Here is a 72,089-nt window from a genome sequence, read left to right as displayed (position 1 = left end):
TTTGTGCCTAGATAATCCTTAGGATCTTTTCCCTCAAATACCTTAGTTTCATGTCATCAATATAGGAAGAAAAGGCTCATCTACTTTGGAAATTATATTTATATCTACCCACAAACCCTTTATATGTACAAGTAAAAAGAAAGAAGGTATTTGAGGTTTAAGAAAAAAATGTAGTTGAGGTTCCTCTCCATATCTCAGCATATAGAGTGTCTATTTTCTCTATGCTCTCAATGCCTAAAATTTAGAAAATCAAAAGAAGTTATTCTTGACAAAAAATTAAGTTTGAAGCTTGTATGATTTAGGTTTTGTTTGAGATGACTTTTTTGTCGCTTCTTAAAGCAGTTTTCTAGTATAAAATTTTTTATTTTTATACTAAAAAACTACTTCAATAAACAATAAGAAAGCCATCCCAAACGAAACCTTAATTAGTGTCCATATTTTTTTAGCCATATCTAATGAAATAGTTAAAACTTTTAATGAAATGCATGGAATTTGTTTAATTTATCAAATGCCATAAAAGACTCATATTTACAAGATCATGCAAAAAAAATATTTAATTTATATCACCTTTCTAAAACCAAATTTTTTTATTCATCAATACACATAGAAATTATCACAGAGAAAATCAGCTGGTGAAATTAAACTTCTTATATTCAAAATATTTAGATTAAAGCATATAACAATATACAAAAAGTTACTTGATAAAAATATTATAAATTTCGATAAAAATATATTTCTTCTATAACTTATTATAAAATTCTAGAATTAAAATCAGAGATAGATATTTGGAAGCCTATGTCATGCTCTTTGAAATTCTCAACTAACGATATCCGAGCTTTGGCCTACGAATTAAGATATTTATATTAAAAAATAACATTTTAGGTTCAGTGCCATGGCACTTACCCCCATTATGTCACTACTCTCAATTAGACTATTCCAAATCCTCATAGATCGCTCAAACCCTACAGCAAAGTGCCATGGTGGCTCCACCTAGCACTATGGTGCTATCCCAAATTCTCTTCCCAAATAGAGAGGACAATGTTGCGGCATTGACTCTCCTATTGTTACAATACCCATTGGACATTTTTACTCATGATTTTCTTTATTCAATTTCAATTTAGACGGTACAAGACTCATATTTGATGACTAAGGCTTTATTTGGGACGGCTTTCTTACTACTTCATAAAACAGTTTTTTAGTACAAAAGTTTTAATTTTTGTACTAGAAAGTTGATTTAAGAAACAGTAAAAAAGCCGTCCCAAACGAACCTTAAATCAAGATTAAACAATAATTTATACAAGACAAAGTTAATCATTTGGGTTCAGAAACAACATATGTTATAAGTGATACCCTTAATTCCCTGTGATTTAGGAAATTACCGATACAATATAGAATGCATGAATTATAGAATATAAATTCAAGGGTGAAAATTGAAGGAGATTTAAGGCATTAAATCTATCTTTAAAATAGTATTTGTTGTCTATTTGGTCATTAACATTTAAGGAAAAAATACAAAAAGATAAGAAGCCCGATCTAAATATTGGTCTTCATGAATTGGGAGTCATAGTTAGTTTTGATAATGTGCATTAGTCCTATAGGTAATAATATCATGCGATGATGGGGTTAAGCAATGACGGTTTGATGAAGCAGTCGAATGATAGCAACTAAAACAATAATGGTATGGCCATGATGGTTGGTGAGCAGTGATCTAATGACAATACTCGATGGTAGAAATTCGATGGTGGTGGGGCACTGGGATTCTACAAACATTTAAGTCCTCTCTAATCTCCAATCTCGATCAAACATCCTTTCATATAAAAACTAAAGGACTAATATTTTTTAAGAGTGAAACTCTTCATAAATATGATAAAAAAATTTAAAATACTCTATGGAATGACCTATATGGACTCCCTTGATCATATAATATTTTTTGAATGTTTGAGTGTTCTCAGTGATTTAAAAATTAAGCAATCTTGTGCCCAAATTCGTCTCACTGAGATGCTTGAACTAACTATAATTAAACATGTAATATTTAAAAATCATTTAGTCCTCCAAATAATATTTTAAAGTTTCTCGCTACACTTTAAGTGCTTGATCTTGGCTCATTCGGAGTCCGATCAAATCACTTTTATTATTGTTGAGTTTGTCTAATCGAGACATTCAGTTCGATCATAAATTTATTAAAATAAGAGTTAAAGATATAATACAACTTTAGATGAGCATGCATATGGAAAAAAATACACATTGCATACGCATAAATTTTTTATAAACCAAATTAGTTGATACCTACTGACTTTATCAATTTTTTAATTTGAAAAAATCAACTAAATTAATGCTATACAAAAATGAAATAATCAGGCGGCGATAACGACTTCGTCACTTTGCCCCATTCAAAGAAAAAGTCCAGTCTGACCAGCAAAGTAGCAAGAGTTATAAATCATAATGCAATACTCCACTTGCTTCTTTTACTTTTTTTAAACAAGCCAACGTGTAGGGATCAACAAATTTTAAATATTTATTTCTAAAAAAAAAAAGTTCAAATTTTTAATTTTTTTTTTAAATGTTTTAAAAAGAAGAAAAAAACCATCCCAAACAAAGTCTTAGTGAAAAAAAATCAAACTAAATTATATTCAGTTAACCATCTAATTTATAATCACTAATGTATCGTTTCTATTTTCAACTTCTATAAACTTTTAAGAAAAAAAAATTATTTTTGTTTGATGAATTGGTCTAATGCATTTGAAAGAGTTGATCAAAACTTATGATGAATAGTGTAATTTTTCTAATTTCAAATAATGTTAACTGTTTTAGAAGGAAAAAAAAAACTTAAACAAATAAAAAACCATTCTAAAATCAAATTTTTTAGTTTTCACCTCTGAATTAAACCTCAAAATCTACTGATTTGATGTGATCAAAAGAAACAAAAGATATCTTTGTGAGTTTAAGCTATTAACCAAATCAAAGAAAACTAATAAAAGCACCAATCAAATGGACACAGTAAGAGTCTTGTTCTGAACTTTTCCATCTTCTTTCAATTACAGTTGCAGGAAATAACATATCCTATATGAAATTTAAGTATCTAAGCTACCACATTTAGCCCAAAAGAAAGAAAGAAAGAAACACAGCTGAACAGAAATTTTCTATATACAGGAAAAAGAAAGACTCAGAAAAAATATAAATCAAACCAAATATCAAAAATGTTTCCATGGCTGGCAGTCAAGCTTGGCGCAGGTTGAATCCCAAGAGCTCCGGCACTCGCCTTCAGGGCCATCACAGCACCTGCAAGCCAAACCTAGAGACGCCAACACTTTCACGTACCCTAATCCAATAAAAAACATATAGTTAATACATCATTAGCATCTAAATATACGCCTAATTACAGAAGGGGGGCGTCACACTTACCTTCTTGCTTAATAGAAGGAACGCCTCTTCCTTCTGCCTCTTTACAGATTTGGGCATGGAAGATAACCAGTAGAAGAAGAAGAAGAGGAGGAAAGGCGGTTCTTTTGGAACTCATGGAGCTTAGTTTACTTTGCTTGTTGCGTTTGAGGAGGGGAGGAAGAAAACTTGTGGTGGTTTATATAAAATGGGAGGGTTTTCTGGATTTAAATCAACGGCTGGGATTCGGTTTCAGTTGAGTTAATATTTTTGTCTTATTTACTGAACGGTTCGATGTTATTGAATGTGAAATACGTGGGTTACTGTCTGGTTTTACGTCCCGTAGCGGTGTCAGCCTGTTGTCCAAATACAAAAATAAAAACAAATTAATTAAGATAAATATTGAGAGTTAATTTTTATGGTAACATATTCTAATTTTCTTAATAAGAAGAATTTTTTCTTTTGAAAATAATTATTTTTTTAAGGAAAAAGAAAGGCTATTTATATTGTATAATAATTAATAAAAGAAAAGATTTGAAAAATAATTAATGATTAACGCCCACATAACGATATTTAATTGGAGAATTTTGAGTGAAGAAAATCTTATTCATAATATTCTAAATTAAATTTAATCATTCTATTATTATTTTTTTCGAATTTTTATGTTAAAATTTTTTTGCCTTATATTAATTGTCTTAATTTATCAATGCGTATGCTGAATTTTCATTTAATTAGCCTTATATATATTATAGTGTGCAATTAAAATTGTACAATTAAAATGACTATAAAAATTCTAAGTAGAGAGCACTATATATATAAAGAAAAAATAATTAAATATTTAAGCCAACAAATTTTATAAAGTCAACGTACGCAACACAAATGTTTAGAATTGTTGGAACATCGAGGTCTTTTAATCTGCTAGTAAATGGCAGAAAGAGGTAGCCTACTTGCATATAAATAATCTAACAAATCATTCATGGGGAAGGAGAGAGATCAATTCATTATTTCTGTTTAGGAATTATTAAGGCAACAATATAGTTTAAATAATTAAATCTGATAATGATTTTTTAAATTCAAATATTTTTTATGCTAAGTTAAGTAATAATTAAAAACTATAATGTTCTTACATAGAATTTCTATTAATTTTAAAGAATATGATTGAAAATACACACACACATATATAATGGGAGTCACAAGAGACACGATATTTGTTTCAAGATGTTAATATTTTAATTTTTTACGAAGATCCAACACATATAGATAAATGGAGTTTCGAGAGACACAATAGTTGTGTCATGAGATTAACGTCTTATTTTTGTATACAGATCTTTAACTTGAAAAAATCAGGAAAGAAAAAAATTTTAGGGTTGGACTAGTTAAAATGATTCAATTATTATTTATTATCAATTAAAAGTGATATATTTTCCATTAATTGGGAAAGGTTTTGATAGAGTATATAAAACATAAACTATACAAAATATGTTTTATGGTAGATATTGGAAGGTTCCTATGGCATGAGAGTTGTCTTTAAGAGATCATTTGTTGTTAATTTGTTTATTCATTTTCTTTGAAAAAAGGAGACCAAAGACAAAAGTACATCATCTATCTTGTTATTGAGATCATAAGCTAGAGTTTATGTTGACAACATTCATCAACCTTATAAACAATAACATGCATGGATACTATTAGTGATAGCATGCAACAAAGTCAATGGGTGTTGGTCTAGTACTTAATACAATCATAGTTGGCTGATAGTGGTCAGAGGATCATACTTCCGTGATGATGGTTGAATGATTACATTCTGGTGATGATAATTAGAGAATATTGTTAAGTAACGATGATTGGGGGATCGTAGTTGGGCATTATTGTCAAAGGATTGAAAATTGATGATAGTTTTTGGGAGACTATAGTCAGATGATCACTACATGAAATTCATCTTTTTCGGTGAAACAAATCTGCCATAAAATGAAGGAAATCCGTACCAAATCCTTCTTTGTGATAGACTTGTGACGACATTGATTTCGCCATTAAAACCTCATTGCAAAAGTATTTGCAACAGAACATATCCATCGTAAATATTTTGCCGCGAATTTGCAGCGACCAAACGACATAAATTCCCCCGTAAATCACAATGGAATATCAGTCATGCATTGTGACGAAAAAATCATCGCAAAGCCGCTACTTTTTGTGACGGATAATTATGTTGCAAACAACGATACTCGTTCATTGTATCAACATTTGCGATGGAAATTCCACCACAAATTCGCCTGAATTTTATAGTATTGAATAAAAAATAGTTCCTACCAATGCTTTAAAAATCGAACCGGACCGGCCGGTCCGACCGGTTCAACTGTGAACCGATCCAAAGGCCGGTTCGGTTTAACCTGAAAACCGGCTTATCTTAAAACCGGCCGGTTTTGTCCAAAACCGCCGGTTCAACCGGTGAACGTACCATAAATATTAATTAATTAATTTATTATTTATAATAAATGATTTAATTTAACCTCAATAATTTATAAATGTAAAATAATAATATGAATTTAATATATAAATTATAAATATATAACACAAATTAAGGATTATTTATATTAAACTTATTAATTCATTTGTAAGTTAATTTTTTTGTTAAATTTAAATTAAATTTAAAAATTGAATATGTTTAAATTTTAAATTATATAAGATATTAGTAATGTGTGAATTAAATTTATTTTTTTAATTAAAAAGTTATGTTATTATATGATTTTTATATCATCTAAATTGTATTTATTACGTCATCCGGTTCGATCGGTTGAACCGGTCGAACTGTGAACCGCTCTCTCTACCGGTTCGTTGCCCAGTCCGATTTTCACAACCTTGGTTCCTACTAAATGTTATTATGCTTTCCAATAGTACAAATCCAAACAGTTTAAAATTATATAAATCTAGTAATAACCAAAGGCAATAATAATATAACAGTAATATTCTAATAGCTTAAATAAACATTGTATATTCTATAAAATTCTATAATATACTGTTAAAGTTTCAATAGTTCTTATACATCAAAAGAAGTAAACTTAATCAAAAATATTTTTACAAACACTCTAGGTGGAATTTGTGTCCTTGCTATCATGCATGGTCGATGTATGCACAGGTTAATTTCCGCCAACCTGCTCCCTCAATATCCTGAGCTCATCTAGTATCTGAATATCAGGCCTGCTTGTACTTTTTGGACATTTTCTAACTCCGCTGTCAGGTTAGCCACCTATTGGCTATATAAACTCTTATGGCTACATGTGACGTAGAAGGTAGCAGAAGAGAGCTATACCTTATACACATAGGCTTACAAGTCTAATCCATAAACTCATCCCATATATATTCCACCTATCGCTTACGACCATATGAGGTAGTAAGAAACATCTATAAATCCCTAGAGGAATCCTCACCTGCTGCAGTCTAACTCTCTCAAAGCCTTCTATACTCATCTTACAAAATATAACATAAGATTATTCATCGTATAATGGTCACTTATAATATTTCTGAAAGTATAATATTGCAGTTCTCACTACCATCTTATAGAAGTTTTCCCTAAGTTTGAGAGGGACTTTTCTATAACACAGTAAGCCTGATGCAATCCTCCACTTCAATCATCCAACTTGAATTCTACTAATAATATCTCAATCTATTACACCATCATCATGAACAATAAACTATAAGAGTAAAGAAACTCATCCAACTAAGCATCCTCATTTATGTAACACTTAACTTAATATTATGCTTTTTCTTTTAATGACCAATATTCTACACCATAAAGCATTGTAGGTCTGACCACCATTTTTTAGAATTTTTCCTTAAGTTTGAGGGGAAATCATCTATCACACAATAAGCCCAATGCATTATCCTCCATTTCAACCATCCAACATAAATTCTACTAAACATCCGATATGTTATAATTATTGTATACATCATCCTCATCGATGCAATACTTAACTTAATATTATGCTTCTCTTTTGATGGACAACATTGTACGCCATAAAGAATAGCAGGTTTCACGACCATCTTATGTATTTTTTCCTAATGTTTGAGGGAAACTTTTCTATCACAAAAAAAGTCCTAAACTATGAACAATCTTCATGCATATTCTAATTAACCCTAAAATATGAATAATATACTTGAAATGAAATGGAAGGAAGATTTACTTTGAAGCCGATCAGATGCGACATAAAGGGGTTATTTTGATGCAGTATTTAGGGTGAATTTATGGGATTTGACTGAAGAAACGCACGAAAGAGAGAAAGCTACCTTCACAATGAGTGAGCTCCCGTCGTTACTTCTGATTAAACTTCCATCGAGTATCACCACATGTTTATAAATTAGTCTATTGATTTAAACCTTGACAGCTTATTAGATTGCTAGCTTTAATATGTAAGAATATATTATTATGTTGAATTGATTTAAAAGCATATGATCTCTTATAGGAAGTCTCAATAGTATTTATAATTATAGCTGAAAACTTAAATAAATGATTCACTTGTAAATAATTCTTCACTACAGCTTGAGGATTATCACTAATGATAAGTGCCTTCAAACCATTAAATTTACCTCGCATATTGGATGCCCCATCGTAACCTTGGCCATGTAGCCTATTAAAACTCAATGATGGTTTGGTAAGCATTAATTCAACAACTGCTTTAAGTGTAATTGCATTAGTTGAAGAAAGATATTTGATAATAATCAATTTTTTAATAACTTAACATTTCTTATCCACACATCTCACAGCCACTACTAATTATTCCTTGGTTAACACATCACGTGTCTCATCTACAAGAATGGCAAAGTAAGGATTGCCTCTGTCATTCATGATGGAAATTACCAATATTTCACCAGCTGCTGCACAACAAAATTCTTTTCTAATTTTTTAGTGAAATTAACTTTAATTTTGCACTAATACTTTCAAAATCAGCCTTCTTGATTTCTTCATTATAATTAGCAAGAAAATAAAATAACTATAGATAATTGTCTTTATTATCTAAATCAAATGCCTCATCATGACCATGAAAGGATAAACTTTATTGTAGAAAAAATCTAACACAATCAACAAATGCAGACAACATGATATTATATTCTTTTTTTATTCATATCATTCTCACTGAGCCATAAAGTAGGAACATTCTATAATTTAAGATTGGTTAAATATTCATATTTTTGTCTTGCTTTATTGTGAGTACTATTATGTTCAACATGAGTTATACTGTCTCTTTTCTCTTTCACTTTTTGAATCCTTCACCAACAAATGAATCATCATCACCTCGACTTATAATTGTCTGTTCTTAATGTTTGAATAGATAATAGTATAAATAAAATGCATCCTCTTTGTGTACACTATAATTCAACCATTTCAGATATCCTTTAAACCATTTAGAATTAACCTCTGAGCAACATTTCTTATTATTGTTTAGGGGAACTTATGATTTTTTAGGTGATAAGGTCCCTTCACAAAATGTGCTCGTTGAACTCTGTCCCTCTCATTTACATTATAACTCCAGATTGAAGGTAGAAGCCTATGATCTACAGAAGGATTATCAACATTAACCTCACATGTTTCTTTCTCTTCAAATATCGATCCATCTATTGTAAGCTAAATAGAATTAAAAAAATTTAATCTTATGAAATCTAAACACAGTAAATAGCAAACAAAGAGGTTTTATATGGTTAATGGATTAGGAAACTGAGAACTTTATATATAATAAAATTTTGTTTACTAAATCAAGCATGAATTTGCATGACTAACAAATTCAACACACACATACTTAAGGAAGTTGATTATGAAAAATGAAAGCAATATTAGGTAGTTAAAGGCTGTGAAGCTCATGGAAAGCTGTTGTTATGATTAGTTTTAATATACAAAATAGAGAGATTTTCCCATCCCTTATATAATAGAAAAAAATCATAACAGATAAACTTTCCTTTTAACTTAGTTCAAGCTATAAAGAAAAAATTCATTCAGATCTCATATTGAAGTTGTGGAAACCTCAACCATGAAAAATTCACTGATCGTCAAAAAATAATAATTAAGACAAACAAAATCATAAGAAAAGTAGAACTTATAAGAAGTGAAAGAGCAAGAAATGAAACAGAGATAAATAGGGTCTCAAAACCTTAGTATTGTTTAAGGAAATTCAACCTCTTTTTATGGCTTGGTTGCTAGAGATGATTGCAGGTGCTAAGAAGCCACGAGAAATGGGACAACGAGAGCGAGCTCGAGGCTCAAGGAGTGCCATAGTGTGGATAGAAGGAAGCCCGTCTTCGTAGGAAGGCTGTGGAGAGCTAGAGACTGGAATGAGGCTCAACGAGCTCAGCGAGAGGGGGAGAGTGGTTCAACGAGAATGGGAGTGAGGCTTTGGGTGGCTTTCAATCTTTGTTCGCATAAAAGGCCTAACATAAGTGTTTTTTCTTATTAGGAAAAAAATGTTAAACCCCTTAATTAAAAGAGGCTAAAATCTCTTAAACATCGATGCGCTAGTTAGTGTAATGATTGTAATTTCATTTTAAAAGCTCTGCATTTTAATGTGCTCATCCTAAAGAAATCATGAGATAGGTGACCTTCTGGGAAGTTACACCAATTAAACAAAACTGTGAGGCCCTTAGGCCAAAGTGGATAATATCTCGATAGTTAAGAGTTTGAGATATTATAAATTGTATTAGAGCAATACACCAACTGAAAGATGAGAACTAAGTGTCATACAAGATAAAGCTAGTGTAACGTCATGGGAACCACCTCTTGAATCCTATATGGGACAAAGTGCTATGTGACAGGAGTCACCACTTGAACTAGTAGGGGCCACCTTTAGAATCCTATATACATGGTAAGTGATTATGGGATAGGAATACTAATGAGGATGTCAGTTACCTAAGTGGGGAGACTGTAAAATCCCTTAAATAAAAATAGTTAAACTCTTAAACATTGATGTGCCTTTTGGTGTAATAGTTGAAATTTCATTTAAGGAACTCCAAAGTTAAGCGTGTTCATTACAAAGAAATCCTGGGATGAGTGACCTCCTCGGAAGTTACACCAATGCACAAGATAAAATTATAAGGCTCTTAAGTCAAAGAGGACAATACCTCGATAGTTAAGAGTTTGAGTTGTTACAGAAATAGGGATGGTGGAGAGATTAAAATCCAAAATACCCTTAATATAATACATTTATTTAAATTTTGAGGGTGGGGCTACCCTCGGATGTGCACAAGTCCACCCTTGGTTTGACTAATTGAACATTAAATATATACATATTGTGTATTTCAAATACAAAGGTGGTATACCAACATCTAATCATTTTATACTCTACATTATATTACCCATTTTAGTTAGAATGACATAAACAAGACTATCATATGAAATTTCAATATTAACTAGTCAAACTACTTAATATAACGATATATATTTCAAACCAGAAATTACGTTATGGAAAATAATTAGAACAAGAGATATTATATTTTTTATCAATTTTAAAAGAGAGATAAATACATCAAAACATAAAATCATTGAAAATAGAGGTAGAGTTAGCTAGGGTCACCTATCACGATAGGAACATTTTTCTCAATCGGAGCGATGGAAAATATTAGTCCTAGCCTCACTTTCTCTACCTACCTTTCTCCTTTCTCCCTTCTCTCACCCAACTAAGGATGGAAATTGGGAGGGAAGGCTTAGGTGATGGATTTAAGAGAAAATGCATTGTGATATTAAAAAAAAAACTAATTTTCGAACCTAGTGCTGCAGTGATCTAGACCCAGGCCGCATCATTAGTTCGTTTTCCACAAATCTACTGAAGAGCTGAACACCATGATGTTGTCCACCACCCAACACTACAGCACTCAACCAACCAAATTCCTGGAAATTAGAGAAAATTAATTCAAGGTTATTACAAGTTGGTTGATGGAAATGGACTATGACAGTTGGGCAACAGTAGTCAAATGACACTAGTTAGGCGATAGTGAAAGATGGTTGGCAATGATGATCAGTGCTAAACGTTAGATAAAGCCTTAGAGTTTTTTAGATATTTAATGTATCTCTAATCAACAATCTATATACCCTTCATTTAGAGAATGCTCATCTATTTATGATATTTTGGATTAATTTAAAATTTTTTAATGTATATATATATATCAAGATTCAGTAAAAGTTTGGCCGATATAATTAATGCATGCAGACGATGACAAACTAAAGAGACCACCGTCTTAGAAATTCCTCCTTCTAAACAATAAACAAGATAAATAGGTTCGCATAAAGATAAGCAGAACAAAGTATGCCAAAGTCCAGAAAAAAACTATTTGAATAAAAAGAATCACTATCGCATTGTCGTTTACGATAATAAACCATACAACTTGCAGCTGAAAAATAGTCCGATCATTCATTTCTTGCCAAATTACAAAATATCAATAATGCCCTATGGAAACAAATTGCGAACGAAGTCTGTTGATGTTATATTAATCATTTATCTTGCTTGCTATTTTTGCTGATGCGTACAGCTTTTGGAAGCTGGGTTTTGCATTGAGTTATTCAATGTGTTGTCGGGGTTGTGATCAAATCGTGCGGGTAAGTTATTATTAAAATTAGGGGTCATTTTCAGAATTTTTTTTGGCTATTTTAATATTTTATGATTATTATTATTTGGTTGTTTTTCAAAATAAATTTTGTGATTGAAAGCTGTTTTTAAGGACCAGAATTAGAGTAGCTAGTGTATGATAGTTTTAAGAAAGCATAAATGAATACATTTATAATATTTTGAGTAGTTCTCTAAAATGTTACTTGTCATAGTCAAACTAAGGCTTCGTTTGGGACGGCTTTCTCACTGCTTCTTAAGGAAGCTTTTTAGCATAAAAAATTTAATTTTTTAACTAAAAAGCTACTTTAAGAAGGACAAAAAAGTCGTCCCAAACGAAGCCTAAATTATTATTGATACATGAAAAGCAAAACATAGAGAAAGCTATCCCAAATAGACCTTTATGCTTTATTTGGGAAAGCTTTTATTGCCTTGTACAATAATTTTCATCACAAAAAATTCTTGAAATCAGCCAAAAAGCAATGACTAAATGTTATCCCAAACAAAGTCTAAATAACATTTTTTCTTTCTAGGAAAAAAAAATTTTAATTCAAATATTTTTTATATTAAAATGTTGTTTTAGGCTTTATTTGGGGCGACTTTTTTACTGCTTCATAAAGCAGCTTTCTAGCACAAAAATTTATACTAGAAAGTTACTTTAAGAAACAAAAAAGAAAGTCGTCCCAAACCAAGCCTTAGAAAGCAATAAGAAAGTTGTCTGGATTAATTTTTTGTTGTTTTCTAAAACAATTTTTTAGTACAAAAAATTTTTAATAGTAATGAAAAAGTAGTGGTCAAAAGTAGTTCCAAATGAAGCCTTGAGCTTAATAATGCAAGTAATATTCTCCATTGTGATAACAAAAATTTTTAAGTATTATAATAAAATATTTTATAACTAATTGGTAATAAAGAATATATTATGAACACTAAAAAACATTAGCATATCCAAATAATTATCAAATGAATATTATTAATTAGGCTAATTTTTTTTTAAATTAAATACTTTCATTATTTTCTTTCTAATTTATTCTTTTGTTGAATGAAAGAATGAAATGATAATGTAAAGAAAAATACTTTTGATGTAGCAGTTTTTTAGCATTATATATATATTTTAATTTGTGCTACCATTTAACAACAGTTTTAACACTTGCTAAAAGCACTGTTATAGCCTTCCTACAACAACACTGATGAAACCGCTACTAAAGCCTTTGCAGCGAACGCAAATATAGCGGATTTGCAGCGATTTCTAAACCGCTGCAAATAAATTAGTAGGTGTTTAAACCGCTACATTAGGTTATAAAAAGTGTTGTGAAAGCTTATTTTTTTAGTAGTATATATTGATCATTTTGGAACCGTTAAAAAAATGCTTTTAACTAAAAGATTTTACTGTTATTTAATGAAAAATAAATTGGCAAAAAAAATAATGATGAACATAAGAAGCCGTTTGATAAACTGCTAGTTAGATTGAATAAAAAACACTACAAATACAGGTATAACAACTTAATCTACAATTCTACATGCCTCAATAGGCAATAGCATGAGCTAATAGCCCCGAATCTTGTCACTTGACTCATACCAATAAGAGCTTCCAAGAGCAAATAGCAAGATCAGATCTCAGTTAAGCAACTAAGAATACGCAATCATCCTCATCATATTTTACTTTAGATTCTAGAAGACCATACATTTTGCCCTAATGCCATCGCTAAGTACTAAGGAGATGCCAGGCAACCACTTTATATATGAATCAACGACCACTCCATGATGATTACTTGAAACAATACTCGGTCATTAATTTTTGTTATTCTCAAAAATTGTAACACCACTCATATCAAGACGCCTATATCACAATATGCTTAACCAGGATGGGCAAAGAATCAAGCACAATGATAGAAAAATCAGCTATAAGTTTCAAATTGGAAAAAAATATCCTTATGGAGTCTAAACTAGGTCGCCTGGAAGGAAAAAAACTGACAAGCAAAAACTGGAAGGGAGCAAGAGCTCTAATTTCATCCTCATATATCCACCGGGAAGGCAAACCACGGAAAGACGAATACTTAAGCTCTGGGAAACACACACAAGACGACAAACCAGCTAAAGCATCGACGAAAAAATGCAAAAAAATTGGAACTAGACAAAAAACCAGGGTCCAACATGCGCTTCGGCGCCATACGGCCGGGAAACACAAAAAAAGCTCAAAAAGAACAAAGAACGATAGAGGCAGCGAAAAGAACAAACTTCCCTGAGCAAAATGGCAGTGAAGGCCACTGAGGGAAAGCCCCCCAACAAGCCCTAGGATGGCGGGAGAGACGCCTAGACACGAGAGATGTGAGAGATGTGAGAGATCGAGATCCTAGTTCTTCTAATTACAATGAAATTAACCTATATCACAATATATCACATTAGATAGAGTGTATGTTTAGGGTTTGTTCAAGATCTATTCTGAAGAAATTTTTTATATTATCCAAAATATACAATTGAGGTGGTAGTTGAATATGATATGCATTCAGATTAATTTTCTCACTGATTTGTAGGTGATCAATTTTTTTGAGTCGTTGTTTTGTTAATTCATGTGACATAAATTGATTTTTGGAGAGGTCATCTCATATTAAATTTTCAATGGCGAATTCTTGAATTAGCTATGTCTCGCTTACGATCTTTGCTTGATCGCATCACATCATCCTTGCGTTTGTCGCTAGATCACACTCTCAACACAATCACTATCTTATCTCGATCGTGCATCTCACCACAGTCTTATTCATTGCTCAATCACACATCTCATCATGATTATGATATTCTCTTGATCGCGTGTCTTGTCTAGCTCGCAATCTTCACTTGATCTCATCTTTTACCACGACCACAATCTTCACTCAATTGCACATCTCGCCATGATTACTATTTCATTCAATTGGAACTACCACAGCAATAAATTCTTTATGCAATCAATTTGAATGATTTCGACTGGCTCATTCAAGTTTCATTCGCACATCTTCCCAGACCTCACGCCTCGTTCTTTTTCCTCAAAAGTCCAGCAATTTATCTCTCAAACAACTCCATCCCTAGACCCTCTACATCAGGATTAATTATTATGTATGGACATTGAATGTCGTCCGGAGACCAACTAAAATGCGCCACATCACACCTTGCTCAGTACTACGACTCGGTACTGCTCGGTAACATTCAGTACCGCGGCTCGATATTATTGACGTGACACATTTTGAATCGTCTCTGGATGACGTTCTACATTCGGTCTCTGCACAAAATAATTTCTCCTGTAGAAGCCCATCTTCTTCTTCGTCTTCTATATAGTAAAAAGGCCCAATTCATATGTGGCTCTGCCAAAAAGCTGAACAATCCTTTTACAAAATTCACACTAGCACACTATACAGAAGCCGCAACCTACATAATTAGCAGGAGCTCATTTGAGGCTTTCAACATCTCAAACCACGCGCAGGTATGTAATTTATTTCCTAATATTCTGAACTAATAAAAAACTATAATTTGTGCAAACTATATATTTTTTTTCAAAATGTTGAAACATCACATTAAAGCTTAATTTGCGCAAACTACAGATTTATCCAAAAGAGAATTACATAACTAGCTTTAATTATTCAGAACTTAATAAAAAAGTTATCTTAACCGTATAATACTAACTTCTCATCATCCTCTTTCTCTCACTAGAGCTTTAGAGTGAGAGGCTTTGGGTGGTTCAAGGGGGTGGCCATAAGTCACCTCTGTAACATCAAAATCTGCTACAGGATCGTCCGGGCCGATCTGGATCATCCCGGGACGATTAGTGTAAATTCTGCTCCAGATTCTGTACAGAAGTTACAGGAATGATTTCCTGTAGGGATCGTCCGGGCCGATCTGGGATCGTCCCGGGACGATCAGTGGATGGCACAAGCCAGAGAGCATCGTCCTGAGGATCGTCCAGGGAATCGGCCGGGACGATGGGTTTTTGGTCTGATCGTCCAGGACGATCGTGCGATCGGCCGGGCCGATCAGAGTAATTTAAAGCTGAAATCAAGTCATTTTGAAGAGAGAGAAAATCAGAAAATATCTAAAATTCAGCCGAGGAGAGAGAAGCTTGAGGGCAAATTTGGAAAAGTTGATTTTCGGGCGACGCCGGACCGTTTTCGTCCGACAAGACTGTTCAAGAAAGTGTTGTACGCAAGGTAAGACACAATCCAGCCTTTGCTCAATTTCAGAACGTCGTGTTTGGGATTATTGTCCGGAATTGAATTTTTTTAGTGATTTTCGTCCGTATTTCCCGTCTGGTTCATTTTACCGCGTGATTTTCCGTATGTTATTGACGTGGCGAGTGTGCACATTTTGTATTTTTGGAGATTTTGTCCGGTATTTTGAATTCGGCGGTGTTTTATTTGCGACTGTATTTTTCTATGATGATATTAAAATGCTGTGGCAAAGAATAAATTCTTGAAATGTTGTTATCTATATTCTCTGTGAAATTTGGTATTCTGTGATTTTTCAGGAAAATTTGTAAATTTGTTTACAGCCGTTTGTGCTGCGATTTTCTGATTTCTGAATTCGTCCGGAATTCTTTGAAATTGATATGCTATCTGTATATGCTATACAAAGGGAGTTTATAAGGGGCTGGATCCTAAGAGCATTATAGTGTCTGGGAATCTAAATGAGCTCAATCTGAAATCGATCTCTTGTTTCTGCTTCCGGATCCGATGAATTCTGTTCTGGTGCTATAAGCACATCTGTTCTGGTGCCGTGAGCACAAAGGGAGGCATAAGGGGCCAGAATCCATAGAGATTCTGTCAGTCTCAGGAAATTTAGCTATTAATTACAATACTATCTGATATCTGATTTGATATGACTTCTGTTTCCGTACAGTTCTATCTGATCTATTCCGTTTAGATCTATTCTGATTTGATATATGTCCGTATCTGTTCTGATTTGATTTGTTTTGTTCTGATCTGCACGATTTTGATATCTGTCTGATTCTGTTCTGGTTTCTGTACGGATTTGGTTTGAAGTGTTTGGTTTTGGATTCTAAAAGTTTTGATTGGAGGTTTGTCGCTTTGCTGAGCTGTTGAGCTCAGCCTTGTTTTCTGCGTGGTTTTCAGGTTCTGGCAAAGGGAAGGAGGTCTTGGATTAGAGTTCAGAGTCTGATCAGTTATAGGTATTTTGTACTTTTTGATTTTTGTACAGTCATGGCTTTTCTTCTTTGTTCTTTCTGTCAGCCATGTACTGTATTTGTAGATGATTGTTTTGAGGAAAAGAAAAATAGAAATGATTTGTTCCGCTGCATTTGATGTTTCATAGTAGCTCTGTGTGTCTGTTTTGAGTTGAAATATTTGGAAGAATCAGTTCCGAAGAAAATTCCAAAGCCAGATCCTGGTCTGTCTATTTGTTTGGCTGGTCGCGGCCCGGTGCGGGCAGGATCCATCTCGAGTCGGGTCGTGACAACCTCCTCCGATTGTTGGTGGTGGTGGTAAGAAGGCAACTCAACAAGGGAACTACTGGAAGGTTCTCGCGACGAATGATGAGGAGGCTGATGTTCAGCCATCTAGGGTTACTAGGGCTTCGACCTTCGCCAAACCAGTGGTTTCTCCTCAGGGAGGATCAGAGCCAAGGGGGATGGCCATTTCTCCTCGCCATGAGCTGGCCGGTGGAGCTCTGCTTCCATCGGTTGCCAGGACTGCGAACTCTTTCAGCTTGTATAGGATTGGGCAGGTTTCAACTGCTTGCGACCCTGGGGATTATGTCGCTTCTCATGCCCAAGCTCTCCTCTGGTGAGGGTGGGAGGAAAACAGCAGAGTAGACATTAAGCTCGGCCAGCTTTCTTCATCCAGCTCTATGGGATGGAATGAGGGTGTGCAGACCAATAACTTCATTGCCTCCAAAGGAGGGTTACGTGCGGGCTCTCGCCCGCGATCAGAAAGGTAGTAGTTCCCTCAGGCATTTGTGATGGTCTTTAGCAGCTCGTCGGAAATGCCCAGCTCAAAGGATTGTAATCTTCGACATCTGGTAGTGAGTACAATTCAGATAATGAGTTAGAGAATTCAGAGGATGAGATGGATGAATCGAATGGCCACTCTGACTCCCACACAGACATGGAGGATGGCCAGGCATTATCCGAGCCTCCCAGGTTAACCCATCATTAGGAATCGAATGAACATGTCAACCTTCCCGACGCAATGTAGGATTTGACGGAGGCTTATGGTTTTCATAGTAGCTCGAGTGAAGCCATGGTCGAGAATGGTTCTCTTAGCTGTAGGTGTGAGCCTCCGCTTAAATCCCTTCCCACCTTGATTCCAACTTCAACATTATGCCTGCCACTTGCTTATGGAAATGAATCAACGTCCCATGAAGCTTTTGGGCTTCATCAACAGCCCTCTTGTGATCCTCCCTGGGCTGCTAGGGGTATGCCCTCTACTCTCTTTGCATGGAACAAGGTCCAATTGGTTTCGTTGGGAAAATTGAGTGGAGAGATATTCCTTGCTAAAGATGGGGTCTCTATGGAACCGGTTATGGTAGGTGTCCAAGAGAACATTTCTAGGCTTGAAAATGCTCAGGTGGCAAAGATTATCGGTAGAAGAGTCTCTTTTCCCTATCTCCTTAGTGAGCTTAAGCGTAGATAGTATCAATTCGGAGAGTTCCAAATTTTCACAACAGCTCCAAATTCCTTCATTTGCATTTTTCAAAATATTGAGGCAAGAGATGTTGTGCTTATGAAAGGACCTTGGATTATCGCTGGCAATATCATTGGTATGGATAAATGGACTTCCAGTTCATCTCCTAACCCCTTCAGGGTCTGCATTCACCAATTTAGATTAGATTATCCCAACTCCCTCTCTTGTAATGGGATGTTCAGAATATTACTCGCCTTGCCAATATGTTAGGGGATTCTCTTTGGATGGATTCACATACTAGTTCTTGGGGAAGATCTTCTTATGCCAAAATATGTGTGAGGATTGAGCTCTCAAAAGAATTACTGCAGGGGTATGAATTAAGGGTTTGCATGGTCGGTTCTTCCAATGAGTAGAATATGAGGGGCTATCAAACTTTTGATTTTTTTGTTGATTCATTGACCACACTTGTAGCAATTGCTCCACCAAGTCTACCACCCAGAAGGTCTCGTCACACACCAACTCATCGGCTTATCCCATGCCTCCCAAGTCGGTCGAAGGCCCTTTCACCTCTCACCATCCCTCGGATAGTGACCCCCCCCCCCCCCCTACCGGATGGAAAAAAAAAAAATAAACCCACCAAATAGAGCAGCACTGCTGACACTCTTGAGGAGGAACATGCTGCTTGGCTGCTTGGAATGTGGTGACCAGAAGAGCTAAGGGCAAGGCCAAGGCTAAGAAGGAACAAGCTGCCATGCCTAAACAAACCCAACTGCCTATTAAGTTCAAAGCCTTTAAGGTTCAACAACTTGAAGAAACTTCTGATCATATACTTATTCTTAGGAAGTAGCATCCCTAGACATCAAATACACCTTTCTCTAGGGAACTTCTTCATCTTGGACATGTTTCCGTGACTTCGAGGAAGAAGAAGAAGACTTTTATAGATTTACAGGTGGGGACTTGGTCCCCTCAACTTGTCAATGAGCTGCCTCCTCCATTGGTTTGCCTTGGGTTCTATCTTTCTAGTACTCACTGCAAACCCATGTTGGGGCTCTCCTTCTCACTTGAGGGGGTCCTTTTGCTTTTTTTTTCGGTTGTTCCCCTCTCTGTAGTTGTGTATGGATTACTTTCATCGTTGTTATCTTCTCCCCTTTTGTTTTTTATTTTGGGAGTAGGCTTGTTTTCATACACCAGTTTGTACTCTTTCTTCCTTTTAATTTTATAAAATTATCATAAAAAAATCTTAACCGTATAATACTAGTTGATTTTTTTACCGTTAGAAGTAAAATTTGCATTGGGCAAATTTTTTAATTAGGTATGATTATAAACTAATTATATAATTAAGTATAATAAGAAAATTAAAAATAGGTAAAATCATCAATTAAATAAGAGATTGGATGCTAACTCAGCTGGAACAAGAGATTGGAGGCTAACTCAGCCAGCTGTGACTGCAACAAGTTGTCTGTTAAACAGACGACTTACTATAGTAACACAATCTTTTTTTTAATTGTATCTATTTTTATATTTGCCCTAAAAGTAAAAGAAGAGGTGCTTTGTTTTCTTTGTTGAAATTAATTTCAATGAGTTTAAGTCAAAGTTATGTAATAATTTTCCATTAATCTCATTTGATGATGTTAATCTTGTGTTAATGATGGATTAGAAAAACAAGAAAAGTATTAATTTTGAAGCAAGTTTGGAAACATTTCATCACTCAATTTAATTTTCCTATGCATCACATCTGCATAGATTTTTTTTCCAAGTCCTAATCTTGGTATAAATTTTAATCGAAAAAAAAGTTGCATAAAAATCTTTTGATCAAATTTTTCATCAAAATAAATTTAATAATTTATTTTAAGATGAATGTATTAAAAATATAAAGACTTTTAGATATATGTTATTAAATTGTATTTAGAATATATCATCTAATTATTTAGAATTATTTCTAGTATATCATAGGTTTGAAGCTAATTAATAGTGAGCATGATCCGCTCATTGGAAAGGCCCAATGAGGGCATGTGACAAATAGGGTCTCCACTCATAAACTTAGGAAGGTATACTCATGAGGTAGCTGCAAAGGGAAACAAGTATTTGATAATATCCTCGCTAGAAAGACTCCATGAGAGTAAGTTGTAAATAGAGACTCTACTCATAACCCCAAGAAAAAAAGCCCGTGAGATAGCTTTGATGGAAAGCTAGTAGTAGATAAGGACCTCATTTGAAAGACTCTATAAGAGCAAGTGGTTGACAGAGTCACCACTCAATAAGAAAACTTAGAAAGTAAAAGCCTCAAAAGGTTCAATATTATTTTAAAATCATTAAACATAAAGGCCTCATAAGAAATGCGAATATGTAATACCTAGAAAGGAAAAAAATCTCGAAAGGTATATGTTTGCTTAAACTTTAGAAGGCTTAAGCTTCATAAGATATATGATTATCCAAAAATCTCAAAAGATATATTCCTTAGAAGGTACATGTATATAAAAATTTTTAGAAGGCTAAAAGTCTAAAAAATGTATATGTAAAAAAAAACTCAGAAGGTTAACAACTTCAAAAGGTATATGATTTCACTTATAAAAAAACCTCATATACTAAATTCCTTAAAAGATTTAGGATTATTCAAAAATCTCTAAAGTGCTTTTAATTTATGTTTTATGCAAAGTTTATTTAATTTCTATTATTTGTCAGCACTATTTATTTCAACAGAATAATTAATTAATAACTCCTTTTTGCTTAGATTAAATAAATGTTGAGTTATGTAATATTCGTTGTCCAATGATTTAGGTAATTATGATTAATATTTATCTAATAATGATTGAAATGATAATTATAAGTTCTATAGTGTTCAATGAGCTTTTGAATTGAGGTAGGAAGTGGTATGGGAAGTGAATTTCAATTCAGTGAATTTGAACTAGGAGCGCCACTAAGTTACGATTGATAGCACCATGACATTCAAATCTTTTTTTGGGAAGGAAAAAGAGTATGCGCTGTGGCACCTGGAGGCTCTGGCAAGGTACGGAGTCTAAAATGGAGAGATTCTGGTAGAATTTGAAATATTCTCTAGGAGCGCAGTCGCACTGGAGAGTTTAATGCCTCACTGCTAGGCCAACATATTGGTTTTTAAATATTAAAATATTAAAATATATTTAGCTAATACCATTCAATTTTCAGGAGCTTGCTCGAGAAGAAGAAGGGGAGGAGCTAAGGAGACAGAAAAGAGAGGAGTTGTGGAGGTTGAAACTTAGAAATCGTACGTTCAGCTAATTGAGGAAATTGTTGAGCAAGAGGTTGGCAACCCATATTATGTTTCTTATTTCAATTCAATATGCTTATAAAAAATAAGCTTCTAGTTTGTTTCTGTTGAGTTTGGAAAAAGTTTCATCGCATATATTTTGGTATATTATTGCACACTCTGTTTTGGATAATTTGACAATTGGAATACAAAATTTCACTGATTGGTTTCTTCTGTATGAATTTATGAAATTTTTGAATAATTATGCCACTTCTCGACCTTAATTAGTATAGTTGGTAAAGTGTATTAAATTTGTATTCTATTTTATTATGTGCAGATGTGCAATTGCAATAATCTTTGATGATAATTCTTAGATTTTTCGTGTTGTAGCCTTCATTGGATAACATCTTGATGCAGTTTATCTTTTTGAAATCATAGATTAGACCAGGACACAAAGCAACAAATGGATTTATATCGTCAGCTCCATAAGAAATTCTACCTTTTCATTCTTAGTGAAGCTCATTACATAAATTGCCGTGATTTAAAGTTTATTTCTTTAAGATAGAATGAAGGAAAACTTTAAGTTGAATTTGCATTTGTGAGGTAAGTATGGATGATTGCAAAAATATATAGTTAATAATATCAACGCAAATGGGAACATACTTTATGGAAGTTAAAGATCAGCATGTTAGATTAAGGTTTCATTTGCGATAGCTTTCTTGTTGCTTTCTAAAGAAATATCATGATCCGAAATTGCTTTAGAAAGAAATAAAAAGGTTGTCCCAAATGAAACCTAAATGATTTAACATCGACGGTATCCCCTATTGTATGAGGACAATTCGTAGATGTGCTTGATATACTGTTATATGGTACTCTAATATACTAAGTGGAGACCATGTTGCTAAAAGGTCCACCTATTTCAATATACATATAAGAGAACTTCTTATTAAATCCTTCAATGCTATCTAGCTTACTCATCAAATTGCTCTATCCAAGCCTATTTGTCAACACTCCCCACCATCTTGAAAGTCTCATAGTCATCAAATTAATTGTAAAATATTTTTTTAGTATTAGATAGACTAATTATAAATCACACTATATCATTATTTGTAATAAAATAGAGCTAAAATAAAGGATTAAATAATTCTTAAAAAAATAATCCAACATATTTTAAAATTTTAAGGGTAAAAGTAATTAAGATAATGTGATTCTCCTCATTTTTTTAATATCTCATCTAACTCTTGAAAAAATATTGAGAATTGTAAAGTTTAATTATGTTTATAACCCATAAAACTAATTTTCATCATATTTAATTAATTCTAACCAATGCATAATTAAATTTTTACCTTAAGTTTTATTATTTAATACATAAGTAATTTTCATAATTAAACTTTTTTTTAGAAGAAGACTAAACCAACCAATAATTAGTTGTTCCTTTGATGTATTAAATATTCACTTCATAGTCTTGAAATGTGCTATTTTTGGGATTTTTAATGTCTAGACTAACAATTCCAACAACATAACATAATACCTAGCATTTTATAAATTAAGCAGCATAAGCTTCCAACAAAAATTTTGTGATGAGTTGGATCCAGTGTTTCACCTTCATCAATTTTGGACAACATAAATATTCCAATAGGAATTAGTGTCATCTATCTTGAATTTCTTGAGGACTTCTATAGCATATCCTTGAATTCCTTGAGGACTTCTTAAGCAATGAGAATGCTTTTATTTTCTTGCTTTCACTATAAAGCCAAGCTACTAGACATGAGCTCTAGCATATTCATAACAAATTTTATCATATATTTTTTGTATAAATGGAAATAAAACATGTAAAACTATGATTGAAATTATGGAATAGAAAGAAAAAAAACTAAGAGAATGATTAAGAAAACAAATTTTCCAATATAGAATGCATTACATCATTGGTAGGAACATTGACATAATTACTAAGAAAAGCAAATACATTGTGTTTAAAAAGCATATAATCATTAATGAAAGTTACTCATAGTGGATGAGAACAACTTTTTTAGATGGTATAAACAACAATTGGACTTCTGACATTATAAGTACCATCGCTCCATATCAAAACAGCTGAGATAGTGATCTTTGGAGCATCCCCTTCAATTTTGATTGAAAATGATTTCTTCTCCAAAAGGGCTTCAAAAGCCAAGACGTTCGGTTCAACATTAATCTTGAGACTAGAAGGAGAATTCACGATCGCCTTGTAAGTGGAATTTGACACTCCCACATTAGTGACTGTTCTTTGGAAGGAAGCTGAAAAGGTCTTTCCTTGTTGGGCTCTCAAAGCGAAGGTGGGATAGTTGAGATCAAAAACCGTTCCATTGTTGGTAGAAGTGCAACTGCTCTGATCTCCAGTGACAAGTTTTAGATTTTTAGTGCTGTAGCCTTCACCACATAGCATTTTAATGTAGTCTACCTCTTGGGCATCATAGATAAGACCAGGACTCAAAGCTGCGAGTGGGTTTATGTGACCAGCTCCATAAGCAAATTCTGCCTCTGCATTCTTAGTTGAGCTCATCACATAGACTACAAGAATTAAAATTAAAATTTAAGTTTAATTCATTAACATTAAATAAAGAAAAACTACAAGTTGAATTTGCATTTCTTAATTAGCCATGTTCTAATTAATGATTGCTTACCAGTGGTAATAAGAGCAGACTTTATGGCAGCTGAAGACCAAGTTGGATTAAATGATTTGACATAAGCGGCGGCACCTGTTGTATGAGGGCAAGACATGGATGTGCCTGACATAATGTTATATGGTACCTTAGGATTACTAAGTGGAGACCATGCTGCTAAAATACCAACCCCTGGTGCTGTTAGGTCTGGCTACATTATATATGCAACACATTATTGTAATATTTACACAAAATAAAATTTGAACAAAATCTCAATTTATTTATTTATTTAATTACCTTCAATATATTGGGGGTAATAGGATTTGGCCCACGTGATGAGAATGAAACAACATATGGGGCAGTTGCATCGAACACGCCCTGACTCTTAGAAATACTTGCAGTAGGATTGCTATCAGATAGATAGATAGAAAAAGATAATAATTAGTGTATATGACAATTAATTAAGATAATAAACATCATAATAAAATGCTTTATATATTAATTAATTGAGCGTAGTAACCTAGTTTTATTTGTGTAATGTTGAACTTGTTCGGTACTGTTTGATTGCAGCACAGAGACAGGAAGCGAGAACCAGAAAGAGTCGTCATTGGCACCATTTGTTTGCATAATTGCTCCAACGGCTCCTGCGAGTAGTAGACCCGAGCCATCGCTTAAGCCTCTACATAAAACAACTTTTCCCTTCACCAATTTCTTGTCTAGTGTCCCTTCACCGCAAAAACTGCACGCATGACATAAATGGAATATGTACTTAATGAAGTTGATATTGGTATTTTTGACTTTAAAATTCAAAAATAGCGACACAAAAAATGTAAAAGCTAGTTCACCTAGAGATGGATGAGTTAGCACCTCCAGAAATGTTGGGCGCATTTCCGCCAAATATCAAAGGATACATCTCACCATCCAAGCCATTAGTATTAATTGCCATACCCTTATAACCAATAATATTAAATGCATAAGAATTACTTAATTACGATCCTCCACTTTTGAAATAATTATTGTACATATATAATGATAATTAATTAATCACCTGAAATTCTTCTCCGTTACCAAGTTTAGCTCTTGCAACGATCTTGCGATCAATGGTGCTTGCTGCCACTGTGAGTAGCCACGGCGCATAGTTCTCAATGCTAGAAATATCAGGACCGGAGTTTCCCGCCGAGCTCAATGTGAGAATGTTTTTCTTTATTGCGTGGAAAGATCCTATAGCTATGGAGTCATCAAAATAGTTGATGGTGCCACCAGCACCAATGGAAAGAGAGATGATGTCAACACCATCTGCAATGGCATCTTCGAAAGCAGCAAGTAGATCGACATCAGAGCAACCATCACTCCAGCAAACTTTGTATACTGCAATTCTCGCAAAAGGAACGCTTCCGCGGGCAGTTCCATCTGCAATACCTGCAAGGCTTGCATTTTTGACAAATCGTCCGACGGCAGTAGAGGATGTGTGGGTTCCGTGTCCTAAATTATCACGAGGTGAGGGTATGTCCTGTTCACTTATGTTGCCTTGAAGATGATAATATCGAGCTCCAATAATTTTACTGTTCGTTAGTAATTAATTATGAAAGTATTAGTATTTTCATATAACTATACTATAACTTGTTTTTATAAGTATAAGATGATGAGGAGCTTCAATTACTTATTGCATGTGAAGTTGTGATTTGACTGACATATGCCCTTCCACTTGCTTGGTGGTGGGCCAAAGCCGATATCATTGAAGCTCTTTGACTCAGGCCAGATCCCTGTGTCGATCATGCCGACAATAACATCTGACTCAAAGGGCCCATGTGGAACGGTCGATGGAAAACCCATGAAGTTCCATGATCTTGTTGTGTGAAGTTGCCTTTGCTTGCTTGGGAAAACAGAAACCAGTTCTTCCAAGCCTGAGTTTATACATCACAACAAATATGAAAAATTGATATTTTCCAAGCCAAATATTATGCATTAATAGCATTGAATTTATGATTGCAATTCTAGCTAGTATTCTTTTGATTTATGTACATATTTATATTACCGGATAACTTCCTTGCTTCTTCATCGGAAAGCATAGCGGCGAAGCCATTAAAGCTCTTGGTGTAACTATATATCAGACGCTTCGTCGCTTCCTCCTTGCTGCATTCAACATTAGTTTTGATTGGAAAATATGCTTTTATATATAAGCAAAAACATAATTAACTTGATAAAAAAATTAAATAGGAACCAGAAAATCAAGAAAAAGATAATTTGGGGACTTGTTTCGGCAGATCACCTTAATCCAGTTGCTTTCTTGAGCAGTTCTGAGTGAGCTATTGGTGGCAGGCCAACCAATTCTTTTGGTTTTTCTCCCATATACACGATGTAAGGCTGTTAATTGTTCACATTAAAAAATTGCATACAATTGTGGTAAATAAAAGAAATATATATTGTGAAATGAATATTGCAATCATACTCTTTGATTGGGCTCTGTGGTCTCCGCATGGACTCTGAGAGCCTTCATTGCAAGCAATAGGAGAAGAAATGAAGACAGCAAAGGGAACAAGTGCCGATCCATAATCCTGATTAATTTTGAGTTTAAGGAGGCAAAACACAATTTGTTACTTCCATTCTATGGAAGGGTGATAGGTTTTTATGGGTTTTTTTTTTTTTTTTTGTGCAAGGAATTATATTTATTAAATAAGAGTTTCCGGTGAGGTGAAACCGCTTATGCTTTGAATTCTTCCAACGTATTTTTTTTATTTTTATTTATTATTATTATTTTAATTATGAATGAAATACGCATTGAAATTTATGATCAGATAATTAACTTTAAGCACTTATGCCTCTACTTTGTCAGATAATACTTTTTATAGAATTTAAATTTTAGTATGCACAAATAATGCTTTTATTTTTATTTTCCTACGATTTTTTTTTTATATCTTCAATTACATAAATTCAATGAAAAAACTTTGCAATAATGTGAATTTTAAAATATTTGAATTTATTCCAAAAGACATCTCCATTAGAAAAATATTATTTTTCACTTAAAAATATCATAATTTACACTCATCGGACCTGCAAATATGTCGGATCTTTATTTTCTGGATACAATCATATCATATGGGATACAACATTAAAACAATATGTTCGAAACCATTAAAAAAAGCTTCTAACTTTTCTATTGAATTCATTCTATTAGGACAATTCACGAATCCTACTTGATCAATTCCAAAAAAAAATGCAGCTGAAAAATAGTCCGATCATTCATTTCTCGCCAAATTACAAAATATCAATAATGCCCTATGGAAACAAATTGCGAACGAAGTCTGTTGATGTTATATTAATTATTTATCTTTCTTGCTATTTTTGCTGATGCGTACAGCTTTTGGAAGCTGGGTTTTGCTTTGAGTTATTCAATGTGTTGTCGGGGTTGTGATCAAATCGTGCGGGTAAGTTATTATTTAAATTAGGGGTCATTTTGAGATAATTTTTTTTGGCTATTTTATTTTTTAGAGTGCAAGTATAATTTTATTTGATTAATATTTTATGATTATTATTATTATTTGGTTGTTTTTCAAAATAAAAATTGTGATTGAAAGCTGTTTTTAAGGACCAGAATTAGAGTAGCTAGTGTATGGTAGTTTTAAGAAAGCATACATGAATACATTTATAATATTTTGAGTAGTTTTCTAAAAAGTTACTTGTCATAGTCAAACTAAATTATTATTGCTACATGAAAAGCAAAATATAGAGAAAGCTATCCCAAATAGACCTCTTGATGTAGCAGTTTTTTAGCATTATATATATATTAAAGCATTCAGCCAGCTGTGACTGCAACAAGGTTCAACAACTTGAAGAAACTTCTGATCGGATACTTAATCTTAGGAAGTAGCAGCCCAACACATCAAATACACCTTTCTCCAGGGAACTTCTTCGTCTTGGACCTATTGCCTTGGCTCTGAGGAAGAGGAAGAAGACTTCTATAGATTTTACAGGCGAGGACTTGGTCCCCTCAAGTGGTCAATGAGCTGCCTCCTCCATTTGTTTGCCTTGGGTGATATCTTTCCAGTACTCACTGCAAACCCATGTTCGGGCTCTCCTTCTCACTTGAGGGGGTCCTTTTGCTTTCTTTTTTTCCCCCTCTCTGTAGATCGACGTGTATGGATTGCTTTCATTGTTGTTATCTTCTCCATTTTTGTTTTTTTTGTTTTGGGAGGAGTAGGCATGTTTTCATACACCAGTTTGTACTCTTTCTTCCTTTTAATTTTATAAAATTCTCTTAAAAAAAATCTTAACCACATAATACTAGTTGGTTACTAGTTGGTTTTTTTACCGTTAAAATTAAAATTTTCATTAGGCAAATTTTTTAATTAGGTATGATTATAAACTAATTATATAATTAAGTACTATAAGGAAATTAAAATTAGGTAAAATCATCCATTAAATAAGAGATTGGATGCTAATTTAGCTGCAACAAGAGATTGGATTCTAACTCAGTCAGGTGTGACTGTAACAAGTTGTATATTAAACGGACGACTTACTATAGTAACACAATCTATTTTTTAATTGTATATATTTTTAGATTTGCCCTAAAAGTAAAAGAAGAGGTGCTTTGTTTTCTTTGTTGAAATTAATTTCAACGAGTTTAAGTCAAAGTTATGTAATAATTTTCCATTAATCTCATTTGATGATATTAATCTTGTGTTAATGGTGGATTAAAAAACAAGAAAATTCTTAATTATGAAGCAATTTTGGAAACTTTTCATCACACCCTTTAATTTTCCTATGCATCACATTTGCATAGATTTTTTTCCAAGTACTGATCTTGGTATAAATTTTAACCGGAAAAAAATTGCATAAAAATCTTTTGATCAAAATTTTCATCAAAATAAATTATTAAATTGTATTTTAAGATGAATGTATTAAAAATATAATGACTTTTGGATATATGTTATTAAATTGTATTTAGAATATATCATTTGATTATTTAGAATTATTTCTAGTATATCACAAGTTTGAAGTAATAGTGAGCATGATCCTCATTGGAAAGGTCCAATGAGGGCATGTGACAAATAGGGTCTCCACTCATAAACCTAGGAAGGTATGCCCACGAGGTAGCTACAAAGGGAAGCAAGTAAGGGATAATGTCCTCACTAGAAAGACTCCTTAAAAGTAAGTGGTAGACAAAGACTCTACTCATAACCCCTAGAAAAAAAGCCCATGAGATAGATTGGATGATAAGGTCCTCATTAGAAAGACTCTATGAGAGCAAGTGGTTGACAGGGTCACCACTCAATAAGAAAACTTAGAAAGTAAAAGCCTCAAAATGTTCAATGTTATTTTAAAATCATTAAACATAAAGGCCTCCGATGAAATACGAATACGTAATACCTAGAAAGGAAAAAATCTCAAAAGGTATATGTTCGCTTAAACTTTAGAAGGCATAAGCCTCATTAGATATATGATTATAAAAAAAATCTCAAAAGATATATACCTTATAAGGTACATGTATATCAAAAATTTTAGAAGGCAAAAAGCCTAAAAAATGTATAGGTAAAAAAAAAATCTTAGAAGGTTAACAACTTCAAAACGTATATGATTTCACTTATCAAAAAACCTCATATACTAAAAGTCTTAAAAGATTTAAGATTATTAAAAAATCTCAAAAGTGCTTTAAATTTATGTTTTAAGCAAAGTTTGTTTAATTTATGTTTTCTGTCAGCAGTATTTCTTTCATCAGAATAATTAATTAATAACTGCTTTTTATTTCGATTAAATAAATGTTGAGTTATGTAATATTTGTTGTCCAATTATTTAGATAATTATGATTAATATTTATCTAATAATGATTGAAATAATAATTATAAGTTCTAGAGTGTTCACTGAGTTTTTGAATTGAGGTAGGAAGTAGTATGGGAAGTGAATTCCAATTCAGTGAATTTGCATTAGGAGTGCCACTACGCTACGATTTATAGCACCACAACATTCAACTCTTTGTTTGGGAAGAAAAAGAGTATGCACTGTGGCACCGGGAGGCTCTAGCAAGGTACCGAGTCTAAAATGGAGATATTTTTGTGGAATTTGAAAGATTCTCTAGGAGCGCGGTGGCACTAGAGAGTTGATCAATGCCACACTGCTAGGCCAACAAATTGGTTTTAAAATATTAAAATATATTTAGCTAATACCATTCAATTTCCAGGCTTGCTCGAGAAGAAGAAAGAAGGGGAGGAGCTGATGAGAGAGAAAATAGAGGAGTTGTAGAGGCTTAAACTTGGAAATCGTACGTTCAGCTAATTGAGGAAATTCTTGAGCAAGAGGTTGGCAGGCCATATTCTGTTTCTTATTTCAATTCAAAATGCTTATAAAAATAAGCTTATAAGTATATTTTTCTTGAGTTTAGAAAAAGTTTCACCACATATATTTTGGTATATTATTGCACACTTTGTTTTGGATAATTTGACTATTGGAATACAAAATTTCATTGATTGGTTTCTTTTGTATGAATTTATGAAATTTTTGAATAATTATGCCACTTCTCGACCTTAGTATAGTTGGTAAAGTGTATTAAATTAGTATTCTATTCTATTATGTGCAGATGTGCAATTGCAATAATCTTTGATGACAATTCTTAGATTTTTCATGTTGTAGCCTTCATCGCATAACATCTTGATAATGCAGTTTATCTTTTCGACATCATAGATTAGACCATGACTTAGAGCTACAAATGGATTTATATCGCCAGCTCCATAAGAAATTCTACCTTTTCATTCTTAGTGAAGCTCATTACATAAATTGGAATGATTTAAAGTTTATTTCCTTAAGATAGAATGAAGGAAAACATTAAGTTGAATTTGCATTTATGAGGTAAGTATGGATGACTGCAAAAAATATAGTAAATATTATCAACGCAAATGATAACATACTTTATGGAAGCTAAAGATCAACAAGTTAGATTAAGGATTCATTTGCGATAAATTTCTTGTTTCTTTCTAAAGCAATATTTTAGATTAGATCATGACTCAATGTTGCTTTAGAAAGAAATAAAAAAGTTGTCCCAAATGAAACCTAAATGATTTAACATCGACGATATTCCCTATTGTATGAGGGCAATTCGTAGATGTGCTTGATATATTTTTTATATGGTACTCTACTAAGTGGAGACCATGTTGCTAAAACGTCCACCTATTTTTAATATACATATAAGAGAACTTCTTATTAAATCCTTCAATTCTATCTAGCTTACTCATCAAATTGCTCTATCCAACCCTATTTGTCAACACTCCCCACCATCTTGAAAAGTCTCATAGTTATCAAATTAATTGTAAAATATTTTTTTTAGTATTAGATAGACTAATTATAAATCACACTATATCATTATTTGTAATAAAATAAAGCTAGAATAAAGGATTAAATAATTGTTAAAAAAAAAGTAATCCAACATATTTTAAAATTTTAAGGGTAAAAGTAATTAAGATAATGTGATTCTCCAAAAAAATTTTTATATCTCATCTAACTCTTGAATAAAATATTGAGAATTGCAAAGTTTAATTATGTTTATAATTCATAAAACTAATTTTCATCATATTTAATTAATAACCAATACATAATTAAAATTTTACCTTAAGTTTTTTTTAATCCATAAGTAATTTTCATAATTGAACTTTCTTTAGAAGAAGAGCAAACCAACCTATAATTAGTTGTTCCTTTGATCTATCAAATATTCCCTTCAAAGTCTTGAAATGTGCTATTTTTTGGATCTTTCATGTCGAGACTAACGATTCCAACAACATAACATAATGCCTAGCATTTTATAAATTAAGTAGCATAAGCTTAGAACAAGAATTTTGTGATGAGTTGGATCCAGTGTTTCACCTTCATAAATTTTGGACAACATAAATACTCCAATAGAAATTAGAGTCATCTATCTTGAATTCCTTGAGGACTTCTTTAGCATATCCTTGAATTCCTTGAGGACTTCTTAAGCAATGAGAATGCTTTTATTTTATTGCTTTCACTATAAAGCCAAGCTACTAGACATGAACTCTAGGACATTCATAGCAATTTTTTTCAAATGTTTTTGTATAAATGGAAATAAAACATGTAAAACTATGATAGAAATTATGAAATTGGGGAAAAAAATGACAGAATGATAAAGAAAATAAATTTTCCAATATAGAATGCATTACATCATTGGCAGGAACATTGATATAATTACTAAGCAAAGCGAATACATTCTGTTTAAAAAGCATATAATCAATAATGGAAGTTACTCATAGTGGATGAGAACCGCTTTTTTAGCTTGTATAAACAACAATTGGACTTCTGACATTATAAGTACCATCGCTCCAGATCAAAACAGCTGAGATAGTGGTCTTTGGAGCATCCCCTTCAATTTTGACTGAAAATGATTTCTTCTCCAAAAGAGCTTCAAAAGCCAAGACATTCGGTTCAACATTAATCTTGAGACTAGAAGGAGCAATCACGATTGCCTTGTAAGCGGAATTTGACACTCCAACATTAGTGACTGTTCTTTGAAAGGAAGCTGAAATGGTCTTTCCTTGTTGGGCTCGCAAAGCGAAGGTGGGATAGTTGAGATCAAAAACCGTTCCATTATTGGTAGAAGTGCAACTGCTCTGATCTCCAGTGACAAGTCTTAGATTTTTAGTGCTGTAGCCTTCACCACATAGCATTTTAATGTAGTCTACCTCTTGGGCATCATAGATAAGACCAGGAGTCAAAGCTGCGAGTGGGTTTAAGTGACCAGCTCCATAAGCAAATTCTGCCTCTGCATTCTTAGTTGAGCTCATCACAAAGACTACAAGAATTAAAATTAAAATTTAAGTTTAATTCATTAAGATTAAATATAGAAAAACTATAAGTTGAATATGCATTTCATAGGCATGTTCCAAAGGTTGCTTACCAGTGGTAATAAGAGCAGACTTTATGGCAGCTGAAGACCAAGTTGGATTAAATGATTTGACATAAGCGGCGACACCTGTTGTATGAGGGCAAGACATGGATGTGCCTGATATAATGTTATATGGTACCTTAGGATTACTAAGTGGAGACCATGCTGCTAAAATACTAACCCCTGGTGCTGTGAGGTCCGGCTACATTATATACGCACCAAATTATTGTAATATTTACACAAAATAAAATTTGGTCAAAATCTCAATTTATTTATTTAATTAATTACCTTCAGTATATTGGGGGTAATAGGATTCGGTCCACGTGATGAGAATGAAACAACATATGGGGCAGTTGCATCGAACACGCCCTGACTCTTAGAAATACTTGCAGTAGGATCGCTATCAGATAGATAATTAGAATAAGATAATCAGTAGTGCAACATATGCATTCATTATGAAAGTTAGTTAAGAAATTAATAAACATCATTGCGAACGAATAAGGTGCTTTATAAATTAATTAACTTAGCGTAGTAACCTAGTTTTGTTTGCGTAATGTTGAACTTGTTCGCTACTGTTTGATTGCAACACAGAGACAGGAAGCGAGAACTCGAAAGAGTCATCATTGGCACCATTTGTTAGCATAATTGCTCCAACGGCTCCAGCAAGTAGAGGACCCGAGCCATCGCTTATGCCGCTACATAAAACAACTTTTCCCTTCACCAATGCCTTGTCTAGCGTCCCTTCATCGCAAAAACTGCACGCAAGAAATAAATGGAGCATGTACTTAATGAAGCTGATCTTGACATATTTGACATTAAAATCCAAATATAGCCAAAAAATGTAAAAGCTAGTTCACCTTGAGATGGATGAGTTAGCACCTGCAGAAATGTTGGGCGCATTTCTGCCAAATATCAAAGGATACATCTCACCATCCAAGCCATTGGTATTAATTGCCATACCCTTATAACCAATAATATTAAATGCATAAGAATTACTTAATTAGGATCCTCCGTTTTTGAAATAAGTATCGTACATATAGAATGATAATTAATTAATCACCTGAAATTCTTCTCCATTACCAAGTTTAGCTCTAGCAACAATCTTGCGATCAATAGTGCTTGCTGCCACTGTGAGTAACCATGGCGCATAGTTCGTAATGCTAGAAATATCAGGACCGGAGTTCCCTGCTGAGCTCGATGTTAGAATGTTTTTCTTTATTGCATGGAAAGATCCTATAGCTATGGAGTCGTCAAAGTAGTTGATGGCGCCACCACTGCCAATGGAAATAGAGATGATGTCAACACCATCTATAATGGCATCTTCAAAGGCAGCAAGAATATCGACATCTGAGCAGTCACCACTCCAACAAACTTTGTAAACTGCGATTCTCGCAGAAGGAACGCCTCCGCGGGCAGTTCCATCTGCAATACCTGCAAGGCTTGCATTTGTGACAAGTCGGCCAGCAGCAGTAGAGGATGTGTGAGTTCCATGTCCTTCACTATCACGTGGCGAGGGTATGTCCATTTCACTTAAGTTTCTTTGAAGATGATAGTATCGAGCTCCAATAATCTTACTGTTCGTTGGTAATTAATTATTAAAGTATTAGTATTTTCATATAATTATAGAATAACTAGTTTTTATAAGTATAAGATGTTGAGGAGCTTCAATTACTTATTGCATGTGAAGTTGTGATTTGATTGACATATGCCCTTCCACTTGCTTGGCGGGGGGCCAAAGCCAGCATCATTGAAGCTCTCTGACTCAGGCCAAATCCCTGTGTCGATCATGCCGACGATAACATCTGACTCAAAGGGCCCACGAGGAGCGCTCGATCGAAAACCCATGAAGTTCCATGATCTTGTGGTGTGAAGTTGCCTTTGCTTGCTTGGGAACACAGAAACCAATTCTTCCATGCCTGAGTTTATACAACACAACAAATTTCAAAAATTGATATTTTCCAAGCCAAATATTATGTATTAATAGCATTGAATTTATGACTTCAATTCTAGCTAGTCATCTTTTGATTTATGTGCAGATTTATATTACCAGATAATTTCCTTGCTTCTTCATCAGACAACATAGCAGCGAAGCCATTAAAACTCTTGGTGTAACTATATATCAGACGCTTCGTCGCTTCCTCGTTGCTGCATTCAGCATTATTTTTGAATGGAAAATATGCATTTATATATAAGCAAAAAAATAATTAACTTGATATTTATCTAAATATCTTATTTTATTTCCATATTTAGAAAGACACTTTTTTACTTCCATTTGATACAATTTGAATCCCTTAAAGTAGGTAAAAGCTAATAGCACCTTTATGGCTTCTAGTCTATATAAAGGGGTAAAAGTCTCTTCAAAGTCAATCCCTTCAATCTGGTTGTACCTCTTAGCCACTAGCATTTATTTCTAACCACTACACCAAAATCATTCATTTTATTTTTGAAATCCCATTTTATTCCAATAACACTCTAGTCCTTAGGCCTTTTAACTAACTCCCATTTTATTCCAATAACACTCTAGTCATTTCTAACAATTTAATTCAGTGCTTCTTGCATGTCTAGAATCCATAACTCATTAGATAATGCTTGATTTATATTTGTGGGTTCAATCATTGAGATAAATGTAGAGTGGTTCACTTCTTTCTTAATTTCATGCCTAGTCCTAACACCTTCTAATAGGTCTCCAAAGATCAGTTCTTCAGGATGATTTAAAGAATATATACATTCTCTATGTAGTGAATTTTTAGCTTCTATCATTTCTTTCAAATTTGCAAATTCTACTCCTTAGGTGACTTCAACTACTTCTTCTTCTTCTACCCTAGACCCTCCAGAATTATCAGATTCATAAAAAATTACATGAGTGGTCTCCTCTACAACCACTATCCTTTTATTAAAAACTCTAAAGAATTTTCCAACATTTGTGTATCCTTGGAAGAATCCATCAAATTTGGGGTCAAACTTTCCTAGTATATAGTTTTCATTATTAAGAATGAAAACTTTACATCCAAAGACCTGAAGGTGAGAGTGGTTGGGTGTCCTTCCCTTAAGAATTTTATAGGGTGTCTTGTTTAACTTGGATCTAACATTAACCCTTTTCAGAACATAATAGGGTGTATTTATTGCTTATGCCCAAAAGTATTGAGGAAGTAAGTATTCAACAAATATGGCTCTAGCACCTTCTACCAAGTTCATGTTCTTTCTTTCAACTGCCCTATTATGCTAAGGGGACTTAAGAGCTAAAAATTTATGATCTATCACTTAGTCCTTATAGTAGGTTTCAAATCTTTCATTCTCAAATTCTCCACCATGATCACTATGAAAGGTTAAAATTTTACAATCTAGCTTCTTTTGATTCTAAGTGAAGAATGATCTAAATTTTTTGAATGATTCACTTTTATGAGAAAGGAGTCTAACCTACATAAACCTTGAGGAACCATTAACAATCACATACTCAAAGACTTTCCCTCCTAGGCTTGTAGTGCTAATGGGTCCAAAGATATCCATGTGAAGGACTTCTAAAGGTTTGCTAGTGTTAATGTCCTTCATTTAGTGGAAGGAGGATTTGACTTATTTTCCTAATTAATAGGCAACATATAGGTGGTCCTTATTGAATTTTAGTTTGGATGTGCCTCTCGCTAAGTCTTTTCGGGTGATTTTTCTAAGATTTTTCATTCTTTTATGGAACAATCTTCTATGTCATAACCAAGATTTATCAATAATAGTTTTTAAGCAAGGATATAATTTAGATCAAGCTTACAAACATTGTTAATTCTTTTGCCTACAAATAATATTTCCATTTAATCTTATAAAGCAGCTAGCAAACAAAAATTTTATGTTGAAGCCTTTATCACATAGTTGGCCAATGTTGTGTAAATTATATTTTAAGCCATCTACCACTAAAACATTTTCATTGATAATTTTTTTTTATTTTCTAATTAAACCTAACCCCACCACCTTCCTAGTGGTGTTATCTCCAAGTGTTACCTTATCCCCTTCCCTGGCGTTTAGCATGATGAATTGCTTTACATCTCCAATCATATGCCTTGAACATCCACTATTCATGTGCCACATGCTCATACTAGGCCTTTTGTGAGAGCATCCCTACAAAACATCAAGGGTTAGATTTAGGAAACAAAATAAGTTGGGTTCCACCTTATGAATTGAAAAATGAGATGCCTACATGCTATGATATAGTTTATGCAATTTTGATCTCCACACCAAATGTGTTATACGGTGGAAAGTGCAAGTGTGGGAGATATGTCCTAGCACGACACAAAAAATATATAACTCTTAGGAACAGATTAATAAGTCTAATTGGGTTATGGTGGCTCTTCCTAGGTTTAGTTGATGTTGCATGTTGTGATGTGGTTTTATTTTCTTTAAGGGTAGTTAATTTTTCTTATAGATTTTTTTTTATAGTTCCCAAAATTGAATTATCAACTTTTAATTCATGCTCCCTATTATCAGCTTCATCTAATAATACAATTAATTATTTAAATAAATTTTTTAAATTAATATGAAATTTTTTTAATGAATCTTGTTCATTAGTTAAATTAAGATGCTTTTTATTTAATGCTTCAAATTCATCAAGCAAAACCATATGAATATTATCTAGAGTAGAGTGGTCATTCCTAAGGCATTCCTGCCCTTTTTATAGAATTAAAAATTTTGAATTGAGGCTTGCATACATTTTCTTCAGTTTCCTATATGCATTAAATTTTTTTCAAAAACTTTAAATAGTTCATCATATGAAAGCTCACATACCTCTTCTTAATCTGAATGATAAAGCTCATTATCTTCCATTAAGCATAGGTTAGTTACGTCCTCTTCAATTTTTTTCTTAGATTAATCTCAAATGGAGTCCACCCAAAAAGCCTTTTGTCTCTTGCTTTCTCTTCCTGAACTTAGGTTTTTCTTCTTCCTTTTCCTTTACTGGGTTAGCTTTAAGATTTGGGCAATCATTCTTTATGTTCCCTAGCTTCCTACATTCAAAACAAATGATATATGAAGAATCCTTAGAATTTTTATTAGGTTTACATTTATTCTATTACTGACGGTTTTTTTTTTCTTTTTCTTCAGAAAGCTTTTAAACTGCTTTATCATCGTGCAATGTCATCATCATTTTTAGGAATAGAATTGTCACAATCAGAATCATCAGCCTTTAAGGCTTCAATCTTTTCTTTTCTCACATGCATCAAGTTTCCTTTGAATCACTTCTTGCTCATAAGCAATGAGTGATCCAAGTTATCAATTGAATAAACATTCAGATCCTTTAATTCAGCAATAACAGTGATTTTAGCATCATATGAATTAGGTAGACAACATAGAATTTTATTAAATTTTTTTTAGAATTGGTATGTTAGTACCTAAAGCATGTAGGAAAGTGATAATTTAGATGAATCTTATATACATTTTAGAAAAAAGGCTCATTAGTTTTCATGCGGATTAGTTCATAATCATGAAGTAGAATATTCAACCTATAGTTCTTTACTTCTTTTGTTCCTTCATAGGTTATGCAGAGTTTATCCCAAATTTCTTTTCCAGTTGTGCAAGTAGATACACACATGTAATCTTTAGATTTTAATGAAAAAAAAATAGTTTAAATATTTAGCATTTAGATGGGCTATATCTCTATAATTTGTACTCTATTCAAGAAAAAGTATTTCATTTGTAATGTCTATTATTAAATATGAAGGTACATAATATCCTTCCCGAATTAACATCCACATGTGATAATTGATAGATTGCAAGAAAGTAGACATGCAAACTTTCTACAAATCAAAAGAAATATTATAAAATAAAGGTGGTTGTGTGGTTGAATATCCTTCCATGGTATTACGATTACCAAAAGTATCCATGGATCATTTTTTAAAAGTTATTTGAAATCATGTTTTTGAATTTGGCTCTCATACCATTTAAAAATTTATGTAGGTTGTTAAATCTAAAGGAACCAGCCCGAGGCTAACCATGTGGGGGGTGTGAATTGGTAATTTTTTAAAAAATCTTTTTTAAAAAATATGTTTATACTTTTTCAAACAATTTATTAGGATATTTGAATAAAATATGTGAAAGTGAATAAATTCACTATAACAAAACAAATCAAAGTTATCAACCATACAATAAACCATAGAAAAATAAAAGATTGAAATAATAAAAATAGAATACATAGAAATTTATGGTTGATTGGTTCAACTTGACATACATCCACTCTCTAGAAACTTTAAAGCACAAAAGAAATAATTCAAATATTTAGCATTTAACTGTGTGAGTTCCCTATCCTCATTGCTCCGTTCATTAAAGGGAATATCAATTTTGACACCATTAACTATTTGTGATGGATGTGAATAACAAGTTTGAATCATATGCCAAATTCTGTAATCAATAGATTATAAAAAAACATGCATATTAACTAGAAATCAAATAGAATATTTTCAAATAATGGTGAATGGGTTATAAAATAACCATCCATAGTGTCACGATTACCAAAATAAGCCTCTGATTATACTTCAAAAGTTTTTTGAACCTTATTTTTAAATCTCTCTTCGATACCACTTGAAAGTTTCTGAAGGTTGCTAGACCTTAAGGAACTAACATGAGGATAACCGAGAGAGAGAGAGAGGGGGGGGGGGGTTAATTGGTAATTAAAAAAAATTGCTTAACTTAAAATAACAATGAAAATATTTTTGAAATATTTCTAGTAATTAAAATTAATAAATTTTAATTACTAGTATAAGCAAATGAGTGTATTAAAAATATTGATTTAACTATGATGTTATATTGATTTATGAAGCCAAGCAATAATCACCAATTTTCCCAAGTAGTTATAATGGAAATAAAATGCAAGAAATATAAAAGTTAAAAAGAAAAAACACACGAGAGAATTTTATAGGGTTCGGTGAACCTTATCCTATATCCACTCCCCATAGTCCTCCACTACAAGAATTTACACTAAAATAAAGTGACTCTCCTTTTGTTCCCACAGCAAGGCAGAGAAGGTCTTACAAACTCACTTTGACTAAACTTGATTCGGTAGAGTGGAAGACACTATGTCACCTTCTCAATGATTGTAGTGGACCTTGACTCATTTTTCTCTCTCCTAGAGAAGGTAGAGAATATTATCTCCATTTTTTTCTTTTTAGATAAGGCAGAGCACCTCGAGGACTTGGCACATCAATCAGCTTAAGATCATGTTGATTAGGTTAATTGGTAATTTAAAAAAAAATGCTTAACTTAAAATAACAATGAAAATATTTTTGAAATATTTCTAGTAATTAAAATTAACAAATTTTAATTACTAGTAGAAGAAAATGAGTGTATTAAAAATATTGATTTAACTATTAGAAAACTCGCATGTCCACCTTTTTGTAATCTATAGATTATCGCATGTGGATGCTTGTAAAAGAAGGTTATTCTGCACCAACACGTAAAATTAATGGCATAAAAATTAAACTTCCTTTTTTCTGAATGAACTTGTGATGATAGAGATATAGCATTACTTAATGCAAATTATTTAAACTATTTTTTATGTGTATTAAAATATGAAGATTACATGCATGTTTCAACATGTGCAACTAGTAAAGAAATTTGGGATAGATTATTCATTACTTATGAAGGCATAAGAGAAGTTAAGCAATTTAGGTTAAATATTTTACTTCATGATTATGTACTTTTTCACATGAAATCTAGTGAGTCAATATCTAAAATGTACACTAGGTTTATATAAATAGTCTCCTCCCTGCATGCCTTAGGAAGAGAGCTAACAAACTATGAGAAAGTTAACAAAATTTTGAAATGTTTACCTTCTTCCTTTGATGCTAAGATTACTTCTATCACTGAATCCAAGGATTTGAATGTTTATTTTATAGATAACTTACTTGGATCACTCATTTCTTACGAGCAATGAGTGAACCAAAGACAACTTGATGTAGGGGAGAAAAATAAGGATAAAACTATAGCCTTAAAGGCTGATGATTTTGACACTGATACTTCATATTCGGAGAATGATGATATTGCCCTAATTACAACGCAATTCAAAAGCTTTTTGAGAAAGAAGCAAAAGTATCATTAGAAATAGAATAAATGTAAGAATAATAAGAATTCTAAAGGTTCTTTTGATGTGATTTGCTTTAAATACAGGAAGCTGGGACATATAAAATCTGATTGCCCTACACTTAAGGCTCTTCCAGATAAGGAGAAGGGTAAGGAGAGACCCAAGTTCAAGAAGGGAAAGCAAAGAACATAAATATCCTTCTAGGCGGATTCTGTATCTGGCTCCTCTGAAATTGAAGCTAAAGAGAAGATAAAAAATTTATGTTTGATCGCAGATGATCATCTTGGTCACTCTAACCAAGAAGAGGTATATAAATTAAAATACGATCAATTGCTTGAAGTTTATGAGAAAATTCATTCATTTTATAGAAAGCTTAAAAAATTACATGCTAGCTTGAAAATATAATTTCTGAACATATAAAAAGAGGAGGAAGTTTTGATGAATTTGACTCATTGAATGCCAAGCATCTTGATTTAACAAATGAGAACAAGTCCTTGAAAAGTTTACATGTTGAGCTAGAAAATGCATTTAAGGAATTAGATACTCTTGCAACTGATTTAGATAGCAGGGAGCATGCTTATAAAATAGAAATTTAAATTCTTGAAAATGCAAATAAGACTTTTTAATCTAAATTAACTTCTTTCAACGAAAACAAAAAACCACCCATAATGCTTGAGTTTCACAATCCATCAGATCATTATATATCATTCAATCCTAGGAAGAGGCACTATTATTGGAACCTATTTTAAGGTAATATAATTTTGATGATAGCAAACACTTATATTTCTCTACGACTATCTTTCCTACTAACATTTCAAGTATACAAGATCAAACTACAAATTGAACCAGCTCAAGATTGGGTAAATTAGGACTAAGTCAATTTGTAATGTATGACATGTATTTTGTACCTTTTCTTGAATACATTATAAGATTAAGGGTCCTGATTCTAAGTAAACTTACACACACACACTTGAGAGAAAATTTTTGACATTTTTAAAGTTTTTTATTTTTGATCATATCGTCCGGGACAATCCAAAAATTAGCCTAGATGATTAGTTAAAATAAAAACACTAATTAGGGCATCCTGGTTAAGGTAGCTACAATTAAGAGAATCATCTTGGATGATATTAGTATCGGCTAAGATGATAGGCTCAAAAAAAATAAAATTACCCGCCAGATCTATTTAGGTATCTTTTATTTTTGGACATCGTGCTGGATGACGCAGTGCAATTATGCCTAAATTAATCTTATAATTAACAAAAGAAATTAAAATTTAATTGCTCAATCATATCATCCTGGATGATCATAGGATTGGCCAGGATGATCAGTTCACAAACCTTAGTTCTTCCTGAATGATTAAACATTAGCCTGGTTCTATTCAGGGTGATACTCTAGACAATATGTACTGAATTGAACTAATTGTTTGGGATAATCTGGAGATCAGCCATAACGATTAAGCTATTTTTCCATCATCCAAAAATCCATTCAAGTTGATGTTATAGATGATATTCGACATTTTGTAATAATCCACAAAGACGATCATGACATCGTCCTGGATGATCTAGTTATTTTTCAGACATTTAGACATCCATCCAGGGCGATTATTTAGATGATATTGGCTGAGTTGAACTAATTGCACAGGACAATGTTTTATCATCCTGGACAATATTTGATGATTAGTTGCTAATTAGGGCTATTTTTGAGCCCTTGTTTAAAAGCTCTCTTATTTTTCTAAAGAGAGATCCTTTGCTACTGTCTTGACTTAAGAGAGTCTAGAAGAGAGGGAGAGAAAGGGAGAGAGAGGGGGAGGATCATGCGAGGGGGAGTTTATAAGGGTTTTCATAAAGGTTACTCCAAGCAAGGATCCAAGTCATCTTCTCCAGTCATCGCCCTTAGTCCTTGGAGGTTTGAGAGTAGTCTACTTTTGCAATTGACCAAGGTTCTCTGCCTTCTTTAGGAGGAAGTAAAAGGAGTCTGGTTCTCTGCCTGCTTTAGGAGGAAGCAAAAGGAGTCGGGTTCTATGCCTCACCGAGGTCAGTGGAAAGGAGGTTTGTAAAGGCTTCTCTGCCTTACTATGGGAGCAAAAGGAGAGTCATTGAGTTTAGTGCAATACTTAGATAAGATGCTCCATGGAGTGGACGTAGGTCAAGTTGATCAAATCATTATAATTTTTTGTGCTCTTTATTATAACTTTTTCTATATTTAATTTTTGCACTTTGATTTTCTTTGTGGTGAACTTTACTTTAAGTTTGTATTTTTTTTTTTAAATAAATTTTTAAAATACCAATTCACCCCCCCCCTATTGGTTAGTCATGGGCTAGTTTATATGGGCTTAACATCTCTATTGAACTTTTAAGTGGTAACAAAGCGGGATTCAAAAAATTTTGTTTTTGAAAACTTTTGAATTTTGATCAATGGCTAACTTTGGTAATCGTAATACTGCAAAAGAATATTCTATTACACGACCACTTTTGTTTGATGATATTCCTTTTGATTTTTGGAAAACTCGTATGTCTACATTTTTACAATTGATTGACTGTCGCATGTGAATTCTTGTTAAAGATGGATATTCACTACGAACTCAAGAAATTAATGGCATTAAAACTAAACTTCCTTTAACTTAGTGGACTTTTGATTATAGGGATTTAGCACAACTTAATGCAAAATGCTTAAACTATTTTTTCTATGCTTTAAAATTGGAAAATTATATGCTTGTTTCAACTTATACTACTGGTAAAGAAATTTTGGATAGATTGTGTATTATTTATGAAGGAACCAACAAAGTTAAACATTATAGCTTGAATATTTTATTGCATGACTACAAATTTTTTCATATGAAACCTTTTGAATCAATTTCTAAAATGTATATAAAGTTTACTCAAATTGTCACCTCATTACATGCCTTAGGAAGAAAACTCATGAATTATGAAAAAGTAAATACGATTTTGAGATGCTTGCATGTTTCCTTTAATGCAAAGAATACTACAATTACTTAATTTAAAGATTTGAATATTTATTATGTAAATAACTTACTTGGATCACTCATTACTTACGAGCAAGTGGTGAATCAAAGAAACCTTGATGCAAGTGAGAAAAGAAGGAGAAAACTATGGCGCTGAAGGCCAACAACATGGACACTGATTCTATCAGGTCTGAAAGTGATGATGTTGCCTTAATCACAAGGCAATTTAAAAGCTTTCTAAGAAAGAATCATAAGCACCATCAGAAATGGGGTAAGAGTAGCAAAAATTATAAAACTTCTTCTGATGTTGTTTGTTTTAAATGTAGGAAGCTTGGACATGTCAAAGATGATTATTCTATACTTAAGGATCACCCAAGCAAGGAGAAGGGTGAGGAGATACCCAAGTATAGGAAGAACAAGTAGTTCTGAAAGGCTTTCTGGGTGGATTATGCATCTGACTTATCTGAGACTGAAGTTGAAGAGGAGACAACAAACTTGTGCTTGATGGGTGATCATCTTGCTCAGTCTGACCAAGAAGAGGTATGTGAACCAACCTATGATCAATTACTCGAAGTTTGTTTGAGCATTAATACATCATATAGGAAACTTAAGAAAACTCATGCTAGTCTAAAATTAGAATTCTCAAATTTACCAAAAGAGCATGAAATTTTAAGTAAAGATCACACCCAAATTGATAGCAATCACATGTTATTACTTAATGAGTTTGATGAATTGAATAAAAAGCATTATGAGTTGATTGTTTAGCATGGTTCTTTGAAAGCATCCTATACCCCACTTAAATCTGATTTTAAAACTTATATTGAAGAATCTGAGCATAGGGAGCACTATTTGAGTGTTGATAATGCTGTTTTAGAAAGTGCTAACTTAAGGTTTAAAGATGAATTGAATACACTTGAGAGAAATAGAAATACATCCACACTTGATCTAAATCCAAAATATAGGAAGATGCATTATAACTCGAACATATTAGTAAATCTTTTTTCTAGAGTTAGATATTTTTCATGTGGCATGCTAGGACACATTTCACACACTTCCACTATTCACTATAGTATACATTGGGTGTAGAGACCTAAATTGCATTATTCATAGCATAACACATATGCATTGTATTTTTCTTTTCATAAAAGGACCCAAACCTGTTTGGGTTCCTAAATCTGACATTTGATGATTTTGTAGGAGTGCTCTCACCAAAGACCTCGTGAGAGCATATGGTACTTGGACAGTGGAGGCTCGCGGCTCTTAATTGCATAAACTTGCTACTTAATAAATTCTGATTTGTATGTTTACTACTCTGTTGATTATTTTTATTTTCTATTCTTTTTATTTTAATTTTGAGTTAGTTTTTTATTTTCGCTGTTATTTTGTAGTTATTTCATATCTATTGTTTTTCTTTTTGTTTATTAGTGTTTCTTATTTTTGGTCATAACTGAAATGATATTTTATGCCTTATTTTTATTCTTGAAATTTTGTAGTGAATGTCTGACATCCTTAAATTAGTTAAAGGGAGAAAAACCATTGATTGTTTCCCTCCCTCTAACCTTATTTAGCGGTGTAATTTTCTTTTCTAAATAAAATTTTATCTCAAATTAATAACTGGACTTTATAATTAAAATCTTTTCTATCTTGCTATAGTAATCTATCCTATATATATAATGTTCAAAGTATTTATATCACTTTCAAATTCTTTGAAATAAAGTTATTGTATTTATCATATGAATTTGATTCTATTTTGTCATTTATTCTTTCCTTTATTAGAGAGTGAGTTTTTTCTTCTCTAATATCTAGAAGATATACTCACAACTGAAAGTTTTTAAGAGTTTTCAAAAGGGGTCTAGCTTGAAAAAATTGACAAGGGCATAAAATTAGCCTAAAAAAGAAACAAAAAGTGAAAAGATGCACAATGATCACAAAAAAATTGAAAGATACATAAAGTATATCAAAACTCAAAAGATGTGCAAAGTGTGCCAATCAATTGACAAGAGATATAAAATGAGCCCACAAAAAGTAAGCTTCCCTCTCTTTCAAACCTTTAAATCTTAGAAGAATTCATATGTCACTTGATATTTTTAAAGGCTTAATTTCAAATTTCTTAATTGTGATAAATTACTTTGATATATTATTATATAAGATATTTAAAAGTTTGTTAGGGATGTTAAGCCCTATGAACTAGTGCCGAGGCAAACCAAGAAGCGGGGTGAATTGGTATTTTAAAAATTCTTTAAAAATAAAAGAACGATTATCACAAACCAAAATCACCACAGAAAAAACAAGTGCGGAAAAATTAAAGTGCTGAAGTAGTAAAAAGAACACAAGGTTTTATAGTGGTTCTGTCAACTTGACCTACGTCCACTCCACGAAAGCGCCCTCCGAGTATTGCACTACCAATGTGACTCTCCTTTAGCCCCCACAGCTAGGCGGACAAGCCCTCACAAAAACACCTCATTTTTGCCACACCCGGTAAGGCAGAGAACCCAACTCCTTTTGCTTCCTCCTGAAGTAGGCAAAGAACCATGATAACTTGCTAAAACTTACCTCTCCCAACCCTTCCAAGGACAAGAGACTCTAGGGAAGAAGAAGTGGAACAATACTTGGAATAATCCTTGTGAATCCCCTGATAAGCTCCCCCTCATAAGATCCTCTCTCTCTCTCTCTCTCTCTCTCTCTCCCTCTCTCTCTCTCTCCTTTAGGTTTTCTTAGGTCAAGACAGCAGCCAAGGATGTTCAAAAATATTGAACAAGAGCTCTTAAATAGAAGAGCTTCAAAGGAGCTCATTAATTGCAAGTTGTTGACTTTATCGTCCAGGACAATATTAAAATCGTCCTGGCCAATCAGTACAAATCTCATAAGATCGGCCAGAGCATCACCCTGATTGAAAACTGGATGATTGAAAATTTTCTTGATCGTCTCGGACGATATCACGATCATCCCGACTGATCATTTCAAATCAGAGGAAAATCGTCCAGAGTATCGCCCTGAATTTAAGCTGTCCAATCCAAATCGGCCAGGAGCAACCAATGGTTTTTGAATGGATCGTCCAGGCTGATCTTGCGATCATGCTGGACGATGTGATCATATCATTCATCCTTAATTACTCCCATGATTGTCGGATCAATTTAGGCATACTTATATAATATCGTCCAGGCAAATCAAATAATCGTCCTGGCTGATTTCCAAAAATATAGAATACCTAAATTGATCATGGCGGTAATTTCTTTCTGTATTGAGCATATCGTCCAGGCTGATCAATTAATTACAGCTGCCTTAATTAAGAAATCCTGATTAGATCTTCTATTTTGAACTCGATCATATAGGATGATATAAATATCGTCCGGGCTGATATGACTAAAAACATAAGTTCTAAATCTCTCAAGTGTGTGTGTAGGGTTACTTAACATCAGTCACTTCAAACAATTACAATTGACTAAAAAAAGAAGAAAGAAAATTACAGACTCACTCAACCCTAATCTACCCAGTCTTGAGCTGATTCTGATTTCGTCTGATCTTTGAATCCTGAAAATGTTAATAGTAACAAACAGTTGAAGAAAAGAAAGAGTGTTTTCCAATCATAAAAACATAGTCCATGAAACTGAATTTGCAATAATCTCTCCCTTTTTGATGTTGGCAAAACACTACGATAATTATTTTAAAAATAGCAGTATAAAATATGGAATCGAAAGTGTAAGCAAACATCCTAAACTACTCCCCCTTTTGACATCTCAAAAAGGAGGAGAGAACGAAGAAAACAAATCAAAAGACCTTTTTTTTTACCCAAGGCATGAATATGATGTAGCATTCCATGTGATTGATTGTTTTAAAAACTTGTGAGTTAATGAGTTAACATCATCTACAATCCAAAGAACGGTAGAATATCCGATCATGGTTACCCTTATCTCGGACTTTCTTTTAGGGTAGAATCGTGTTTTGAAATCAATGACCTAACTCAAAGAAAACCAATTTGATATGAGATAAGGTTCCCTTCATCACTTGGTTTAAGAAAAAATATCTCATAGAATAATGAATCAAAGTAACTTTGTCACAATCGCAAAACAATCAAAATTAATCCTTTAATACATGAAAACTTCTAAGTTTTTAAAGGATTTCAAAAAGAGAGAAGAGCTTGCTTTTTAGTAGGCTCATTTTATGTCGCTTTTCGATTGATTGATGCTTTGCGCATATTTTATATTTTGATCTATTTTTTCAATTTGACGTCATTGCGCATCTCTTGTTGGCATCATTGGCCAATTTTTTTTTTATTTTTGCAAGCTCCATTCTCTTTTACAACTCTTAAAAAGGATTCTTAGTTGTGAGTATATCTTATAGATATTAGAGAATAGGGATTCTCTCTCTAACATAGAGAAGAACTATCCACAAAATAGAATCAATAACCAAAGATAAGTGTAAAGAGGAATATTGATGTGACAAAAAGACTTTAATCATTATAAATACAAGATAAATTTGCTTAAACAATTTTTAGAAAAAATCTTAATTTCATGCACAATTTATTAATTTGAAATATATTTTTGATTAGAAAAGAAAACTATGCCATTAAAATAGGTTAGAGAAAGAGACATGATCAATGAAATATTTTTACCATCTAACAGATAAAGAGATGTAAAATATTGATTACAAATTTTCAAAAGCAAGGACAAGGCATACGATATCATTTCAGCGATGATTTAAAAAAAATAAATAAACAAAAGAAAGTAAAAAAAATCAAACAAAAACTAAGAGTAAAACAAAAAGAAGAAAAGAAAGCAAGGAGAAAAAAGAAAAGCAAATAAAAGATCAATTTCATGCATTTATGTCAATCACACCCAATCTGATCCTTAAAGAGCTGAAAGTGTCGAAGGCCAGTGGTTTAGTAAAGATGTCAGCAAGTTGATTTTCAGTTGTCACATGGTGTATCTCAATGTCTCCCTTAGTCACATGATCTATAATAAAATGATGCCTAATGTCAATGTGCTTAGTTCTTGAATGTTGGATAGGATTCCTAGAAATATATATGACACTAGTGTTGTCACAAAAGATTGAGATAGTGCCTACAGGTAATCTTAAATCCAGTACCTGTTGTTTCAACCAAAGGACTTGGGCCGCACAACTCTCCAAAACAATGTACTCTGCTTCAGCAGTGGAAAGTGCAACAGAGTTTTGCTTTCTATTAGACCATGAGACCAAAGATTTTCCTATAAATTGTAAGTTCCTGAAGTGCTTTTTCTATCCGCTTTGCATCATGCAAAATCAGAGTCAGAAAATCAAATTATCTCAAAAGAAGTGCTGTGCCTCGGATACCAAATCCCTAAGTTTTGGGTCCCCAAAATGTATCTAAAAATTCTCTTAACAGCAGTCAGGTGGGACTCCTTGGGTTCAGCTTGAAACCTAACACAAAGGCGAACACTAAACATAATATCAGGTCGGCTATCAGTCAGGTAAAGTAAGGATCCAATCATGCTCCTATACTTTTTTTTATCAACAGATTTACCACTTGGGTCCTTATCCAATGGAACACTAGAAGTCATGGGAGTATTAATTGGTTTAACTTTATCCATCTCATACTTCTTCAAAATGTCATTTATGTATTTTGTTTGATTTAAAAAGGTTCCATCATCCAATTATTTTATGCTAAAACCCAAAAAGTAGGACAACTCTCCCATCAAACTCATCACAAACTCTTTACTCATTATTTTAGAGAACTCATCACAAAGTTTTTTATTAATAGATCCAAAAAGTATGTCATCCACATAAATCTGAACAATGAGAAAATCATCTCCAACTTTCCTAAGAAAAAGGGTGGTGTCTACACTCCCCTTAACTAACTCCCTTTCTAGTAAGAATGTGCTAAGCCTCTCATATCAAGCTCTTGGTGCCTACTTTAAACCATACAAAATCTTTTTTAATTTAAAAACATGATTTGGAAATTGGGAACTCTCAAAACCTGGGGGTTGCTCTACAAACACATCCTCTTTTATTTCCCCATTTAAAAAGACACTCTTAACATTCATTTGAAAAAGCTTAAATTCTTTAAAACAGGCAAAGGCTAATAGCACTCTAATGGCTTTCAATCTAGCTACAGGGGCAAAAGTTTCCTCAAAGTTTATCCCTTCTATTTGGTTATATCCCTTAGCCACTAATCTTGCTTTATTCCTAACCACCACTCTAGAATCATTTACCTTGTTCTTAAAGACCCACTTTGTTCCAACTACACTTTGTCCCTTAGGTCTTTCTACAAGCTCCCAAACATCATTCCTAACAAAATTGATTTAACTCCTCTTGTATGGCTAAAATCCAAAACTCATCAGTAAGGGCTTGGCTTATGTTGGTGGGCTCAGTCATTGAGATAAAGGCAGAATGGTTCACCTCCTTCCTAAGTCCATGTCTAGTCCTAACTCCATCAGAAGGGTCTCCTAAGATCAAATCATTGGGGTGAATTGTAGAGTATCTCCAATCTCTAGGCAATGTGTGAGAAGGTCCAACCCTTTCCTCCAAATCTATATTTTCTACTCCTTAGGTGACATCTCCTACTCCTTCAATATTTTGGTGACCTACTCCCTTCTCCAAATTTTCTACTTCAGTGGTAACCTCTCCAACATCATCATCATCCTCAACTCCAGGCTTTTTAGGATCAGACTCATCAAATACTACTTGTGCAGTCTATTCCACCATCAAAGTCCTCTTATTAAACACCCTAAAAGACTTCCCAACACTAGAATATCCCAAGAACACTCCATCAGATTTAGGATCAAATTTACCCAAGTGAGACTTCCCATTATTGTGAATAAAAATTTTACAACCAAAGACATGAAGGTGGAAAAGATTGGGTGTCCTACCCTTAAGGATCTCATAGGGTGTCTTATCTAGTTTAGCTCAAACATTCACTCTTTTCAACACATAATAAGTTGTGTTAAGCGCTTCTACCCAAAAGTATTTTGGAAGTGAATACTCAGTAAGCATGGCTCTAGCGGCTTCCACCAAGGTCCGGTTCTTCCTTTTAGCTACCCCGTTCTGCTGAGGGGTCCTAAGAGCTGAGAAGTTGACGCTAATCCCCTTATCCTCATAAAAATCTCCAAATCTTTCATTCTACAACTCTCTCCTAAGATCACCATGGATGGTCAAGATCTCACAACCTAGTTTTTTCTGAATCCAAGTAAAAAATATTCTAAACTCCTCAAAAGACTCATATTTATATGAAAGAAATCTAGTCCAAATGAACCTCGAGTAGTCATAAACAATCACCAAACTATAGACTTTCCCTCCCAAGCTGGCAGTGCTAATGGGTCCAAAAAAATCCATGTGAAGGACTTCTAAAGGTCTAGAGGTGCTAATATCATTAGTGGGGTGAAAAGTGGAGTGGACTTGCTTTCCTAGTTGGCAGGCATCACAAAGGTGGTATTTTGAAAACCTGAGTTTGGGGATACCTCTAACTAGGTCTTTTGGCGTCACTTTCCTAAGGGATTTCATACTTGCATGACATAATCTCTGGTGCCACATCCATGAATCATCAATAACTATTTTTAAGAAAAATGAAGCAGCTCATTCAATGTTATTTAAATCAAGAATTTATATGTTATTGATCCTTTTTCCCTGCAAAATAGTATTGTTACATAAACTTACAATGCATGAATTTGCACAGAATTGCACGATGAAGCCTTTGTCACAAAGTTGACTGATGCTGAGCAGATTGTGTTTTAATCCATCTACAAGCAAAACATTTTCAACCATAAGGTTCTTAGAATTACCAATTATACCTGAGCCTACCACCACCTTGGTGGTGTTGTCTCCAAGAGTAACCTTGCCTCCAGTCCTAGACTCTAGCAAAACAAATTGATTGGCATCACCAGTCATATGTCGAGAGCATCCGCTGTCCAAGTATCACATACTCTCACGAGGCCTTTTGTTATAGCCCGCCTACACAATTATCAAATATTAGATATAGGAACCCAAATAGGTTTGGGTCCCTTCTTATGAAAAGTAGAATGCAATGCATATGTTGTATGCTGTAAATCATGCACCTTTGGTCTCCACACCCAACGTGTACTACGGTGAACAGTGCAAGTGTGTGAGATGTGTCCCAGCATGCCACATGAAAAACTTCTAACACCTGGAAAAGAATTTCTGAAATGATTTGAGTTATAATGCCTCTTCCTAGGTTTTGGCTTTTGATCAAGTGTTGGTGTCACCCAAGTTTTCTTAAATGTATCCAATTCATTTTGAATCCTCAAGTTAATAAATTTTAAGGCATCATTATCAATCATCAAATTTTTTTCCATCTCTTTAAAGTTTTAAAAATAAAATTCAAGTGAGGGGTGTGTGACTTTTAGTGACTCATGCTCTTCAATTAATTCATAATACTTTTTATTTAACTTATCAAATTCATCAAGTAGAGTCATGTGATTTGAATCAACCGTAGAATGATCTTTTAGAATAACCTCATGCTCTTTTTGTAAATTCAAAAATTCCAATTTCAAGCTAGCATATATTTTCTTAAGTTTCCAATATGATGCATGAATTTTTTTAGAAACTTCTAGAAGTTGATCGTAGGAAAGTTCACATACCTCTTCTTGATCAAGATTATCGTCTGCCATCAAGCACAAGTTTGTTGTCTCATCTTCTGGTTCCTTCTCTGGTGAATCCGATACAGAATCTCCCCAAAATGCTTTTTGAAGTCTCTTTTTGTTCTTTCTGAATTTGGATTTCTCCTCACTCTTTTCCTTTCTTGTGTGCGTCTTAAGTGTAGGACAATCAGCTTTCACATATCCGGGCTTGCTGCATTCATAACAAACGACATTAGACGATCCTTTAAAATATTTGTTATCCTTACCTTTTCTCCAATGATGCTTTTGCTTCTTCTTTAGAAAGCTTCTGAATTGCCTTGTGATTAAGGCAAATTCATTGCTTTCAGACCCGAAAGAGTCAGAGTCCGATTTGTAGGCCTTCAGTGTCACCGCTTTCTCCTTTCTTTTTTCACCAGCATCAAGATTAATTGATTCACTCCTTGCTTGTAAGCAATGAGTGAGCCAAGTAAGTTGTCAATCGAATACATATTCAAGTCTTTAGATTCAGTGATTGCAGTGATTTTAGCATCAAAAGACGAAGGCAAGCATCTCAAAATCTTGTTCACTTTTTCATAGTTTTAAAGTTCTCTTCCTAAGGCTACAAAGAAGTAACAATCTGAGTAAATCTTGTATACATTTCAGAAATTGATTCATGAGATTTCATACAAAAAAATTCATAGTCATGCAAGAGAATATCCAAACGGGATTGTTTAACTTCATTTGTTCATTCATAAGTAATGCATAAATTATTCCAAATCTCTTTTCCAATAGAGCAACTAGAAACACGCATGTAATCTTCAGACTTTAAAGCACAGAAAAAACAGTTAAAACACCTCGCATTCAATTGAGCTAATCTCTTTCATTGGTAGTCCATTCAGTAAAAGCGACTTTAGTTTTAATTCCGTTAACTTCATGAGTAGGTGGAGAATATCCTTCTTTAATAAGCATCCACATGCGATAGTTAGTTGATTGCAAAAAAGTAGCCATGTGAGTTTTCCAAAAATCAGAAGGAAGATTTTCAAACAAGGGAGGTCGTGTAATAGAATATCCTTCCGTGTATTACGATTCCAAAAGTTATCCATGGATCAAAATTCAAAAAAAATTTAAACTTAGTTTTTATGAATCCCTTTCTGATACCACTTGAAAGTTCGTTAGGGATTTTAAGCTCTATGAACTAGTCTCGAGGCTAACCAAGAGGGGGGTGAAATGATATTTTTTTAAAAAAATAAAAACAAAAGAACGATTATCACAAACCAAAATCACCACGAAAAAAACAAGTGCGGAAGCAGTAAAAAGAACATAAGGTTTTATAGTGGTTCGGTCAACTTGACTTACGTCCACTCCCCGGAGGCGCCCTCCGAGTATTGCACTACCAACGTGACTCTCCTTTAGCCCCCACAGCTAGGCGGAGAAGCCCTCATAAAAACACATCCTTTTTTCCACACCCGACAAGACAGAGAATCCAACTCCTTTTGCTTCCTCCTGAAGCAGGAAGAGAACCACGGTCACTTGCTGAAACTTATCTCTCCCAACCCTTCCAAGGACAAGAGACTCTAGGGAAGAAGAAGGGGAATAATGCTTGGAGCAACCCTTATGAATCCCCTCATAAGCTCCCCCTCACAAGATCCTCTCTCTCTTTCTCCCTCTCTCTCTCTCTCTCTCTCCTTTAGGTTTTCTCAATTCAAGACAGCAGCCAAGGATGTTCAAAAACATTGAAAAAGAGCTCTTAAATAGAGCATCACCCTAAATGCAAACTGGATGATTAAAAATTTGCTTGATCGTCCCGGCCGATCAGTTCAAATTTGAGAAAAATCATACAGGGCATCGCCCTGAATTTGAGCTGTCCGATCCAAATCGGCCAGGAGAAACCAAGGGTTTTTGAATGGATCGTCCAGGATGATGTGATCGTATCAATCATCCTTAATAACTCTCATGATTGTCGAATCAATTTAGGCATAATTATACAATATCGACCAGGCCGGTCAAATAATCGTCCTAGCTGATTTCCAAAAATAGACAATACCTAAATTAATTATGGTGGCAATTTCTTTCTGTATTGAGCATATCGTCCTAGCCGATACAGGTATTGTCCAGGTCGATCAGTTAATTACGGTTGCCTTAACTAAGAAATCCTGATTAGATCTTCTATTTTGAACTCGATCGTTCAGGACGATATAAATATTATCCGGGCCGATCTGAGTGAAAACACAAGTTCTAATTCTCTCAAGTGTGTGTGTGTGTGTAAGATTACTTAACATCAGTCACTTCAAACAATTACAATTGACTCAAGAAAGAAAAAATAAAATTATAGACTGACTGAACCCTAATCTACCCAGTGTTGAGCTGATTTCGATTTCCGTCCGATCTTTGAATCTTGAAAATGTCAGTAGTAATAGGCAGTTGAAGAAAAGTAAGAGTGTTTGCCAATCTTCAAAACATAGTCCATGAAACTGAATTTGCAACAATCTCCGTCTTTTTGATGATGGAAAAACAATACGATAATTATTTTAAAAATAGCATTGTAAAATATGGAATCAAAAGTGTAAACAAACATCTTAAACTACACCCCCATTTGACATCTCAAAAAGGAGGAGGGAACGAAGAAAGCAAATCAAAAGTCCTTTTTTTTTACCCGAGGCATGAATATGATGTAGCATTCCATGTGATTGATTTTTTAAAAAACTTGTTAGTTAATGAGTTAACATCATCTATAATCCAAAGAACGGTAGAATATCCGATCATGATTACCCTTATCTTGGACTTTCTTTTAGGATAGAATCGTCTTTTGAAATCAATGACCTAACTCAAAGAAAACTAATTGGATATGAGATAAGGATCCCTTCATCACTTGGTTTAAGAAAAAATATCTCATAGAATAATGAACCAAAATAAATTTATCACAATCGCAAAATAATCAAAATCAAGCCTTTGATACATGAAAACTTCTAAGTTTTTAAAGGATTTGAAAAGAGAGAATAGCTTACTTTTTAGTGGGCTCATTTTATGCCTCTTGTCGATTGATTGGTGCTTTGCGCATCTTTTGTTTTTTGATATATTTTTTCTAATAGATAAAGAGATGTAAAACATTCACTACAAATTTTCAAAAGCAAGGACAAGACATACGATATTATTTCAGCGATGATTTTGAAAAAATAAATAAATAAAAGAAAGTAAAACAAATCAAACAAAAACTAAGAGTAAAACAAAAGGAAGTAAAAAAGAAAGGAGCAAAAAGAAAAGAAAATAAAAGATCAATTTCATGCATTTATGTCAATCACACCCAATCTTGTCCTTAAAGACCTGAAAGTGTCGAAGGCCAGTGGTTTAGTAAAGATGTCAGCCTGTTTATTTTCAGTTGTCACATGGTGTAACTCAATGTCTCCCTTAGTCACATGATCTCTAATAAAGTGATGCCTAATGTCAATGTGCTTAGTCTTTGAATGTTGGATAGGATTCTTAGAAATATATATGGCACTAGTGTTATCATAAAAAATTGAGATGGTGCTTACAGATAATCCTAAATCCAGTACTTGTTGTTTCAACCAAAGGACTTAGGCCACACAACTCCCCAAAGCAATGTACTCCACTTCAGCAGTGGAAAGTGCAACTGAGTTTTACTTTCTACTAGACCATGAGACCAAAGATTATCCTATAAATTGAAAAGTTCCTGAAGTGCTTTTTCTATCCACCTTACATCCTATAAAATAAGAGTTAAAAAATCTAATTATCTTGAAAGAAGTGTTGTGCCTCGGATAACAAATCTCTAAGTTTTGGGTCCCCAAAAGGTATCTTAAAATTCTATTAACAGCAGTCAGGTGGGACTCCTTGGGTTCAGCTTGAAACCTAGCACAAAGGCAAACATTAAACATAATATCAAGTCGGCTAACAGTCAGGTAAAGTAAGGATCCAATCATGCCTCTATACTTCTTTTGATCAATAGATTTACCACTTGGGTCCTTATCCAATGGAACACTACAAGTCATGGGAGTATTAATTGGTTTAGCTTTATCCATCTCATACTTCTTCAAAATGTCATTTATGTATTTTATTTGATTTAAAAAGGTTCCATCATCCAATTGTTTTATGCTAAAACCCAAAAAGTATGACAACTCTCCCGTCAAACTCATCTCAAACACTTTACTCATTGTATTAGAGAACTCATCACAAAGTTTTTTATTAGAAGATCCAAAAAGTATGTCATCCACATAAATCTGAACAATGATCAAATCATCTCCAACTTTCCTAAGAGAAAGGGTGGTGTCTATGCTCCCCTTATCAAACTCCCTTTCTAGTAAGAATGTGCTAAGCCTCTCATACCAAGCTCTTGGTGCCTGCTTTAAACCATACAAAGATTTTTTTAATTTAAAAATATGATTTGGAAATTGGGAACTCTCAAAACCTGGGGTTGTTCTACAAACACGTCCTCTTTTATTTCCCCATTTAAAAAGACACTCTTAACATCCATTTGAAAAAGCTTAAATCCCTTATAACATGCAAAGGCTAATAGCACTCTAATGGCTTCCAATCTAGCTACAGTGGCAAAAGTTTCCTCAAAGTCTATCCCTTCTATTTGGTTATACCCCTTAGCCACTAATCTTGCTTTATTCCTAACCACCACTCCATAATCATTTACCTTGTTCTTAAATACCCACTTTGTTCCAACTACACTTTGTCCCTAAGGCCTTTCTACAAGCTCCCAAACATCATTCAGAATAAATTGATTCAACTCCTCTTGCATGGCTAAAATCCAAAACTCATCAGTAAGGGTTTGGTTTATGTTGGTGGGTTCAATCATTGAGATAAAGGCAGAATGGTTCACCTCTTTCCTAAGTCCATGTCTAGTCCTAACTCCATCAGAAGGGTCTCGTAAGATCAAATCCTTGGGGTGACTTGTAAAGTATCTCCAATCTCTAGGCAATGTGTGAGAAGGTCCAACCCTTTCCTCCAAATCTATATTTTATACTCCTTGGGTGAAATCTCCTACTCCTTAAATGTTTTGGTGACATACTACCTTCTCCAAATTTTCTACTTCAGTGGTAACCTCTCCAACATCATCATCATCCTCAACTCCAGGCTTTTTAGGATCAGACTCATCAAATACTACATCTGTAGTCTCTAAAACCATCAAAGTCCTATTGTTAAACACCCTAAAAGACTTTTGAACACTAGAATATCCCAAGAACTCTCCTTCATCAGATTTAGGATCAAATTTACCCAAGTGAGACTTCCCATTGTTGTGAATAAAAATCTTACAACCAAAGACATGAAGGTGGGAAAGATTGGGTGTCCTACCCTTAAGGATCTCATAGGGTGTCTTATCTAGTTTAGCTCTAACATTCACTTTTTCAACACATAATAAGTTGTCTTAATCGCTTCTACCCAAAAGTATTTTGGAAGTGAATACTTAGTAAGCATGTCTCTAGCGGCTTCCACCAATACCCCGTTCTGCTGAAGGGTCCTAAGAGTTGAGAAGTTGTGGCTAATCCCCTTGTCCTCATAAAAATCTCCAAATCTTTCATTCTACAACTCTCCCCTATGATCACTATAGATGGTCAAGATCTCACAACCTAGTTTTTTCTAAATTCAAGTAGAAAATATTCTAAACTCCTCAAAAGACTCATATTTATATGAAAAAAATTTAGTCCAAATGAACCTTGAGTAGTCATAAACAATCACCAAACTATAGACTTTCCCTCCCAAGCTGGCAGTGCCAATGGGTCCAAACAAATCCATGTGAAGGACTTCTAAAGGTCTAGAGGTGCTAATATCATTAGTGGGGTGAAAAGTAGAGTGGACTTGCTTTCCTAGTTGGCAGGCATCACAAAGGTGGTCTTTTGAAAACCTGAGTTTGGGGACACCTCTAACTAGGTATTTTGGGGCACTTTCCTAAGGGTTTTCATACTTGCATGATATAATCTCTGGTGCCACAACCATGAATCATCAACAACTATTTTTAAGCTAAATGAAGCAGCGCATTCAATGTTATTTAAATCAAGTATTTAGATGTTATTGATCATTTTTCCCTGCAAAATAGTATTGTTACTTAAACTTACAATGCATTAGTTTGCACAGAATTGCACGATGAAGCCTTTGTCACAAAGTTGACTGATGCTGAGCAGGTTGTGTTTTAATCCATCTACAAGCAAAACATTTTCAACCATAAGGTTCTTGGAATTACCAATTATACCTGAGCCTACCACCATCTTGGTGGTGTTGTCTCCAAGAGTAACCTTTCCTCCAGTCCTAGACTCTAGCGAAACAAATTGATTGGCATCACCAGTCATATGTCGAGAGCATCCGCTGTCCAAGTATCACATACTCTCACGAGGCCTTTTGTTAGAGCCCGCCTACAAAATTATCAAATATTAGATATAGGAACCCAAACATGTTTGGGTCCCTTCTTATGAAAAGTAGAATGCAATGCATATGTTGTATGCTATAAATCATGCACCTTTGGTCTCCACACCCAACGTGTACTATGGTGAACAGTGCAAGTGCGTGAGATGTGTCCTAACATGCCACATGAAAAACATCTAACACCTGTAAAAGAATTTCTTAAATGATTTGAGTTATAATGCCTCTTCCTAGGTTTTGGCTTTTGATCAAGTGTTGGTGTCACCCTAGTTTTATTAAATGTATCCAATTCATTTTGAATCCTCAAGTTAATAAATTTTAAGGCATCATTATCAATCATCAAATTTTTTTCCATCTCTTTAAATTTTTTAAAATCTGATTCAAGTGAGGGGTGTGTGACTTTTAGTGACTCATGCTCTTCAATTAATTCATAATATTTTTTATTTAACTTATCAAATTCATCAAGTAGAGTCATGTGATTTGAATCAATCGTAGAATGATCTTTGAGAATAACCTCATGCTCTTTTTGTAAATTTAAAAATTTCAATTTCAAGCTAGCATGTATTTTCTTAAGTTTCCTATATGATGCATGAATTTTTTCAGAAACTTCAAGAAGTTGATCGTAGGAAAGTTCACATACCTCTTCTTGATCAAGATTATCGTCTGCCATCAAGCACAAGTTTGTTGTCTCATCTTCTGGTTTCTTCTCTGATGAATCCGATGTAGAATCTGCCAAAAATGATTTTTGAAATCTCTTTTTGTTCTTTCTGAATTTGGATTTCTCCTCACTCTTTTCCTTGCTTGTGTGCATCTTAAGTGTAGGACAATCAGCTTTCACATGTCCGGGCTTCCTGCATTCATAACAAATGACATTAGACGATCCTTTAAAATATTTGTTATCCTTACATTTTCTCCAATGATGCTTTTGCTTCTTCCTTAGAAAGCTTCTGAATTTCCTTGTAATTAAGGCAAATTCATCGCTTTTAGACCTGGAAGAGTCAGAGTCCTATTTGTAGGCCTTCAGTGTCACCGCTTTCTCCTTTCTTTTTTCACCAGCATCAAGATTTCTTTGATTCACTCCTTGCTCGTAAGCAATGAGTGAGCCAATTCAGTTGTTAATTGAATATGTATTCAAGTCTTTAGATTCAGTGATTGCAATGATTTTAGCATCAAAAGACGAAGGCAAGCATCTCAAAATCTTGTTCACTTTTTCATAGTTTGAAAGTTCTCTTCCTAAGGCTGCAAAGAAGTAACAATCTGAGTAAATCTTATATACATTTCAGAAATTGATTCATGAGGTTTCATACGAAAAAGTTCGTTGTCATGCAAGAGAATATTCAAAAGGGATTGTTTAACTTCATTTGTTCCTTTATAAGTATTGCATAAATTATTCAAAATTTCTTTTCCAATAGAGCAAGTAGAAACACGCATGTAATCTTCAGACTTTAAAGCACAAAAAAAATAGTTAAAACCCTTCGCATTCAATTGAGCTAATTCTCTTTCATTGGTAGTCCATTCAGTAAAAGCGACTTTAGTTTTAATTCTGTTAACTTCATGAGTAGGTGGAGAATATCCTTCTTTAATAAGCATCCATATGCGATAGTTAGTTGATTGCAAAAAAGTAGTCATGCGAGTTTTCCAAAAATCAAATGGAAGATTTTCAAACAAGGGAGATCGTGTAATAGAATATCCTTCCGGTGTATTACGATTCCAAAAGTTAGCCATGGATCAAAATTCAAAAAAAAATTAAACTTAGTTTTTATGAATCCCGCTTTGATACCACTTGAAAGTTTGATAGGGATGTTAAGCCCTATGAACTAGTCCCGAGGCTAACCAAGAGGGGGGGTGAATTGGTATTTTAAAAAATTCTTTAAAAAATAAAAGAACGATTATCACAAACCAAAATCACCATGAAAAATTTAAAGTGCGGAAGCAGTAAAAAGAACACAAGGTTTTATAGTTGTTAGGTCAACTTGACCTACGTCCACTCCCCGGAGCCGCCCTCCAAGTATTGCACTACCAACGTTTCTCTCCTTTATCCCCCACAACTAGGCGGAGAAGCCCTCACAAAAACACCTCCATTTTGCCACACCTGGCAATGTAGAGAACCTAACTCCTTTTGCTTCCTCCTGAAGCAGGCAGAGTACCAGGATCACTTGTTGAAACTTACCTCTCCCAACCCTTCCAACGACAAGAGACTCTAGGGAAGAAGAAGTGGAATAATGCTTAGAGCAACTCTTGTGAATCCCCTCACAAGCTCTACCTCACAAGATCCTCTCTCTCTCTCTCTCTCCCTCTCTCTCTCTCTCTCCTTTAGGATTTCTTAAGTCAAGACAGCAGCCAAGGATGTTCAAAAATATTGAACTAGAGCTCTTAAATAGGAGAGCTTCAAAGGAGCTCATTAATTGCAAGTTGCCGAATTAATTGTCTAGGACGATATTAAAATTGTCCTGGTCGATCAGTACAAATCTCATAAGATCGGCCAGAGCATCGCCCTGATTGCAAACTGGACGATTGAAAATTTGCTTGATCATCCCGGACGATCTCATGATCGTCCCGGCCGATCAGTTCAAATCAGAGGAAAATCGTCCAGAGCATCGCCCTGAATTTGAGTTGTCCGATCCAAATCAGCTAGAAGCAACCAAGGGTTTTTGAATGGATCGTCTAGGCCGATCTTGCAATCGTCCAGGACGATGTGATCGTTTCAATCATCCTTAATTACTCCCATGATTATCAGATCAATTTTGGCATAATTATACAATATCGTCCAGCCGATCAAATAATCGTCTTTGCCGATTTCCAAAAATACAGAATACCTAAATTGATCATGGCAGCAATTTCTTTCTGTATTGAGCATATCGGCCTGGCCAATATAGGATCGTCCAGGCTAATCAGTTAATTACGGCTGCCTTAACTAAGAAACCCTGATTACATCTTCTATTTTGAACTCAATCGTCCAAGACGATATAAATATCATCCTGGTCGATGTGAGTAAAAACATAAGTTCTAAATCTCTCAAGTGTGTGTATGTAGGGTTACTTAACATAAGTCACTTCAAATAATTACAATTGACTCAAGAAAGAAAAGAGAAAATTATAGACTGACTCAACCCTAATCTACCCAGTCTTAAGCTGATTCTGATTTCCGTCCGATCTTTAAATCCTGAAAATGTCAGTAGTAACAGGCAGTTGAAGAAAAGCAAGAGTGTTTGCCAATTTTTTTTTTTAGTTAGGTCATTTGTTTTTAAAAGACAAGTTTACACTAAGAGAAGTCTGATCTAGAGTTAACATGATTGAATATTCTACCATATTTTGGATTTCAATGGTGTTAACTCATTGGTCTTACAAGTCTTTAAATTCAATCACTTGGAGAATTTGTCATATTCATGCTTTGATAAAAAAAACTTTGCTTTCATACTTCTTTTTTGTGTTCTTTCTGCTTTTTCTTTTCTATATTTTTTCCTCCTTTTTGTGATGTCAAAAGGAGTAGTTGTGTTTGAATTATTGCATCGTACTATTTTTACTTGTGTTCATATTCGTGTTTTATTTAATGTTGATTGTTTGATTATTTGCCAACATAAAAAAGGAGGAGATTATTATGAATCTCTTTTTAGGGAATACAATTTTAATGATAGCAAATACTTCTGTTTCTCTATGATTGCCTTCCCTACTAATATTTTAGATCTAAAAGATCAAACTGCAAAATGAACCAGCTCAAGATTTGGTATATTAGGACTAAGTCAGTTTGTAATGTACGACATATGTCTTTTACCTTTTCTTAAGTCCTTTATAATATTGTGGGTCCTGGTGCTAAGTAACCTTGCACACACACACTTGAGAAAAAATTCCTAACTATTTTAAATTTTTTTATTTTTGATCACATCATTCAGGATAATCCAAAAATTATCCTAGACGATCAGTTAAAACAAAAACCCTAATTAGGGCATCCTGGTTAAGATAGACATAATTAAGAGAATCGTCCTGAACAATATTAGTATCGGTCGGGATGATAGGCTCAAATCAGAAAGAATCAGCTGTTAGACCTATTTAGGTATCTTTTATTTTTGGATATCATCCAGGACATTGACCTGGACAATACAGTGTAATTATGCTTAAATTAATATTATAATTAAGGTTTGATTGCTCAATTATATCATCCTGGATGATTGTAGGTTCAACCGAGATGATTAGTTCACAAACCTTTGTTCTTCCTGGACGATCAAACATCGGCCTAGTTCCATTCAGGGCGATGCTCTGGATGATATGTATTGAATTGAACTAATTATTTGGGATGATCACTGTTAAGAGAGATACTATTTGTATATTTCATATTCTTGCAACTTGTAAAGTTTTGATGATTCCAAATATTATTGTTTTAAAGTTTTTTTTTCCTAACATTTTTTAGAAGAATTATTTTTGCTCTTGTGTGGACTAACATTTGAGGATAATCAAACTCTAGACTGATGAAGACTTCAAATCAAAATTCAGCATGAGATAATTTGTAAATTGAAGCTTATAATTTTCATTGTATTGAGTTTGAGAAGGAATGATTATAATTAAGTAACTTAGTGCACACACACTTTGGGAGATATTTTAAAAACTATAGTGATCGTACGGGATGAACCAGGTTCGTTCGGGACGATCAAGTTAGTTATCCCCTCAGAAGAGCAATGGAACAAACAAGAAATTAGAAAATTTTTCTAAGTCCTGATCATCCAGACAAACTCTAATTCATCCAGGACGAAATGCTCTTTGGAAAATTTTCGTTCAGACGAAATCCTATATTCGGCCCAAGATGAAATTCTCTCTATAAAAACTTTGTCCAGATGAACTCCAATTCATCTTAGGACGAAATGCTCTCTGTAAAAATTTCATTCATACGAGCTCTTATTCGGCCCAGGACGAAATGCTCTATGTAAAAATTTCATTCAGATGAACTCCAATTCGTCCCAGGACAAAAATGCTCTATCTTTTTATATTTTGATAACGTCCTGTAGTTTGTCGAAATTGACCCATGGTATAACTGTTCGTACCGGATGAACTTAGTTCGTACGGGATGATAATTGGGTAAGAAGTCAGTTCGTACCAATATACATTGGGTTCGCATGTTACTGATTTAAGTAAATTCTTCCAAGACGATCCACGATCCTACGAGACGATCCACTATGTACAAACTTTAAAATCCGCAGTTTTTTGATGGTTTTTTTGTCTTTCCTATATAAAGTCCAATTAGAAATGCCTCTTATCTTTTTTCCTATTGAACTTCGTGCCAATAAAGGGAGACACAAAGAGAGAGTGTGAGAGAGTGTTTAAAGGAGGATTCTTACTACTGGAGAGTGAAGGATTCAATTGGTACTCAAAGGTAAGAATTTCTACTTGTGATTTGTGATTACTTCACTCTTTTCTCTCGTCCTTCAAGATTTCTTGTGAGAAGATCTGTCAAGGAGATCTGATTCTCTGCCGACACTTGGAGAGTGTGAACAGACAAAGAGTTCTCTGCCCACACTTGGAGAGTGTGAACAGCCGAAAGGTTCTCTGCTTAAACTTGGAGAGTGTGAAAGGATGAAGGGTTCTCAGCATACACCGGGAGAGTGTGAAAGGATGAAAGGTTCTTTGCCCACACTTAGAGAGTGTGAAAGGACGAAGGGTTCTCTACCCACACTTGGAGATTGTGAAAGGACAAACAGTTCTCTGCCAATACTTGGAGAGTGTAAAAGGATGATGGTTCTCTGCCGCACTGGGTAGTGATGGAAGAGAGTTTTGTAAAGGCTTCTCCACCTTGTTGTGGGTGCAAAAGGATAGTCACTAGTGGTATTAGTGCAATACTCTGAGGGTGCCTCCGGGGAGTGGATATAGGTCGTGTTTGACCGAACCACTATAAATCTTGTGACTTTTTATTTTCCGCTGCCTTTTATTTTATTGTTTAACTTGTGGTTGAAAAATCTTTTTCTACAAAATTCATTAAAATAAATTTTCAGTATAAAATTTTAAAATAGGGTAAATTTTTAATTACCAATTCACCCCCCTCTTAGTTAGCTGCTGGGACATAAGCTTAGGTTTAACAACCTAATTCTTATTGAACAGGTTTCAACAAGTGGTATCAGATCTTTGTTTCAAAATCATAAATTTAAACTACTTTTTGATTAACGTAGATGGCTACATTTGGAAACCGAAATACACATGAGGGTTACTCTATAACTAGACCTCCATTGTTCGATAATATTCCTTTTGATTTTTGGAAAACACGTATGTCTACATTTTTACAATCACGGGATTATCGTATATAGATCTTATTTCAGGAAGTGTATACAAAACCAACTAGACTAGTTGACGAAGTTAGAGTTAAAACAACTTTTGTGGATTAGATAATAGAAGAATGTGACTTAGCACAACTAAACGTCAAATGCTTAAAAAGTTTCTTTTATGCTCTTAAATCATAAAATTACATGCGGGTTTCAACTTGTAAGAGTGGAAAGGACATATGGGTTACACTTTGTATAACTTATGAGGGGACTAATGAGGTTAAGTAATTTGGACTTAATATTTTATTGCATAAATATGAATTTTTCCGCATGAAACCAAATGAATATTTTTCTGATATGTACACAAGATTCACACAAATAGTCACCTCTTTACATGCATTGGGTAGGGAACTAACAAATGTTGAAATGGTTAATAAAATTCTTCGTTGTTTGCATACTATTTATGATTCTAAAATTACTATAATTACAGAGTCTAAAGACCTAAACATTTACTCTATTGACAATCTTCTTGGATCGCTAATTGCTTATGAGTAAGGAGTTAGCCAAAGAAAGATTGATGCAAGTGAACCACGAAGGGAGAAGGACATAGCACTAAAAGTGGAGGAATATGAGAGTGAACACTCACAACCTGAGGATGAAGATGACATCGCACTAATGACTAAACAATTCAGAAGATTTTTAAAGAGGAAGCAGAAGAGATGCCAGCAATGGAATAGAGGTAAATTTAATAGAAATGTCAAGGTTTCAAATGATGTTATTTGCTATGAGTGCAGGAAACCTGGACATATTAAGACAGATTATCCAAAATCTTAAAACCACACCTAGCAAGGAGAAGGTAGAGAAGACATCAGTTATGAAGAAGGGCAAGAAGAAATTCCAAAGAGCTTTCTGAGATGACTCAGCTTCGGACTCGTCAGAGATGGAAAAGGAAGAGGAAGTCATTAATGTGTGCTTAATTGCCAATAATCTTGATCAGTCAGATCAAGAAAAGGCATGTGACTTAACTTATGATGAACTTTTTGAGGTTCTGAACACTTGCATGATCCATATAGGAAGATGAAGAAAATGCATACTAGTCTGACCTTAAAATTTGAGGAACTATAAAAGGAACATGAAATCTTTAGAAAATATCATGCTTTAATTGATGACAATCACATAAAATTACTTGATGAGTTTGATGACTCGAAAAGGAATATAAAAATTTTAAGAATGAATATGAGAGCAAAATTTATAGAATCAATTATACAAATCGAATTTTGGAAGATATGAATTCATTTTACAAATTGATGATAAAAGCTCTCGAGGATAATAGGATATCCCCTAAACTTGAAGATTTCACTAATCCTATTTGTATCATAAATTTATGCAATCCCTAAATAGACAAATGAAGAGTAGAAGACTTAGGAATCCTTTTTCAAAAGTTAAATGTAATAATTCTGGATTGATTGGACACATAGCTCACACCTATACTTTGAAGAAGAAAACTTATTTGGTGTGGAAACCTAAGATGAATAAACCTAGACATATTTTACATGTTTCTCTTTATAATTTGCCAAAAGGAGAATCCAATCTTGTTTGGGTTCCCAGGTTTAATGTTTAATAATCTTACAGGGTCGATCTCACACAAGACCTCGTGAGAGCATATAGTACCTGGCCAGCGGATATTCAAAGCATATGACTGGAGATACTGTATAATTCATATAACTGGAAGCTAGGAGTGGAGGGAATGTTAAACTTGGAGATAACACCATAAGGAAGGTGGTTGGGTCAGGTATGATTGAAAATCTTCAAAATTTTTACATTGAAAATGTGTTATTGGTAGAAGGCTTAAAGCATAATATGTTAAGTATAAGCCAGCTATGTGACAAAGGGTATTGTGAAAATTTTTTTCTACTAGCTGCATATTAAGCCTAAATGGAAATGATGTTTTGAATAGTGTAAGGGTAAACAATGTGTATATGCTAGATTTGAATTGCATTCAAACTCCAACTACTTTTTGTTTAAAAATTATTTCTGATGAGTCATAGCTTTGACATAGGAGACTTTGTCACTCTAGCATGAAAAATCTTAGAAGGATTACCCAAAAGAACCTATTGAGAGGTATACCAAAATTAGACTTTACTAAGGACCACCTTTGTGATGCATGTGAAGTCCTCTTTTCAGTCCAATAAGGATCTTAGAACTAATAAATCATTGGAGATTTTAAATATGAATCTTTTTGGACCAGTTGTGATTGTAAGTCTACGAGGGAATGCATACAAATTTGTAATTATGGATGATTATTCAAGATTCACATGGGTTAGATTTCTATTTCATAAGAGTGAATCATTTGAAGAATTTAGAAACTTCTCGACTTGAATTCAACGAAAGTTAGGATGTGAAATTATGACTATACAAAGTTATCATGGAGGAGAATTTAAGAATGAAAGATTTGAAGATTTTTATAAGGAGAAATGAATTAATCACAACTTTTCTGCTTATAAAACCCCTCAGCAGAATGGAATATTTGAAAACAAAAATAGAACATTAATAGAAGCCGCCCGAGCAATGTTGGCAGAATACTCACTTCCTAAATATTTTTGGTCTGAGGCGATTAGCACTACATGTTATGTTCTGAATAGGGTGAATGAGAGGTCTAAATTAAATAAAATATCCTATGAGTAGCTAAAAAGAAGAACACCTAATTTATCATATTTACATGTTTTTGGTTGCAATGTATTTATTCATAACAATGGAAAATCTGTCTTAGGAAAATTTGATCCAAAATCAGATGAAGGTATTTTGTAGAATACTCAAGTGTTGAAAAATATTATAGAGTATTCAACAAAAAAACTTTAGTAATTGAGGAGATCACAGATGTTATATTTGATGAATCTGAAATTTTGGAAGAGCTAAATATTATAGAAGATGAAATTGAGATTAACTCCCAAAAAATTGATAAAATAATTTGGAAGAAAACTTAGAGACAAAAAAACTTTTGCCTAGAGATTTGAAATTTTTAAAAACAACCAAAATGAATTAATTATTGGTGAACTTAGTGAGGGTGTCAGGACTAGGCATGGATTAAACAAAGAAGTCAATCATTGAGTCTTTATTTCAATCATAGAACCACAAATATTGATCAAGCACTTTCGGATGAATTTTGAATTTTGGCTATGTAAGAAGAGTTAAATCAATTTATAAGAAATAAAGTTTAGAAATTAACTACGAGGCCAAAAGATCAAAGTGTAGTTAGACCTAAGTGGGTATTCAAAAATAAAATGAATGACTCAAGAGTAGTCATTAGAAATAGGGCTAGATTAGTTGCTAAGGGGTATAATCAGATTGAAGTGATTGATTTTGAGGAGACTTTTGCCCTTGTAGCTTAGGGGTGTCAATATTTTACTTGACACGATAACCCGACCCGGACCCGACCCAATAAATCTGGGTTGGACCCAACTTATTTGAAAAATAGGTCGGGTTTGAGTTCGCAGATTTGACCCGTTTAAAAAATGGGTCAGGTTCGGGTTGACCCGGCGGATTGCCGGTTCAACCTAAAAACCCATTTATTTAAATAAAAAATTAATTTCTCGCTGCCCCGGCCCACCGCCCGCTTCCACCGCCCGCTTCCCCCGCCCGTGCTGCCCTGCTGCCCCGCGTGCAGCTCGTGCAGAACCCACATGCTGCGCTCGCGCCATCACCGCTGTCAAAACTGCTACCGAAAAGCCCGAACCCGCGTGCCGCTTGTGCCGCACTCGCTGCCGAACCCTCGCATGTCGCCCACTGCTGGGTCACTGGTCTGGTCGGCTCAACCTGGAAACCTGGCCGGGTCGGGTCCGGGTTGAAATGTTCGACCCATTTGCAAAAATGGGTCGGGTTCGAGTTGACCTGTTTAAATCCAGGTCAACCCGCACCTGACCCGTTGACCCAAATTGACACCCCTACTGTAGCTAGATTTGAAGCAATTAGGGTTTTATTAGCCTTTACCTGTTTTAGAGGATTTAAACTGTTCCAAATGGATGTAAAAATGCCTTTATAAATGGCTTAATTCAAGAGGATATTTTTGTAGAACAATCTCCAGATTTTGAAAATTATAAATTCCCAAATCATGTTTTCAAATTAAAAAATGTATTATATGGATTGAAATAGGCGCCTAGGGCTTGGTATGAGAGATTGAGCACCTTTCTACTTGATAGATCATTTAAAAAAGGAAGTGTAGATACAACTCTCTTTTTGAAGAAATTTGAAAAGGATATACTCAATATATAAATTTATGTGGATGATATCATCTTTGGAGCTTGAAATAAAATCTTTGTGATATTTTTCTAAAATAATAAATAGTGAATTTGAGATGAGTTTAATGGGAGATTTAAGTTACTTCCTAGGCTTTCACATTAAGCAAATTGAGGAGGGAATATTTCGTAGTCAGTCAAAGTATGTTAAGGACATCCTCAAAAAGTATGAAATGGATAATGCTAAACCTGTTAGTACACCTATGAGTTCCTCAGTTCAGTTGGATAAGGACCCTATGGAAAAATTTGTTGATCAAAATAAATTTAGAGGGATAATTGGATCTTTTCCTTACTTGACAGCTAGCCGGCCCGATATCATGTTTAGTATTTGTTTGTGTGCTTCAATCAGATCCAAAAGAATCACATTTAACAGCAGTAAAAAGGATTTTAAGATATCTGTTAGGAACTCAGAACTCAGGAATTTGATATCCTAAGTTTAGCTCTTTTTTTGAAATAATTAGTTATTTAGATTCTAACTTTGCATATTGTAGGGTGGATAGAATGAGCACTTCTGGAATATGTCAGTTTATTGAAAATTATTTATGTTGAGAGAGTTGCTATTTGCATGTTTTACATTCTTGCAACTTGTAAAGTTTTGATGATTCCAAATATTATTATTTTAAAGTTTTATTTTCTCCTAACATTTTTTAGAAGAATTGTTTTTGCTCTTGTGTGGACTAAAATTTCAGGATAATTGAACTCCAGACTAATGAAGACTTAAAATCAAAATTCAGTAAGAGATAATTTGTAAAATTGAAGCTTGTACTTTTCATTGTATTGAGTTTGAGAGGGGGTGATTGTAATTAACTTAGCACACACACACTTAGGAAGATCTTTAAAATTCATACTGATCGTACGGGACGAACCATGTTCGTATGGGATGATCAAGTCAGTTATCCCCTCAGAATAGGAAGTAAGAAAATTTTTCTAAGTCCTAATCGTCCAGACAAATTTTTTTATTCGTCCTAGGATGAAATGCACTATGGAAAATTTTCGTTCAGACGAAATCCTATTCGTGCAAGGACGAATTGCTCTCTGTAAAAATTTTGTCCAGATAAACTTCAATTCGTCCCATAACGAAATGCTCTCTGGAAATTTTTTGTTCAGATGAAATCCTATATTCAGGCCAGGACGAAATGCTCTCTGTAAAAATTTTGTCCAGACGAACTTCAATTCGTCCCAGGACGAAATGTTCTATGTAAAAATTTTGTCCAGACGAACTCGTATTCGTCCCAGGATCAAAATATTTTATTACTTCCAATTTTGATAACTTCCTTCAGTTTGTCAAACTGACGCATGGTATAACTATTCGTACCGTACGAACTTAGTTCGTAAAGGATGATAATTGGGTATGAAGTCAGTTTGTTCCAATATGCATTGGGTTCGTATGCAACTGTCTTAAGTAAGTTTGTCCTGGATGATCCACGATCGCACAGGATGATCCACTATGTACAGACTTGAATATCAGCAATTTTTGGACGATTTTTTGTGACTTTCCTATATAAAGTCCAATTAAAATTACCTCTTAATCTTTTTGCCTACAGATCTTCGTGCCAACTAAAAGGAGACTCAAGGAATGAGTGTGAGAGAGTGTTTGAAGGAGGATTCTTACTACTGGAGCATCAAGGTTTCACTTGATACTAAAATGTAAGAGTCTCTACTTATGATTTTTGATTACTTCACTCTTTTCTCTCCTCCTTCTAGATTTCTTGTGAGAAGATCTATCAAGAAGATCCGGTTCTCTGCCGACACTTGGAGAGTGTGAACAGCCGAAGGGTTCTCTACCCACACTTGGAGAGTGTGAACAGCCGATGGGTCCTCTGCCCACACTTAGAGAGTGTGAAAAAACAAAGGGTTCTCTGCTTACACATGCAGAGTGTAAAATGACAAAGGGTTCTCTACCTACATCGGGAGAGTGTGAAAGGACGGACGGTTCTCTGCCAACACTGGGAAGAGTGGAAAAGAACAACGGTTCTCTGCCACACCATATAGTGCTGGAAGAGAGTTTTGTAAAAGCTTCTCTGCCTTGGTGTGGGTACAAAGAAACAGTCACTAGTGGTATTAGTGCAATACTCGAAGGGTGCCTCCGGAGAGTGGATGTAGGTCGTGTTTGACCGAATCACTTTAAATCTTGTGTCTTTTTATTTTCTCCTGCCTTTTAATTTTTACTGTTTTAACTTGTGGTTGAAAAAATCTCTTTCTATAAAATTCACTAAAGTTAATTCTTGATTTTAAATAATTAAAAGAGATATTTATTTTTAATTACCAATTCACCCCCTCTTGGTTAGCTGCTGGGACATAAGCTTAGG

The 72,089-nt window shown here is 33.9% G+C and overlaps 2 protein-coding genes across 2 annotated transcripts; both read right to left on the bottom strand.

Annotated features, from left to right (window-relative positions):
* Positions 1–23,811: 23,811 nt before the first annotated feature.
* Positions 23,812–26,975, bottom strand: LOC110097049 (cucumisin-like). Its single transcript, XM_020823262.2, has 10 exons — positions 26,874–26,975; positions 26,694–26,788; positions 26,460–26,557; positions 26,085–26,328; positions 25,473–25,986; positions 25,270–25,373; positions 24,945–25,163; positions 24,722–24,833; positions 24,446–24,635; positions 23,812–24,332 (listed from the first exon to the last, which is right to left on the bottom strand). Exons 1-10 carry the CDS (start codon positions 26,973–26,975, stop codon positions 23,812–23,814), a joined length of 2,199 nt encoding a protein of 732 aa, XP_020678921.1.
* Positions 26,976–32,694: 5,719 nt separating this feature from the next.
* On the bottom strand, positions 32,695–69,186 carry LOC110097048 (cucumisin-like). The gene is made up of 9 exons (XM_028695248.1): positions 69,086–69,186; positions 35,356–35,453; positions 34,981–35,224; positions 34,369–34,882; positions 34,166–34,269; positions 33,845–34,063; positions 33,597–33,708; positions 33,321–33,510; positions 32,695–33,215 (listed from the first exon to the last, which is right to left on the bottom strand). The coding sequence occupies exons 1-9, from the start codon at positions 69,184–69,186 to the stop codon at positions 32,695–32,697; spliced, it is 2,103 nt and encodes a 700-aa protein (XP_028551081.1).
* Between the last annotated feature and the right edge of the window lie 2,903 nt (positions 69,187–72,089).

This window comes from Dendrobium catenatum, unplaced genomic scaffold (genome assembly GCF_001605985.2).
Source record: "Dendrobium catenatum unplaced genomic scaffold, ASM160598v2 fragScaff_scaffold_71, whole genome shotgun sequence".
In the NCBI taxonomy this organism is placed as follows: domain Eukaryota; kingdom Viridiplantae; phylum Streptophyta; class Magnoliopsida; order Asparagales; family Orchidaceae; genus Dendrobium; species Dendrobium catenatum.
The sequence above is the reverse complement of the archived record's forward strand: the minus strand, read 5'-3'. Positions and strand labels throughout refer to the sequence as shown.

Excerpts from the sequence above, each read along its gene's own strand:
- LOC110097049 (XM_020823262.2), bottom strand. The coding sequence starts at position 26,975 with ATGGATCGGCACTTGTTCCCTTTGCTGTCTTCATTTCTTCTCCTATTG. Across the intron at positions 26,329-26,459 it reads AGAAGCAAGGAAGTTATCCG|GCTTGGAAGAACTGGTTTCT; the intron begins GTAATATAAATA and ends GTATAAACTCAG. Across the intron at positions 25,987-26,084 it reads CACAACTTCACATGCAATAA|TAAAATTATTGGAGCTCGAT; the intron begins GTAATTGAAGCT and ends ACTAACGAACAG.
- LOC110097048 (XM_028695248.1), bottom strand. The coding sequence starts at position 69,186 with ATGGCGCGAGCGCAGCATGTGGGTTCTGCACGAGCTGCACGCGGGGCA. Across the intron at positions 35,225-35,355 it reads AGAAGCAAGGAAATTATCTG|GCATGGAAGAATTGGTTTCT; the intron begins GTAATATAAATC and ends GTATAAACTCAG. Across the intron at positions 34,064-34,165 it reads GCTAACTCATCCATCTCAAG|TTTTTGCGATGAAGGGACGC; the intron begins GTGAACTAGCTT and ends TCTTGCGTGCAG.